Source organism: Dasypus novemcinctus, chromosome 15, assembly GCF_030445035.2.
Source record: "Dasypus novemcinctus isolate mDasNov1 chromosome 15, mDasNov1.1.hap2, whole genome shotgun sequence".
Taxonomy (NCBI): Eukaryota; Metazoa; Chordata; class Mammalia; order Cingulata; family Dasypodidae; genus Dasypus; species Dasypus novemcinctus.
Window position 1 is genome coordinate 106,767,350 of NC_080687.1, and position 72,089 is coordinate 106,839,438.

The following is a 72,089-nucleotide window of genomic DNA, read 5'->3' on the forward strand; positions in this document are numbered from 1 at the left end:
GAGCAAGGCTAGTGGTGAAGCAGAGGGGCAGGAAAGAGAGGTTACTTAGGAAAAAGTACATGGGGGTGTGGAGAGGAGGATCCATGTACCAGGTAATGATGATGATGAAGTTTCCCACAAGCATCAGGAGATAGAAGAAAAGGACAAATACAAAGAGCACAGACTCTAGGTGAGGGTGGTCTGAGAAACTGAGAACAATGAAACCCACCAGGGTACTGTCATTGGCCCTTCCCATATCTCTAGGGGGAACATCTGCTAAGAGAAAAATGAGAAGTTTAAAACAGTTTATCTGAGAATCAAAAAATGTAAGAACTGAAAGATCATGGGGATTTATTTGTCCACCCTACTCATTTTTGCCTTTAATGTGGGCCATATACCATCCAGTCTAATGCCTTTTCTAAGAAAATCATGAATAATTTCAATTTCAGGGTTTTCTGGGAACTCATTATTAAAGCCCAAGGTATTATTTCCAAATCAACAGAAGAGAATGTCATTTGGCTAACATTTATATAGGGGAGGGTGAAACAAATTTTGAATTGAAAGATTGGTAAGTCACACAAAAATGTTTCACAATGAGAAATGTATTCTGTCATGTTACATTTTCCTAGATTCTCATCTAGAAGAATGGAATCATATTTATCATATTCCCTTTTCCATATAAAAGTCATTATTCAATTATTATGCTATTTTAGTCATTATTAGTCTATCCACACTATACAACCCTAGTTTATAATGCATTCATTTCTGAGAAGAACTTTACAAATATCCAATATTTGAACTCTTGACATCAGGGTCATCCCCAACCCACTGTACATCACTGCCAGATCAATATTTCCAAAATAGAATTTGAAAATATCACTTTTTTTTTCTGCTTAAAAGCCTGTAGCTACATTTCAATACTTCCACTTCAAAGACAAATACTTTATTTCACTCAATTATCTCTAAAGTTTTGCTCCAAATCCCATTTTCTATGCTGACCTTTCTGGATCTTCTTATAAAGACAAGTAAGTCATCCACATAATCTATGCAATGGTCATTTCTCCTAATGACCAAATGACTTCAAATGTTCTTCACCTTTCTAAAAAGCATTTGTCATTGCAGCTTAGAATTTTTGTCATGTTGAACCTTAAGGAGTTTAAAAAGTTTTATCAATTATCTTTTTTTAATTATATATTTCTAAAGAGAATTTAACAAATCTGTAACTTTTTTATGTTGTGTATTCTGTTTAATGTATTTTTGTTTTATGATGAATATTAATGACTTGAAGCCAGTTGGTTTAAGTAATGATTCAAAATACACTTTGAAAATAATTTCATTTTTGACAATTCAATCATTGAGTGAACATGTATGCTCTATGTTGAATTTTATATTATATATGTTCCTTCCTCACACATGTTTCCTTTTCATCAGTATAATATGTCCCACAGGTAAAAATAGTCTTCTTCTATCCTATTGCATCCCAATATTATCCATTTTAAAAGGCTTTGTATTAGTTTCATCCAGAAAACCTTACACATTTTCCACATTTCAAAACAATTTTTTTCTCATCTGTTATGTTGCAAAACTGATTTGAAAATTACTTACTTGGTTCAAACTTAGAACATCATTTTTAACTTTTCTTTTTTAAAATTTAGATTATTCATTATGTACCTGTTAAATTTTGTTTTGTATCTCCAGATGGATTATTAGATCAATGACAATCTTATCCCTGTTGAAGCAGTGCACAAAAAGAGTATAAATGTGTGTGTGCAGTGGTGGCAAAATGAGGAGGATTTCTTATCTTCATCTGTGCCTAGGATGAAACCTGAATGTATTAGATTTTGTATGCAGATTTTGTTCACAGTAAAAACCATGAATATGGTGTTTTCTTTTTTATTTTAAAGGGCACTTATTTTTAGCACTAAATGATGGTGCATTTTTAGATATTCAAACAAATATCCACTTTAACAGGCTTTAATAATGAGTTCCCAGAAAACCCTGGAATTGAAATCATTCATGATTTTCTTAGAGGAAGCATTAGACTGGATGGTATACTGTGCTTATATATATTCCCTGCAGAGACAGATGAGGTGTAATTCTTCCAATGGAGGTTGCATGCATTGTTTATGCTCTCATCATGCTGGCCTCAAAAGATTTCCTCTTCCTTTCACACATTTGCAATGCCTGTTTGTTGAAAATAGGTGCACTAAACATGAATAACAAATGTAAAAATTATAGGTATTGATGTAAGTTCATAGAAGTGAGTGATCAAAACCACACTCATATAAGCAAACCCAAGCAACTTCAGCTCTCCAAAAAAGACCTAAATCAATAGCAGATGAGAAAGGAATTTTAAACAAAGGAAAATGACATGAGAAATACTAAAAAATTTGGATTCTCTTTATGTTTTCTTAGAATAACAGTTAATAAGTTTGTATGTTTGTGAAGGGAGAAGTAGTAAAGATGAAAAAGTCAAGAATTCTATGGTTTAGATAGTGAAGTACTTTGAAAATCAGCCTAAGATTCAAGAAATGGTTATGCCCATCAACAGATGAATGGATAAATAAAATGTGGTATATACATACAATGGAATACTACTCAGCTATAAGAAAGAATACACTACAAACACATGTGATAGCATGGATGAATCATGAGAACCTTATGTTGAATGAAGCAACCCAGGTATTGAAGGACAAATACTACATGACCTCAATGATATGAAATAAGTAAACCAAGCTATCTCAGAGAGCTAGAGACTGGATGATAAGCTTAAAGGAAGTTGGGGGGTAAAGGAAAGTTGCAAGCTGACACCAAAATGGGTGAAATCTATGATAAGCTGGAGGTAAGTATTTGTACAGGGAAGGGATAAAATGGGGGCATAGGGATACCTTTGGGTGGGGCTTTGTGGGCTTAATGGGGGCTAGGGAAGGGAGGATGGGTCATATGACCTAAGAAATTAGGGGGAGGGTGGGGGAACACTTGAACATAGGAGATTGTCAGGTATGTGGTTGAAATTATAATGTAGAGAAAACACTTTAGAAAATACAATAAGGACGGTTACCTGTTTTAGATGCTTAAAGAGGTCATGTGACACAGGGTAGGCTTCTAGGGAGTGTGTGAGTGCTCATTTGTCATAGTGGGTTATATCATTGGGTGGAGACCCATACAATGATAGTGAAGGTATACCCACATCCTGGGGAGGACCTATTTCTCAAACAGATGGAATTGTATCTCTCAAGAGAATTGGTGGCTCCAAATGGGTTAGGGCAGTCGAGTAGGTCAAGACCTCAACATTGCTGCAAGTATCTCTGAATATGGTCCTTCAAGTAATAAAGACTGATTGTCACAGTGGGCCCTGAGGGGAGGGGGAAAGAGGTGTTGAATAGATGGAATCAGTGTAACTGTGGGGCAATGGAAGTGTTCCACAAGATCATGCAATGATGGATATAGGACATGTCAAATTACACTAAAAGTGCATAAAAGTCTATAGGCTAAAATGAAAATCATAATGTAAAGCATAAGATAGCTAAAAATTTAGAAAATTGTATAGTCTGAAATATAAATCATAATGTAAACCCAAATGGAACTGTGTTTGAAAGCTGTTGTTTCAATATCTGTACATCAGCTGCAGGAAATATATTATCAACATATAAAAAAAACTGTTGTTTGGAGAGGGACAAAGGGTTTGATGTTGGATATGTGGGGATACTATATATTGTATATGTGAATTACTGTGATCTAAAACTCATGTGAATACAAATTAATAATTAGGGGGAAAAAAGAAAGAAAGGATGTAGACAGTAAGGAAGAAATGGAAGAAATTGCCTTGCCACTCTACATACAGGACAACACCTATAGCAGTGATGGAAGGCAAAATGTCAAAAATAAAGCTTTTCATTTTTTCATTTTTTGATACCAAATTTATTTTTCCTTTATTTAGTTTTTCTAAATTAGTATGTATTCTATATCTAACCTTCAAATCTATCATTATATTCCATTTTACTATTAATAGAACCTGGCACTATATTAGGCTTCCTTTTTAAAAAAAGCTTTGGACCACAGAGATGTTCAACTATGACAGAGGAGGAATACTGGTGTGGGGTGTTATTGATAGAGGGCACATGGTTGGGAGGGAGTTCTCCAATGTATGTATACAGTGTACATAAAAATGTTTGGATATTTTCATAGTGGTTTCAGTTAAAAATGACAACTGAGGGAGCACTGAGTTCCTAACCAGGGGAGCTCTATCACATTCTCCAATGAAACAGCAACAATTATCCAGCATAATGGCAAAGACCAATAAAGATGGATGGTCCAACAATGAGCCTTTGATACTGATGGTTATGATTATGAGCCTGTGTGCCTGAAATATGAACTAGGCCTAGAGCTGCAGGGTGCCTAGGTGATACCTCCAGGGAACCTCCATGTTGCTCAAATGTGGCCACTCTCTAAGCCAAATTCAGCATGTAAATGCATTACCTTCCCCCCAGCATGGGACATGACTCCTGGGGATGAGCCTCCCTGATGTCAAGGGATTACGACCAAGTACCAGCTGATGATATAACTAGAAAAAGACCTTGAATAAAAGGGTCAACTCAGACTGGCAAAGTATCTCAGCCTACATGTAATATCAGGTGTTAAAACTGCTTTTTGACTTTGGATAAAAGGGGAAAATGGAAAGGACATATGAATTTATATGGCTATGAGTCTCCAAAAAAGAGTTGGGAGGTCATCAGAGGGGTAAATGCTTATGCACGCCTCAGCAGGGTACCAGAGACAGCCAAATTAGATAGAAACCCAGGTGCTGTGCCTCCTATTGGCTACAGAGACCCACAGGTTCTATGGTCATGGCAAATGACTCTGGAGTTCAGTGCCATCTCAGTTGGCCCTACTTTGGAGTTTATGTTCCTGAGTGTGATGGAGTTGGACACAGATATGACCTTTCCACACATGACTCTTCTGTTACTTTTACCAGACCTGTAGTTGGCATTTGGGTTGGTGTATACTCAGGACACCTGAATTTCTGGTCTGTGCATGTGACAGCCAGGCCCTGAGCCTCAACAGACCTGCAATTCCTACCTTCTGGTTTATTCGACTTACCCTGGCTGGCTAACAGGGAGGTGAAAAAGGTCAACCACCACACCAGGGAGCCAAGAGTGCCTACAACTGCAAGCAGGAGAATTGCACCCATCATCCATGTGGAATCTAAGCTCCCTCTTGATGTAGAGGGGAACTGGACATAACCATCCCAGGGTCCATAGGATGGAGGAATAGAATATGGATTAGAATGGACTTATTGATGTTCTGCTGGGTAACTATTGTGATTAGTAATGGAAGAAATTGTAGTATTGATGTGGAAAAAGTGGCCATGGTAGCTGCTGATGTTAGGGAGAGGGAAGAAGAGATACAATGTGGGGGCATTTTCAGAATTTGGAGTTGTCCTGTGTGGTGCTGCAGGAACAGATGCTGGACATTTTGTGTCCTGCCATGGTCCACTGGGTGGACTGGGGGAGAGTATAGACTACAATGTAGATCACTGTCCATGTGGTGCAGCAGTGCTCCAAAATGTATTCACCAGGTCCAGTGAATGTGCCATGATGATGGAAGAGGTTATTGATGTGGGAGGAACTGGGTGAAGGTGTGGAGGGTATATGGGGTCCTCATATTTTTTGAATGTAATGTTTAAAGGAAAATAAGAAGAAATATATATATATAAATGAAAAGAAATGTTTATGATCTTTGATTATACATGGAACATATGCAACTCATGCTTCACAATATCTTATCTGACTAGAACAATCTGGGGAAAGATGGAAAGAAGAAAGAAAGGAAGGAAGAAAGGGAGGGAGGGAAGGAGGAAGAAAAGAGGTAGGGAGGAAGGGCAAAAAAGGCTAAAGTAAGGATCAAGGTTTGATGTTTTGAAGTCCATGCTCTTTGTCTCTAAAGCTCATTCTAATTAAGCCTCATACAGCAACCAGAGTTATCTTTGTCTCTCAAATATGACCTTTCCCTTTGAATGGTTCCTTGTGTTTACAAGAAAAACATGCACTATCCACAAGGTGTTCAACCCCTCCTTGGGCTGGTTTACGCCCTCCCTACATCCACTGCCATACCCCACACATCTATCTATCTTATCATGCTGCCATTTTGAGTCATTTGCACTCCCCCTACTTTCCTTTCATTCAGTCATATGTTTTCTTAGGCTTCTCCCTATGAAAGGATATTCTCCCACAGCTCCCATCACTGGAAAAGCATCTCCTCCCATTTCAAGGCTCCATGCTGGTCACTTGTGTACAAAGTCTTCCTTGACTCTGATCAGTGATGACAGCCCCCATGCCCCACCCAGGTAGATTTACCAATTCTTATCTAATAAAACCATCCTTCATCCTGAACCTATTTCTATCATAGAACCTATCAGATACCACTGATATAAATCTTTACATTTGTATGTTTCTAATAAACTGCAAGCTTCTTAAAGTGAAGGGTCATGTTTTACTGATTTTATTATGTGTAATTTGTATGGAGTCTGAAGCATAGTAAATGATAAATGTTTGTTGCATAAACTAATGCATTTCAGTTGCCCTATTTCCCAAAGACATACCTTCTCTTGGGTCTTTCTGTATAGAATATAGTCCACCTTTACTTTTGTGAAACTGAACCTTGCTCATTACTCAAGCCACCTCCTGTTTAAAGCCTTGAAACAGGCTGAAAACCCATAGCCATGTCTTATCCCAATTTGAAGAGATCCAATATAAGACAGATGTTCCTTCTGGTCTAGGCCATTTTACAGATGTTTTGTTCCTCTGTGTCTGTCCTGCCTTTAGGTGAAAATACAAGACTGATGGTATTAGAGTTCTCAGTAGCTGCTCATGTGTTTTAAAGTTACCCACCTGAGCAGACAAAGGCCTGATTTGATGTGTAAGCAACTGTCCTCTCCAGGGCACATTCTGATTTATGCTGTTTCATCCCTCAACTTGCTGACCCCTGTCAGCATCAATAAACACAATCACATCTCTCTGAGGAAACTGACAAATGAGACCACAGTGTTAATAAAGTCAATAATGAATGATGCTCTGGAAAATATTTTATTCTTTCTCAATAAAACCAAACCTAATCATTCATTTTATTTACAATATTCCTCCATTTGAGGTTGCAGAAAGTCCAGAGCTCAGAGGCTTACAATAACACACAGCTTGAGCTGTATAACTGTATAGTAATTCTCCTAAGTAATTTTTTTACAGAAGATTAATACCACATTGAATTAAGTGCTCTAGGATGTTGTTTGTATCTACCTATGTATCTCTTTATGTGAACATCTATGCAACTATTTATATATCTAAGCAGCTATTTATCTTCTGTCCTCTCTGTATCTAGGTTTCGATATCTATTTAGCTATATCTATCATCTATGTTTTTCCTGTAAGAGATGACTTAAATTGAAAATATCAGTTATACTAATAAGTTGCCAGGCACTACCTTGTACTTATGAATAGCAACAGAAATTTGCCACATTTCCATAACTGCAGAAAAAATAACTTGAAATTCAAAGAGTTTAACTTTCTCTCTCAACATTTCATGTTACATTAATGACAAACCATGTTCAGCAGAGATAGAAAACTACAAGACTGCTACGTGAATAACTTTCATAAATCCACTCAAAACATAAGTGCACGCAAGTAATGCTAAATTCAACTTAAGTCTTACTACCAAGACTCTGTAAATGTGTTGGTATTTTCCACTTCTTCAGAAAGCACATTATATAGCATTTTCTTAGCTTTGTGTTTCTGTGTCAAACCTGGTCCTGACCCACCAGGCAACTTAGCTTCAGAACACTATCTGTTGAAGACTGGTATTTCTCACAGGAACAAAGCCTGAGGAAACTGTTGCAGTCATAATGAAATTTGGGAGAGAGGGGGATCTGAAGTGGGCAGGATCCCTTTGTGGCAAGTTCTTATTTATTCACATCTACAAAATCCTCTGGGGTAACCTGTGTCCAGCAGGCAATTAGCAGAGGAAGTAACTAACTCCAGGGGATCAACCAAGGAAAATGGATATACATATTTCCCTAATGTGGAGTATTCTGTTTTTGATACAGTATCATTCTTCAACTTCCTACTTTGTAAAGGAAGTCATCAGACTTCCCAGCATAAAAAATAAACAAACTTGTCTGTGTTGCTTCTTTGCTCCTTCTCTTCAGTTGCAAGAAAGAACATCTCTGTCATCCACTTTAAAGTTAATCCTTCCCCCTGTAACTTGGATTATCTGCATCATATAACTCCCTATAACTACCAACATCTTTATTTATTAGTGCAAAGAAATTTCATAGTAAAATCATCTGGACGTAAATTTAGATTTACTGTCCTTTTGTAACCTTATTCTTCTCCCCCAAACCTTTAAATGTTGGATTACTCAAACATCAAGCCAGCATCCTCAACTCTTATCATGATTTAATCTTCCCTAAGTGAACACATCTGCTAATCACTACATTAATTATGAGTATGTTCCTCTAGTGAGGACCAGATCCTCATATTCAACTCTCAAATGAACAGCTCTCCTTGCACCCCAAATGATATTTGTTCAAATCTAAGCCCTTGCTTTCAATATTATGTTTCTTCTAAAAGTAAATGGCATCATCATCAGCCCAGTTCATGCAAGGTAGAAACTTGGGCCCATCATTGATGTGACCACCATTAAGTTTATCTTTTTTATCCTTCATATCAAGTCCCCAAAATTACAAATAACACCTAAATATTTCTCAAATATGCTCCTTATTAACTCTTCAGTCTCCAATGCTGGTTGCAAATTTTAAGCTGAACGAAGATATCTTATGTTCTAATACAGTTGCCTCATTAAATAAAGGTTAAAATGAGTTAAAAAATAAGTGTAGGGATTTGTGTTTGTTATAAGAAGTGTTAGGACTAAAACCAAAACATCTCTTCTCTGTCTGGTGTTCTTTCATTATATCAACATTAGTTGATTACATGTTGAAATAATGTAGTTTTTTTTAGTCTAAATTCTATACCTCTTTCAATATCCAGGTCCTTACATGACCCTATATTGGTTAAGACATTCTTGAACTTTCTCAACTCTAAAGACAGCGCCTGATTTTTATTTTGATGTTGCCTCATACAAGATACAACAGAATGGCATGTGGTACTATTGGTTGTGAATAGAAATAATCATAGAACATTTTTAAAAATTCCTTCAAAGAATTTGGTATTTGAAATTTTTAACAAACATGTATTATTATAATTCATGGACTATCCTCAAATTATTACCTCTGCTTTCTTCACAACATGCATCCAAGAGAAGTTGGGAAATCAGTTATCAGCAACTCTCACGGCAAATTAATCCTCAAAGTTTTGGCCTGACACCAAATGTGGGTAATCTGGTGATCCCAGGGAAGGGAAGTTACTCAGCTGCTGTCCCCTGCCCAGACAGTGACAGGAAGGGCAGTTTTGATAAATAAAAATATTAACCTAGGTCATACTTATACAATATAAATCTACTTAACTACAAGATTTTTGCTTCCTATTTTGTACTGTTCCAATTCCTTATCTGGCATACAGGACCCTTTATTCCTTGATCAATTCAGACATTTTTCTATCATCTCATCTCAACATAAATCTTTGCTCCAGCCATCTTATATTTTATTTTGTTTCTTTAATAGTTTCATAATTTTAAGTTTACTTCAGTTATAAAAACATGCTCATCTCTCTACATATATGACTCTTAAAAACTCTTCTTTAGTTGGCTTAAACTTGCACATCCTTCTGGTCTCTCTGGGACAATGCATTTCTCAGCTTCTTAGAAGTCATAAGGATTGGTCAGTCATTCCTTGACTTGCTTACTCTTTCAATGAAATAATTAACACACTTGAACTTACAAGACCTTCCCACTCTAGTGAGATGAGAATATTCTTTTTCACCTCACTAAAATGTTTCTTTATTTTGATGTATATTTGAACCCACCATTGTTGCCTACAATAGTCTATACAACTCAGTTATTGCCATCATGCAAGAAAGTAGAATGTAGACTCATATATTCACACAAAATTACCCAAAATCAATTTTCATTTTCAGAAAAGGAATGTACATAAAAAGAATTCTTAGAGTGAAGTCTGGAGAAATGACTATCAGTGTTTAATAGTAAATAGTGAAAGATCTTTGGTTCAGATTTTGTCCAGAAAATAAAATTCAAAATGAAGAAAAAAATGTTTTATATATATAATACAGGTTAAAATAACACTAATAACTGCTATTAATTATCTGTGTCTTCAAGACACAAAATATTCTAGAGCTGTGATTCATCTCAGGAAATAGAATTTATGGTTAGGCAGTTAGAAATGGTTTATGAATTCAATTATAAAATTAGAGAACTGGGCTCCCTCCAGGGGCTTTGTTGACCATTTTTAATGTATGGCTTTAGTTCTTATGGTGTTTTTGCCCCTCTACACATCTCTTCCAGGTTCCAATAAGGTGAAATAAAAAGAGTTTTGCTTTGTGACTGTTTGCTTAAGATTCAGACATCCAGCTCTGTTACTTTGGAAATAATTAAGCTACTTGCACTTCTATAGTTATGGGGAGTCTGCAAGACTGACAACTGTATTGTTACAAATGAATGATGGTGAGAACAAATAGCCTTATGAATGCCTTGAATGTTTGCATGTTCACTTTAATCTTGTAAAGAGTTTAGCACTTAAAAGGAATCTCACATTTGCTACTTAAATAATACATTTTGAAGAAAAGACACTGAAGCATAGATTGAGTAAATACTAAACTGTATGCTGAGTTGGGTCATAGTAAAGTCAGGATTAGGTGCATATATTCATAGTATTTTTGTATGTTAAAAATTGAATAAGCAACTAATTAAAAGAAAATGGAATAAAATGGCCAAAGTGTTGTCCTTCTGGAAGGTTTCTATCACAGTATCACTTTTAGGAATTCTTTGGGATTCATGTAAATGTTATACACAGAATATTCCCTAGAATTTTCTTAAGAGCCCTTTTAAACTCTTTGTTCCTCAGAGTATAGATAAGAGGGTTCAGCATAGGGGTCACCACAGTGTAGAAGAGGGAAACGAACTTTCCCTGATCTTTGTATTTACTCTTGGATGGCTGCAGATATATGAAGATGATGGTTCCATAGAAGATGATGACTACCAAAAGGTGGGAAGAGCAGGTACCAAAAGCTTTCTGTCTCCCACAGGCTGACTTGATCATCAAAATAGCCTGGACAATGTACCCATAAGAGACCAGGATGAATGAGACCGGCACTACAAGGAAGAGGACACTAGCCACAAAAAGCCCAACCTCATTGAAAGTGGTGTCCACGCAAGCCAACTTGATGAGCACAGGAACCTCACAGATGAAATGGTCCACTTGATGATGACCACAGAAGGGCAGGTGAAGAGTGAGACTAGACTGTACCAAGCTGGTGGCCATCCCACTGAGCCATGCCATAGAGGCCAGGATCATGCAGAGATGGGGATGCATAAGGACAGTGTAACGAAGGGGACGGCAGACAGCAACATAGCGATCGTAGGACATCACCGTGAGCAAAACACACTCTGTGGAACCCAGTGCAAGGGAAACATAGAGTTGAACAATACAGCCACCATAGGTAATCATTTTCATGGAATCCCTCAAGTTTACCAGGAGCTGGGGAATCACACTGCTGGTGAAGCATAAGTCCAGGAAGGATAGATGAGAAAGGAAGTAATACATTGGCATGTGAAGTTTGGGTTCCAGACGAGATATCAGTATGATGGTTGTATTACCCAAAATTGTTAGTAAATACAAGATCAAGATGATTATAAATAGAGCCTTCTGTAACTGAGGATAATCAGAAAACCCCAACAGGATGAAACCTGTCAGGCTGCTCTCATGGGTACTCCTCACCATCCCTATTTGCGAGGTAGTTTCCAGAATGCTGAGGCATAGCTGAAAAGATGGCATATTATACAAGGTCAAGTGAGTGACAAGGTTACCTCTCATAAAAGTGTCCTATGTTAAATTGGTATGAGTTTGTGTCCTTAGAGCTAGTAACGTCCATCGATCCATTTTTCCTAATGTGTTCATTCTACCCATTTGACTTCTTAGTGGTTTCCTAATTTTCTTCAAAATAGAGCGCAATGGGCATATTAATAGACAACATCATCTGCTATAGGAAACACTTTAGACCATTGTTTCTTTCCAATCCCACCAAATTTACCCTTCATATTTTGACATATCTTTCTAATTACAGGTAGGAGGAAATTCAGCTGATTCCAACTAAAATGAGAAAATTGAATTTTTAAGAAATTTTCTATTATGGAAAAATATCTCTCATCATGAAGAACTGTGGACATTTCTAAGGTTACATTGCTGAAATAAATTGGATGTGATTATCATTAACTAAAAAACAATGCCTGAATGCTTACATGACCTGCTCAAATGCATCTGTTTACCGAGAAATGTAAAGCTTGGATGCATTTCTTCTGAATGCATGTAAAATTGATTTTGATTCTACTCACTATCTATGTTTCTTATTCCTTCCACTGTTGCTTTTTATTTGTTTTTCTTGGTTTTTGCCTGTTTCTATTTTCAGGGACCAAGGATCCTTTTGATTTTTAGGAAATGAAATGGTATCTGTTAGTTATACATTTTTAAGTATTTAAATTTCTTTCCCTAGAATCATTTGCCTTCTAACCATCATTCAAAGTGTGAAGGCAAAATGTGCTTCCTGGAAAGGAAGCAAGCAAGTAAAAGGATCTTTACTTCCAAATGAAGAAACCATATCTGATTTATGAAATGACACTACTCAGTAAGCTCTTAGTTATGAAGGTACTATAGAGAGCAGGCCTTTCTTCCAATCCAGTGTTACTAAGGAGACTTCCCTCAATCCTGCAGAAAAAGAAAATAGCCCTTTAATATTATACACTCCCAAAACCTTTGTTTTTAAGTACTTGATTTGAGTAAGGTGTATGTCAGTTTCTTCACAATAGCTGGTGATTTCACAGCATCCATGTCCATGGTACTCTCTCAGCCTGCACAAATTAAATCCATCATTTTATACTCGTTTGATTTTCCCAGGAGAGTCTGAAACAGCTCAAGCCAACTAGTAGATAGTTGATATCATCATCAAATGAATGAATGAAGAGATGCCTTAAGATATGGTGCAAAAAGAAACCTTTCTAATTCTCCTGAATATAAATTCTGGTGATGATAATTAATATTTAACATTTCCCCAAAGCAATTCCAATTAATTCATGTTGGAATGAAATTTCAAAATATATTTTTTTTTAATTTCATCAGTATATCTTCAATTAAATTATTTTGAAAATAATATTTTAATTATTTTGAATAACATGGAATAAAAGTATCTATAATATTAGAGACCCTCTTTGTTTAAATAGATACTCTGTGATAACTTCAGCTCTGGATATGACATTTTCTTGATAAATCTTATTTTCTTCCCTCTGACCTTTGTAGATCCCCACAATATCTCCATTTTATTAACTAAATTCACTTAAGCAATATAGAAATGAAGAAAGGAGAGCCAGTTCTTTTCAATCCCAAGAGATATGATCAGATCTCCTAGTATCAAATGAAAGTTAACTTTGCTAACTTCTCACTAGAGTTATCCTATTATTTCTGGGTGAGCATGTTCTTATGAATATCTGAAATGATGCAAGGATAGTAATTGCACCTCATAGTTATTCATAGATTCATCAGGAAAAGACATACCACCATGTACTCTTCAAGGGCCCATTGTGATGTCTTAGGTAGAACTTAAGTAGAACTAGCAACACTGATAGAGAAATTCCTGTGATAGATCCATGGGACATAAAATGATTTGTTCAACCCTGTTAAATATTTAGTGAGATGACATAGTTAAATGTCCTGAATTTATAATCTGAATCCTATAATCCTTATCCATCTACCTGTGATCTCATCCCCACCTTCTGCATAAACCTCAAATTTATAACCCCTCATGAATTGTAATTGCAGTAAGCACATGTGGTTCTACCCTTATTAATAGTATTAATGTGGTTAAGGGACACTTATAAATGTGGCAACTTGCCATCAACTTCAACTCAATATTTTCATTCCAAAAACAAAAACATACTGCAATATCTTCATTATTACCTTGTTCATTTTCCACCATTGCCTTCAAGTAGGAAGCTTCACAGATTTTGTTTATATTCCAGAAATAAATATTTCCTTTAAAAATTGATTTCCTTCTGGTAAATTTTATGCAAAATTAACTATTACTAGTCCACCCTTTGTCATTGCAAGTCAGACCCTATCCAATGTCCTTTCCTGTTGATGAGCTCCCAAGTATCTGGCTTTATATTCCATGCACATATAATTCCATGATGAACATATTCCCATTCATTATGAATCATTAAAGTCTTCAAAGTAAACATTCATGAACAAACTCAGAACAATAGGATTATCCGGGCATTTTTCCATGGCAGAATACAAGGAAAGTAATTAAATCTGCACATACATACCATTTAATTTGAACTTGTTTAATTATAGGATTTTTCTTAATATATCATATATACTCATTACTCATTACAAATATCATGTGACTGATCATACAGAAGTTTGAAATTAATTCTAAAAAACACTGTGTTTTTAAAGAGTGATAGATATTGGCTGAGTGAAAACAATATTTACATAACTTCTTAATTTAAATCTATTAACTATAACAGAAGAAAATAAAATAAAAAAGAAATATCTTTCCAAACAGGAACAGTCCTAAAACTGTGAAACTCCCATAAGTCTAATTCACATGTTCCATACATCATGTACCTGGTACATTGAAATTTAATGAAAAACACTTGGATACAGAGAGCAAAACCCTCTATGCTAAGCACCATCCTATGCATCACTTACCCTGGAAAAATGAAATGTAGAATGTAGAAGGCCATGGGACATCAAATATCCTATTAGAGGAGTGTTTCCATATAGAAGATTTTTCCATTGCTGGGAAAATCTGCTCCGTTGATAAGTGGCATGGCTAGGAGCTAGGGGGAGCTAGATATAGTTCCAGAGAAAAGTTATTTATTTTGGGGAAAAGTGATTGGGAAAATTATGTCAGAATGAAACTTCCAGATATCCACTATACTTTCCCATCCAGTGACTGCAAGACATAAGATAAACTAAAAATCACCAACACTTATTCTCCAGCTCAAGTTTTTAAAATCCAGGTAAAATCACACCCAGAAAACCTTCGAAGAAAAAGCAAAACACACTCTCCCAATATATTTGGGGAAAGAGCAATCCTGGATTGCTGTCTTCTCCCAAAGATTAAGGATATGTAAAAAATATTTTAAAAAAACAATACCTCAGTTTCATACACTACAAAATCTAGTCTGTTAAAACAAGGTAAAACACACAAAAATAACAAAAGGTAAAAAGGCTCATAAGAGACAAAAGGTGGATGAAGAATGTGCATTTGAAGAATTGCTCCAAGAAGCAGTATAAATATTGAAAAGGTGAAATTTTCCTACAAACTCTGAAAAATACCAAAAATCCTGGATTTATTGAAATGAGATTTGAAACAAAAGCAGATTTAAAAGGCAAAATTGGCTGAGGTATTTAAATAAATTAAGGAACTAAAAATTGTTAGGGAGATGGAAACATTTTTGGAAAGGCAACAATAGAGATTAAATAAGGGTGAGCTTGAGTAACTTGCAGAGACTGCAGTAGAAAGAAAACATAAAAATATATTAAGAAGATGACATTAAAAAGTCAAGCAGCAAAATTACAAATATCCTAAATTTCACAGTTAGTAATTGTTCTTGACATCAGAGGGTCACTTTGCAATACCATGAAAGCTAATTTCAAAGCTAAAGCAGTAATTATTTTGGCTTTCATAATGGGAATTTATTAACTCAAATGCTTACAGTTGTGAGACTGAGAAAAATGTCCAAATGAAGTCATCATCAGGGGATGCTTTCTTCCTGAAAAATGGCTGCTGGGTGATCTTGGACTCCTCTGTCACATAGCAAGGCACATGGTGGCATCTTCTGGTAAAGCAGTAGTTTTTCAGTTAGTTTATAACCATTTATTACACAATTCACACTAAAGACACCACTGATAAGTTTTCATGCATACAATATAACAAATGATATAAAGCAAGAATGCCGATAATATGAAGTTTGTGTCATTGGCCAAGTTTTATTGAAAATATTGATTACATGTATAGTAGAATTTTTTATCTTTATATTTTCTAATTCATCACTGGTAACAATGAAATCAGTAACAAAAGTTTAGGTGCCAAAATTTCAATTAGAAAGTGTTAGAATATATCATACATAAGAAATTTGAATATCAAAACATAAGAATATTCTAAACTTCTCAGTAAACAATGTAAAGTAAGGAAATAAGTTGAAGAAGTTAGAAAAATACTACAAAATAAATCTTATGAGAAGCAAAATGATTAAAAATCAATTTTAATTTTAGTTAAAAATAAAAACAATTGCAAATATGATGAAAAATTCATGAATTAAAGATACACAACAAAATAAAGAATCCAAGATATTACCATATAAGACAAGAAATTAAAACATTATATTGTAATCAATTTTCATTTTTGGTAAAATGCTATGAAATATCTGTACCAAAACATCATCATTAAAACTTTAAATAACCCTAGAAGGTTTTTTGTAGATTGATTGATTTCCCTAATTATAAAAATGCATCTTAGAAAGAACTAGGTTGTCTAATTGAGACCCAGTGAATCACGTTAATAATTGCCTCTTCCACCAATAATAGTTAAGGAGCCGCTTCAAAGGGACAACATATCCTACCCACCCAGGTCTTCCCAAAGGCCTGGTATGTATTTCTCTTTCTTCTTTAAGTGCAGCTATCCTTTCCATGACTCCCAGGCAATTTAGGGCATGGGCCCTAAACCATGGTATAACACAAACTTTTGGACTAGGCAACAAAAAAGATTTCCTAAGGTGGACACTTTTTGGATCTTTTCCCCAAACCAATCCACAGGGAGCATCCCATGGAATGCAATACTGTTGTCTCCCGATAGTCACATATCTCTTTTTATGAACACTAATTCATTCCACACTCAGAGTGAGCTGCTCAGAATAAATTGAGCACTGCAGGTACTCTGTCCTCAAATGTCTGCCTCTAAGTATTTGCAAACTTCTAGCTCATTTCATGTCTAACAGTGTCCTGTCTGCGTGTATCATTAACACGGATAAAAGCTGCATCTTCCCTTGTGCTGGACCTCACCCCTAACTCCACATGCCCACCTGGTGCTCTTCTCTCTTGTGGAATTAGTCACTCTCTGCTAACTTGTGGAAGACTGTCTCTAGCCCCCCTTCCCCAGTTTATTTCTCTTGGTTGTCTCCATCAGAAATCTCACATGAATCAGCAAATTATGTAAACCCTGTATCGTGGCTTATCCTGTAGCATGCATTATTTTTCACTTTGAAAATAATATATCATTTTTTTCACCATGTGGTTGCAGCTCATGGGCTGCAAGTACTGCCATAGAGCTGAACACATAAGTTATTATTCTCCTTAAAATACTTTTTGAGTATACAAACATTGCTAAAAATCATTCATCCATCTAGTCTAGTTTGGAAATCTCTTTTTTACTTTCCAAAAAACCAAGAAAAGAACCTAAATTTAAAGGGTTTTTTTTGTTTGTTTGTTTTTTTTTTTAATCCAGGGATAACTCTAGGCCAGTAGCTCACACATCTTGTCACTTGTCATGGAATTGTTTTGCATGATATTGCAATGACAGATATAGGGCATTATAAATTTTGCCAACACCTATAAAATTTTGTGGTGCAAAGTATAAACCATAATGTGAACTATAGAGCATGGTTAGTAGCAATGTTTCAATATGCATTCATCAATTGTAACAAATATACCACACTAAAGAAAGAAGTTGCTAATGGGGAAAAATGTGGGAGGGGGAGGGATTGAGGAATATGGGAGTCCCCTATATTTTCAATATAACATTTTATGCAATCTAAAGCATCTTTAAAAATTAAAAATAAAAAGTTGCACTGAAAACAATTTTTAAAATTGGGCCCAAATATCTTCTCAATAGGACCAGGAGATTAGGTACTATAGCATGAGAACAAAACAGTATAATACTGTAGAAGAAACATGATAATCATTTAATTGTCTATAGCAGTGATTGTACCCCTGAGCTGCTCAGTATATGGAGGCTGCAATTACATATAAGGCAGAGGATATGGTAGGTTGAGATGTTTGTCATTTCTTAACCTCCTTTAGGAGCTCAATTCCTGGGAATTTTTATAGTCCATCGGTAAGATCTATTGATTGAGCAGATAATATATATCCTGGTTTTTCTCCTCTTTATATTAACAATACTGTCTTTAGATGTTGACAATGTCATTCATGAATGTATATTACATGAAGAAAGCTTAGGGTCAGAGGATTTTTTTCCTCCATGAACAATATAAAATCTCAGGTATGATCAATTTAAACTCTACTTTGATGATGTTTCACAGAGGTGATGTTGGACATAAAATGAAACAAAACAAACAAACAAACACTGAATTTCTATTTTATAAGAGAAACCATTCTGAAATACTCTGAAACAACATGAAAGGATAATTTGAAATCTACCATCTGGATTCTCTTTAGCAGCTTTAACTTCATAGTAATTTCATGTACAATAAAACATCCAACCTCACCATCATGGTTATGCCACTGATTGAACTTTTCTGTACACTTACTTCCATGCTGTAAAAAGCATCCGACCTCAGGAGTCACTTCTGTGTTCACGGTATGTCCAGCTGCCTGTGTTCTAAGAGGAAATAAATCAGCATTCCTAGGTCAGGGCCCCATTGTCTCAGGAATTATTGGAGAAGGGCCAAATTAGGCAACAAATATAAAATTCTGAGAAAGAGAAGCAGTCTGGTTGTTGCAGAGACCTGCTATTAATTTCCAGGACAATTTGAGTGTCAGTACATCTAGAAAGGTGACAGTTTATCTTTCTCACTTCTCTGGAAGAGTGTGAGAGTAGGTTAAAATCATCTTGTGTGAGGTTTGTGCACAGGTGAAGTTATGAGGATGAAGTATCATAACGTTCACACTTGGCTGGAAGCTCTCTCTCTGGAGACTGAATCTCTCTGCAACAGCTCCAGGAGATATTGCTCTTGGTATGTGCAGCCAAGGGTATAACACAGATATGCCTATTCCAAATAATGGAAAGAATCAAGTGACTTTCAAATTAGATGTTGGGGCTTGCTGGGAATGTGTTTGGAGATACTAAACCCAGTTTCTTCACTCGTAAGACAAAACTTGAAAGTGGAAAACCCCATGACTTACCTCCTGGATAGGCTTGGAGCTTATGCAGGGAAGAAAAGAATGAAAGAAAAAAGTGTTTGTTGGTGTGGCATCATCATTCCCCAGATGGGGAAATATGTAGCTCTATGGGAAATATGTAGCTCATTAAAATGTCCGTAATAGAGGATCCTGGGAAATGGTCATGGAAAAAAAAATAAGAGAAATTTGCTGTATTGTAATAAGATGTCAGCAACTTAACCTGGCAAGTTTGTAATCACTTGCAAGGAATGCCTGTGTGAGGCAGTAGAAAAAGAGTATGACTGAGTGGTCTATAGAGAAATAGCCTCATGCATAAATCCCTCAAGTAACTGGCCCAGAGTAGCAAGTTAGCTACTGACTGAATTTTAAGTGAACAGCAAATATCAGGCATTCTTGTACTGTGTGTTGTTCTCACTATTTTAAAATGTCCATTTTACATTTCTGAGCAGATTTTAAATGAGTAATTCTATTCCTGTTCCTCTTATATTAAAGCACCTCAATTGTAAAAATTGAGTTATTTGAAATAGGAGAATCTTCATTCTCATATGGTTCCCTAATTATCATTCATATGTAGAAACAATTTCCAAAATCTACATTGTAAGGGGAAAAAATCTTTTTTGCTTCTCCACTTCTCAGTTTCCTCAGAATTCTGAGACTTACTTCCTCAGTACAGAGGAGAACATTCCCTTTTGACCATGCCCTGCTTTATTGTGCAAATCTATCTGCTGACTCTTCTAGTAACTTTCAAGGAAATTTACTCTTGGCCTTAAAATGGATCATACCACCTGAAGATTATTTGGCTCCTATGCAAGCTGGTAACCTCTTTAAAACTCACCTGTATGTTTTTTACTTTCTTATGCATATATTAATATGTGTCATTAGCAAATAGTAACATAATTCTTTTCTCCTTCTTCAAGATGAGACTTCACTGTTTATATAGTGTTACTTTACAACAATATCAATTTGGTGCCAAAAATCCAAATAATTTTTTAAAATTTAACAGCCTTTTGTTAGACTGGGGAAGACGCCTAACAATTTGTTGAAAGAATTTTCCCTTACATTTGACCTGTAATTTTTTTTTCATAACAGATATAATAATATTGTGAAAATAGGAGCCGGGCGGGGAGTGGGGATCCAGCGGTGGGCTCCTGGTGCTGGCGACTATGCTTGCGAGCCTGTACGCCCGCGGTGAGCCGGCCTGGAGCGGCACTGTGCCTGGGGGTTTCCTCCTGCCCGCCTTCATGTTACTCGGGTGTGGCCATCTCAGGGCCGGGCGCGGCGTGTGGATGCGGTGCGTTCCCCCCAGCGTGGGACGTGGCACCCGGGGGTGGGCCTCCCTGGCGCGGAGGTACCACTGCCAGGTGCCGGCTGGGGATGCGACTGGAGAGTGACCTTGAATTGGGGGTCCAATGCGGATCAGCAGAATGTCCCTGTCTACATATAATAACATGACTTTGAGATGCTGTTTGGCCTGGTGTGGGGGGGAGATGGGAGGGAGAGATGAGTTTGTATGGCTACGAGTCTCTAGGGGAGAGTCTGGAGATTGTCAGGGGGATTGCCCTTATGCACAACTGAGCAGAGTCTAGGAGACGGATGGAGTGGATGCAACCCCAGGTATTGGTTCTTTTGAGGGATGGAGAAACCCATGGGTTCTGTGGTCATGGCGGATGGGGTTCACTGCCATGTCGGATGGCCCTTCTTTGGAGCTGGTGTTTGCGCAATGGAGCTGGACTCGGGTGGGATCTCTTTTCACAGGACTTTCATGCTACTTTGCTGGGGTTGTGGTTGGTGTTGGGGTTTGGGATGTATTTGGGGGATTTGAGTCTCTGGACTGACAGTGTGATGGCCAGGCCCTGGGCCTCGGCAGACTTCGGCTCCTGCACTCTGATTTGTTGGACTTGCCCCGTTCAGCTGACGTGGAGTTGAGGAGGGTCGACCACCGCGGCGCCGTGGAGCCTGGAGTGCCTGCGGCTGGGGGCGGGAGGATTGCATCCAGTGTCCATGTGGAGTCTGGGCCCCCACTTAACATGGATGTGCGGTGGACGCGGCCGGTCCAATGTCCACGGAGAAGGTGTGGCGTTGGTGTGGGAGGGGTGGCCGTGGTGGCTGCTGGGTGCAGGGGGGTGGGGGGGGGAGATGGGATGGGGAGGCGTTTTCGGGACTTGGAGTTGTCCTGGGTGGTGCTTCACGGACGGCTGCGGGACGTTGTGGATCCCCCCAGGGCCTACTGGATGGAGCGTGGGAGAGTGTGGGCTGTGATGTGGACCGTTGACTGTGGGGTGCAGCGATGCCCGGAGATGTGCTTGCCAGGTGCAGTGGATGTGTCGAGATGGCGGGAGAGGATGTTGCTGTGGGGGGAGTGGGGGGTGGGGGCGGTGGGGTTGAGTGGGACCTCATATTTTTTTAATTAATATTATTTTAAAAAATGAATTAAATAAAAAATAATAATAATAATGTGAAAATAACAATGAATGTAGCTGGAGCATTAGCAGTATTAGTCAATCAAAAAGTTGCTGATGCAAAATATCAGAAATCTGTTGGCTTTTATAAAAGGTGTTTATTTGGGGTAAAATCTTACAGTTACAAGGCCCTAAAGAGTCCTACTCAAGGTTACATCCTCACTAAATTCTGTTGCCAGATGTTCATGCAAGATGGTGGGTGACATCTATGAGTTCAGTCTTCCTTTTTCCTTGTAAGGCTCTGTTGCCCCAGCTTTTGATCTCAGCTGGAGGCTGAAGGACTCATCAGGGTTTGTTTCTTTATGGGCTTGGCTGCTCTGGTCTCTTCACAAGGTCAGCTGTTACCATCAGGCAAATGACTCATCTCTCTTTCCAGGGTTGCAGGATCTTCTTCTGTGTCTATGTAGTTCCTTTCCTCTTTTCTCACATATCTGCTTCAGTGTGTCTCCTTGATTGAATGTCTGTTTATTTTTTTTTTTTTTTTTTTTTTTTTTTTTTTACAAACAAAAACAACTTCAAGGTATTTAATAGCTGGTGTTTTATCCTTTCAATAAATTCTCATTTTTTTTTACCATTACTTTTCATAATTTTATATCATAAACAAAAATAAGATAGCCCCCCTCTAAATGCAGAGTATGGGGGGGGAGGGGGCAGGAACGAAACAGACACTTTTTCAAATGAAACATATTTACAAAAGAACAGAACTTAAGTCAAAATCATCCAATGAACACATAAACAAACAAAAACCCTCCACCCTATTAAACTTGGTATGCCCAAATCAGGATTTCTAAATGAAGCAGATCTTTCTGCTTTACTCAGCATATTAATATACTTCATTTTGCGGCTTTGTGCTTGGACCTTACTCCTAGCTATTGAAAAATGTCCCCTTTTCTCATAATTTTTCTAGTATTGTGTAAGGTTATATCTATTTTTTGAGATTGTGAAATATCTGCATTTAAATGCTTGGACAAAGCCATTTAAAAATTAATTACAAAAGCTGCCTCTATTTCGTATTTTGATAATAGGAGAAAAACATGCCAAAACCAAAACCAATCAACAAACAAAACCATACCACATACGGATAAGGACCCAGATGGAAAAAGTAATGTGCTGTAATATTGTTTTCACAACATCAAAAGCAGCAAAGATACTGAATATAATTTGCTTAAATCATAAATACCGAGGTTAAAATAGGTATGTATAAATCATATTTAGGCTCAGTGAACTGAAAGCTCTCTATAAATACATAGAAGTATGTACAAAGTGCAGAACAAGGGATGGCAGGCGTGAGGCCTGGGGCATTTCAGTACTCCCACTCGTCGGATTTCATGTCGAGATAGCTGAGAATGTTCTGGGCCAGCTTCACCGCCTGCTTCCTGGCAGCCTTGCACTTCTCCTCCCCCTGTGGGTCCACAGCGTCCAGGGCCAGCAGCTGTTTGGTGAGCAGCTCTTCCAGCCGGATGTAGTTCTTATCAGTCCGATTTCCCCCAAACGAGAGAACCTCCTCTTGGATCTCTGACAAGTTCCCGAGGACACTCCAGACTGCCTTATGGGACGGGTGCTCCTCGCAGACCAACGCCTGTCTCTTGCCCAGGGCTTCCTTCAGGTCGATGTAAGTTATGAGGGTCTGCACCTCAATCACTGCTCTTCTCCTGGCTTCCCGGATGCAGGGGTTCTTCTCGAGACTGACCTCATCCAACTGTCCAATCAGACCCTGCAGCTCTGTTTTGCAGCTCAGGTACAATTCAGAAGGATTCTGTGCCTGAAGAAGTTCATTTTTTATTTCTCTCATTCTCTTGAGGACCTTTTCAATTTTTAAAATGGAATGATTCTGTCCCAGGTCAAACGCATACGTAGTGTCTGCTTCCTCCTCTAAATCCAAATACTTCAATAATTTGTTGATATCTTCTACCACCTCCCTTCGATAATTCCTGATTTCTGTACGCCCGCACACATCTAAAGCATCGAGATCAGCCATCAGGCCTGAGAGTACACACGACAAGTGCCTGCAAGTCTCGTTGTCGTTGTTCACTCCCATGAGAAGTGCGATCAGAGTGCCTCTCGCCTTGTTCACGTCACACATCACAGAGTTAATTTTGGAGACTGAAGGGTGGGCATCTTCGGAAAGCGGCAGGGAAGGCTGCCTCTTCAGGCAGTCTTCAATGATCTCCTGCACCGCACAGATTTTGGTTAGAGTGTGATATCTCGCTTTCCGCAGGGAGACCTTGCCTCCGGTTTTCACATGTGTCAGCCTGAGAATGACATCCTGGATGCCTTCCTCGAATTCATCAGTCACAGAGTTGCCTCCGCTATAGAAAGGCACTATCTTCTCTTTCACGAGGGACTGGGCTTCCTTAAAAATGTTCTGTATTTCCACTCGTTGCGGGTGTTTTGCATTCTGCTCCAACTCTTTGAGAAGACCTTCCGTCTCCCGTGCAGCCCTCTTTCTGGCTTGCTGGATGTCTCCTTTCCCTTCAGTGTCTACAGAGTCTATTTCGAAAAGCTGTTTTGTTAGAATCCTCTCCAGTTTCTTGTAATTCTTGTCATCGGACACGCCACTGAAGCCAATTACTTGCTGTTCTATACTTTTTACTTCCTTTTGGATTTCCTGAAGCCTACTGATGGAAGGATGTTGGTTTCCCATATCCATATTTTTGTTGTGTTCACTTTCACAAGCACTGTCCAGCCCGCGCCATCCCTCCCTCGGCGCCGCCGCGGCGCCCGCCGCTTCCGCCCGCGCCCCGAATGTCTGTTTATATAGCCCACAAAGGGGACAAGGTCTCAAACTGAGTCACTCTAAAACATAGTCAAATCAAAGCCATAATCTTAACATAATTTAATCAAAGCTATCTCAGCTGAGTCCAATACAATCAAAGGATATCATGCCTAGAGGAACAGCCCAGTTTATAAACATAATCAAACATCATTTTTTTAAAATTCATAAATAATATCAAACTGCTGTACTCCACCTTCTGAATTCCAAAAAAGACATTACAATATTCAAAAAACCTTAAATCCTTTCAATTAGTAATGCTAAGTGCAAAGTCACATTGGGGAAGCAGATTTGGCTCAACAAATAGAGCACACGCCTACCACATGGGAGGTCCAGCGTTCCAACCCAGGGCCTCCTGACCTGTGTGGTGAGCTGGCCCATGCACAGTGCTGATGCACGCAAGGAGTGCCATGCTACACAGGGGTGTCCCCCACATAGGGGAACCCCACATGCAAGGAGTACATCCTGTAACAAGAACCACCCAGCATGAAAAAGTGCAGCCTGTCCAGAAGTGGCACTGCACACATGGAGAGCTGATGCAGCAAGATGACACAACAGAAAGAGACACAGATTCCTGGTGCCACTGACAAGAATACAAGTGGACATAAAGAACACACAGAGAATGGACACACAGAACAGACAACTGGGGGGGAGGGTACAGAAGGGGAGAGAAATTAAAAATAAATAAATAAATAGATAAATAAATAAATCTTTAAAAAAAAAACAACCAAAGTCACATTGCAGTTACAGATTAAAGAAATATAGTTTGTCTTGAGGAAAAGTCCCCTCTGACTGTAGATCTGTGAAACCAACAAAACCATTTATCTGCTTCCACTATACAAAGACACAGACAAAGAATAAACATTTGCATTACCATAAGGAGAATCTGGGAGGGACACATGAGTCACTGTTCCCCTACAGTTCCAATAACCTGAGGGGCACACTTCATTAGATTTCAAAGTCTGAGAGTCATTCTTAAAATGATTATTTTTTCTCCACCTTGGAGCCTCATGTGGGCCCAGTCTTTCCATAGGCTTGCCCAATGGGCATTTTCTTGGTTCCACCCTCATCAAGCATCTGCAAGATGACTGAGCTCCAGACCTCACCCTCCAAGAACATTGGGGTGATGGCCACCCTTTCCCCTACCTAGGGGAAAAGTCCACCCCTCTCAGAGCACTGTGGTGTTGACCTCACTTTCCCCAACCCTTGGGGAATGTGCTCTACCCTTTCTGTAGCCTGGTGTTGCAAAAATTACCCTGAGCAGTGGGCTGGAACATCCACCTTCTTCAAATGCTGTAATAAAGTCACCCTTTCTGTGCTCATGGGTGGGGTTCCTCTCTGGCCTCAAGGAGATGTCTTAATTCCAGACCTCAGCTTCCATGGATTTCCTCTTAAAGCTGTTTTCCCTTTCATCTCTCCCTCCATATCCCTTTTAGTTCAGGCTGACAGTGGTTTTGTTCATACAGCTCTCTCAAAATCTTGTTGTTTTAGCATTCAGGAAGCAGGGGTGAAAGCCATCAGAAAGTAAAACTTTCCACAAGTCTTTCCTGAATATCTGCATTTTCAAGCCTGACTTACAAGTTCCAAGTTTAATTCCTCAAGTGGGCCACTATCATCTTGGGGCTTGATTTCCAGAGTCTTGGAATTTCCAGAATCAGTTTCTGTTCAATTTGTGCCTAATAATTCAGTTATCAGCTTATCTCTCTCCTCTAACATTTTGCTAGAAGAAGCAAGGAGAAGCCAGGCTGCATTTTCCACATTTAGTTTGGAAATCTCCTTGGCTAAATTTCCATGTTAGTAATTTTCAAATTCTGCCTTCCATATAACATCAGGAGCAACCTTGTTAAGTTCTCTGCAACTTTAAAACACAGATCACCTTTCCTCCAGTTTCCAGTAATACTTTCATCATTTCCTTCTAAGGCCCATCAAAAGACTCTTTAGCATCCATGTTCCTACTAACAGTTGCTTCAAAGCAGTCTAGGCCTTTTCCATCAAGCATCTCATAATTCCTCCAAAAATACCCCTTATCCATTTATAAAACCAATCCAGCATTTTGGTAATTGCAAAAGCATGAACCCACTCTCCTGGTACCAAATTCTGTATTAGTCAGTGAAAGGGGTGCTGATACAAAGGACCAGAAATCTGTTGGCTTTGTAAATGCTATTTATTTGGGATATGAGCTTACAGTTCCGAGACCCTAAAGAATACAATTCAAGGTTACTTCCTCACCAAACTCTGTTGCCAAATGTTGAAGCAAGATAGTGGACCACCTCTGCAAGACTTCAGCCTTCCTCTTTCCTCTTAAGTCCTGTGGCCCCAGCTTCTCCCAATCTCAGCTGTAGGCTGAAGGGCTCTTCTCTCTTCCCAGGACTGATTTCTTTATGGGCTCAGCTACTCTGTTCTCTTTACAAGGTCAGCTATAAACTATCAGGCAAATGGCTCATCTCTTATCCTGGGGCTGCAGGATTCTCTTTTGTATCTATGGTGCTCCCTTCCTCTTTTCTCACATGTCTGCTTCAGTGTATCTTTTTGATTGAATGTCCATTTATATAGCCAACGAAGTGGGTGTGGATTCAAACTGAGTCACCTTTATGACATTGTCTAATCAAAGCCAAAATCTTAAAATAATTTTATCAAAGATCATCTCAGGTGAATCCAAAATAATCAAAAGGCATCATGCCCAGAGGAATAGACCAGTTTACAAACATAATCAAATATCTTTTTTTAAATTCATAAATAATATCAAACTGCTACAGCATGTACCTCTCTATTAAGGCATGGCTACCATTGTTCACATCAGTGGCTCTATAATAAATGAACCCATTTTTTAAAGAAGGAAATAATGCAAAGTCCCATGATGTATTAGAATTACATGCACCTGCTAATGTATGAAAGGCTAAAGGATATGCTTGATTAATTACTTAATTGATTATCCATGTCTAGTTTTCTACATGACAGGTGGTTGAAACAAACTGGAAAGAAGTGGATATGATAGCAACATAATTAAAAGGGAAAATCTACAATATTGTGGAAGATTACATATAACAAGTGAGAGAGAGGAAAAGGGTAAACATGCTGTCACAGGTGACAAAATGTGTTCCCTATTCTGATATCAGGAACAAGGAAGAGCAAATAGAAACTTAGAGAGCTTGTGATTTTAGTTTTGATGTGCTAATATTGAGAATGCTTAAAACACCCAGGTAAAGATGGAGGATTAAAGAGGGAGAGGGATGTCAGCCTACTCAATGGGAGAAAATATTTGGAAATCACACATCTGAAAAGATTCTAATATCCATTATATATAAAGAGATCCTATTACTCAACAATAAGAAAACAAAATGACCAGAGTAAAAATGGCCAGATTAAAAAATGAGAAAAAAACTTGAATAGACATTTTCTAAAACAGAAATAGAAATGGTGAAAAACACATGAAAAATGATTCAACATCATTGGCTATTATAGAAATGCAAATCGAAGCTACAATGAGATTTCATTTCACACCTACTAGAATGCCACTATTAACCAAGCAGAAAACTACAGGTGTTGGAGAGAATAGGAACGCTTATTCACTGTTGGTGGGAATGTAGGGATATAGTCTCTGTGAAAGTCTGTTTGGTGGTTCCTAAGGAAGTGAGATATAGATCTACCATGTCAGCCAGCAATACCACTACTTGGTAGATAATCCAGAAGAAATGAAAACAGTGACATGAACAGATATCTTCACACTGAAGTTCATAGTGACATTCATAAATGCCAGACAATGTAATCAAGCTAGGTATTCATCAAATCATGAATGGATAAATAATGTGTGGTATATATACATTATGGAATATTATTCAGCAGTAAGAAGTAATGAAGACATAAATCATACGACAACATGGATGAATTTATAGGACAGTATGTTGAGTGAAACAAGCCAGGCTCAAAAGGACAAATATTGTACAATTTCACTCCTATGAACTAAACATAATGAGCAAAATAATGGAGCTAATAGCTAGAATAGATCACCAGAAAATAAAACAAGGTTACAGAATGGAAGGCTGAAGTTTAATCTTTGCAGAATTGGTAAAAACTTGTTTGTAAATGTTTAGAAATGAATGAAAATGGTGAAAACACATCATAGGATTTATAATTAGTAGTGCTAGCATATGAATGTTATAATGGTTTGTTTCTTGTTTTCTTTTTTCCTTTTTTCTGAGTAATGAAAATGCTCTATTATTGATTGAAGTGATGAATGCACAACTCTGTGATTATAACAAATAATATTGATTGTACATTTCAGTAAATTGTATGGTTTATGAACAAAAAAATAATAATATGGTGGGTAGACAGAAAAATACACCAAATGTAAGAAATGTACCATAGCTAGTAGTAATACACTGATGATGCTCTTTCATAATTTGTTACAAATGTTTCACAACAATGTAAGGTATTGGTGGCAGGCTGATTTAGGGGAGCCCTGTATGATGTAATGCATGTTTGTTTATTTTACAATACACTTCTTGTTTATGTATGTTAATGTACAAATAATGTACTTCAATATATCTTTTAATGAAAAAAAAACACACCCAGAGAGAAATACATAATTTTACTTATTTCTTTTTAATGTTACATTAAAAAAATATGAAGTCCCCGTATAGCCCCCACCCCCCTCACCCCACTCCTCTCACATCAACAACCTCTTTCATCATTGTGGCACATTCATTGCATTTGGGGAATACATTTTGGAGTACTGCTGCACCACATGGACAGGGGTTTATATTATAGTTTATACTCTCCCCCAGTTCACACCGTGTGCCATGGGAGGACATACAATGTCCAGCAACTGTTCCAGCAGTACCACCCAGGAAAACTCCAAGTCATGAAAATGACCCCACATCATATCTCTTCTTACCTCTCCCTACCCTCAGCAGTTACCATGGCCACTTTCTCCACATTAATGCTACATTTTCTTACATACTGATCACAAACTATTGTGAATATCCATAAGTCCACTCTAATCCATACTCTATTCCTCCATCTTGAGGACCTTGGAATGGTTGTGTCCACTCCACCTCTATATTGAGATGGGGCTTAGATTCCATATGGATGCTGGATGCGATCCTTCTGCTTTCAGTTGTAGGCACTCTTGGCTCCCTGGTGTGATGGTTGACCTTCTAAACCTCCCTGTTAGCTGGCTGGAGTAAGTTCATTAAACCAGAAGGTAGGATTTGCAGGTGTGTTGAGGCTCAGGGCCTGGTTATCACATGGACACTCCAGAGATTCAGGTCCTCTGAGCATACACCATACCCCAGTACCAACCACAGGTCCAGTAAAAGTAACAGGAGAGGCTTGTGAACAAAGATCAAATCTGAGTTCAACTCCATCACATTCAGGAACACAAACTCCAAAGTAGGGCCAACTGACATGGCACTGAACTACATCTGCCATGACCATAGAAACTGCAGGTCTCTGTAGCCCTCAGAAGAACTAATACCTGGGCTTGTATCTACTTTGGCTGTCTCTGGGACCCTGCTGAGGTGTGCATAAGAGTGACCCCTCTGATGACCTCCCAACTCTTTTTTGGAGTATAGCCATATAAACTCATTTGTACTTTCCATTTCACCCTTTTCTTTAAGGTCAAATGCATTTTTGACACCTGATATTACATGTAGGCTGAGATCTTCTGCTGGTCTGAATTGACCCTTTTATTCAAGGTCATTTTCTAGTCACATCATCAGGTGGTACTTGGTAATAATCCCTCCACACCAGGGAGGTTCATCCCTAGAAGTCATTTCCCATGCTGGGGGGAATGTAATGCATTTACATGCTGAGTTTGGCTTTGAGACTGGGTACAACTGAACAACATGGAGGCTTTCAGGAGGTAATTCTTAGGCACTCTGCAGCTCTAGGCCTAGTTCTTACTTCAGGTGCACAGCCTCACAAGCATAGTCATTAGTATCAAGGGCTCATTGTTGGACCATCCTTTTTTTATTGATCTTATCCATTGCACTTGGTGGTTGTTGCTATTCCATTGGGGAATGTGATAGAACACCCCCTGGCTAGGAACTCAACACTTGCTCAGTTGTCATTTTTTACTGTAATCATTATGAAAATACCCAAATATTTTTATGTACCCTGTATACATGCCCTGGAGAACTCTATTCCAATCATGTACCCCCTATCAATAACATCCCACACCAGTGTTTCTCCCCTGCCATAGTTGCACCTCTCTGTGATCCAAAACTTCTTCAAAAATAAATCCTAATATATTGCCAAGTTCCATTAATAGTAAAATGCAATATCATAATGGGTTTAAAGGTTAGATATAGAATATATACTAATTTAGAAAAATTAAAGCAAAAATAAATTGGGGTTTCAAAAAATTTAAAAAATGAAAAAGCTTTGTTTTTGATGCTTTACCTTTTATCACTGCTGTAAATGTTACCCCATTTGTACAGTGGCAAGGCAATTTCTTCCACTTCTTCTTCAGTGTGTACATCCTTTTTCTTCTTTTTTTCTAATTAGTAAGTTTGTCTTCACAAAAGTTTTAGATCACAGTAATTCATATATACAATATATGGTACTCCCACATATCCAGCATCAAACACTTTGTCCCTTCCCCAGCTATGATATTTTTACATGTTCATATTATATTTGCTGCAACTGATGTACAGATATTGAGACAATAGCTTTCAAACATGATTACACTTGGATTTACATTATGGTTTACATTTTAGCCTATAGGCTTTTAAACATTTTTGGTGTACTTTAATGTGTCCTATATCCACCATTGCATAATCTTGTGGAACACTTCCATTGCCCCACAGTTACACTGATTCCATCTATTCAATACCTCTTTCCCCCTCCCCTCATGGCCCATAGTGAAAATCAATCTTCATTACTTGAAGGACCATATGCAGAGATACTTGCAACAATGTTTGGGGCTTGATACGCTCTACTGCCCTAACCCACTGGGAGCCACCAATTCTCTCGAGAAAGGTAATTCCCTCTACCTTCACTCTCACTGTATAGGTCTCTATCCAATGATGTAATCCACTATGACAAAATGAGCACTCACACATTCCTTAGAAGCCTGCCTTTGGTCAAATTCTCCCCTTTAAGTATCTTAAACAGGTAATATCCCTTATTATATTTTCAAAAAAGTTTTCTCAACATTATACTTTCAACCACATACTTGACAATCTCCTATGTTCAAATGTTCCCCCCACCCTCCCCCTGTTTCTTGAGCCATCTTACCCATCCTCCCATCCCTATGCCCCCTCAGGCCTGCAAAGGTATCCCTATGCTCCCATTTTATCCCTTCCCTGTACAAATACTTACCTTCAGCTTATCATAGATTTCACCCAGGTAAGTGTCAGCTTGCAATCTACCTCTACCCCCTAAATTCCTTTAAGCCTATCATCCTTTCTCTAGCTCTCTGAGACAGCTTGGTTTATTTATTTCATTTCAGTGAGGTCATATAGTATTTGTCCTTCAATACCTGGGTTGCTTCGCTCAACATAAGGTTCTCAAGATTTGTTCATGTTATTACATGTGTTTGTACTGTGTTCGTTCTTATGGCTGAGTAGTATTCCATTGTATGCATATACCACATTTTATTTACCCTTTCATCTGTTGTTGGGCATTTGGGTTGATTCCAACTTTTGGCAATAGTGAATAGTGCTGCTATGAACATTGGTGTGCATATATCAGTTTGTGCCCTTGTTTTCAGTTCTACTGAGTATATGCCCAGCACAGGAATTGCTGGATCATATGGCAAATCTATAGCTAGATTTCTGAGGAACTGCCAAACTCTCCTCCAGAATGGCTGTATCCTTCTGCATTCCCTCCAGCAATGGGTGAGTGTTCCCATTCCTCCACATCCTCTCCAGCACTTAAAGTCTGTTTTTTTCATAGCTGACAATCTTATGGGAGTAAGATGGTATCTCATTGTTGTTTTGATTTGCATTTCCCTAACAGCTAGTGATTTTGTTCATTTTTTCATGTGCTTTTTGGTCATTTGTATTTCTTCTTTAGAGAAGTTTTTTTGCAAATCTTTTTCCCATTTTTAAATGGGTTGTTTCTCTTTTTATTTTTGAGGTACAAGAGTTCTTTATATATGCATGATATAAGTCTCCTATCAGATATCTGGTTACCAAATATTTTCTCCCATTGGGTAGGTCTCTTTTCCCTTTTTTTTTTTACAAACTCCTTTGACGTGCAGTTGGCTTTAATTTTGAGGAAGTCCCATTTATCTATTTGTTCTTTTGCTGCTCATGCTTTGGGTGTGAAATTCATGAAGCCATTTCCTATTACAAGGTCCTGTAGATGGTTCCCTACATTTCTTTCCAAAGTCTCTATGGTCTTGGCTCTTATATTTAGGTCTTTGATCCATCTTGAGTTGATTTTTGTATAAAGTGTGAGTTGGTAATCCTCTTTCATTCTTTTACATACGAATATCCACCTCTCCAGACACCATTTGTTGAAGAGGTCATTCTCTCCCAGTTGAATGGGTTTGATGGCCTTGTCGAATATTATATGACTACATATATGAGGATCTATATCAGGACTCTCAATTTGGTTCAATTGGTCTGTGTGTCTATCTTTGTGCCAATATCATGCTGTTTTCACTTCTGTAGCTTTGTAGTATGTTTTGAAGTCAGGTAGTGTGATTCCTCCAGTTTCATTTCTGTTTTTCAATATGTCTTTGGCCATTTGGGGCCTCTTTCCTTTCCAAGTAAATTTCAATCCTAGTTTTTCTAATTCATTAAAGAATGGTGTGTTGATCTTTATTGGGACTGCATTAAATGTGTAGATCAGTTTTGGTAGGATAGACATCTTAATAATATTTAGTCTTCCTATCCATAAACAGGGAATATTCTTTCATTTATTTAATGTCTCTTTGATTTCCTTGAACAGGGTTGTGTAGTTTTCTGTGTATAAGTCTTTTACATCTTTAGTTAAATTTATTCCTAAGTATTTGTTTTCTTATTCACTATTGTAAATGGTATTTATTTCTTGATTTCCTCCTGAGATTGCTCATTATTGGTTTATTTGATTGCTCATTATTGCAGAAATGCTACTGATTTTTGCTCTCTGATATTATAACCTGCAACTTTACTGAACTCATTTATGAGTTCTAGAAGCTTTCTTGTAGACTTCTCTGGGTTTTCTATGTATAGGATCATGTCATCTGCAAATAATGAAATTTCGTCTTCTTCCTTTCCAATTTGGATGCCTTTTACATCTGGTACTTTCCTCAGTGCTTGAGCAAGTACTTCTATGACAATGTTAAATTAAAGGGTGATAGTGGACATTCTTGTCTTGTCCCTGATCTTACAGGGAAAGATTTTAGAATTTAACCATTGTAAATGATGTTAACTGTGGGTTTTTCATACATACCCTTTATCATGTTCAGAAAATTTCCTTCTATTCTGATCTTTTGCATTGTTTTTATTAAGAAAGAGTACTGCATTTTGTCAAATGCTTTTTCTGCATCTATAGACATGATCATGTGTTTTTTTCCTTCAATCTATTTATATGGTGTATTACATTAATTGATTTTCTTATGTTGAAACATCCTTGCATACCAGGAATGAATCCCACTTGGTCATAGTGGGATTTAATGTGTTGTTGAGTACGATTAGCAAGTATTTTGTTGAGGATTTTCACGTCTAGGTTCATAGAGTTTTGTCTGTAGTTTACATTTTTTGTGGTGTCTTTGTTTGGCTTTGTACTAGGATAATGTTGGCATCATAGAATGAGTTATGCAATGCTCCTTCTGCTTCAATTTTTCAGAAGAGTTTCAGCAAGATTGGTGTTCATTCTTTCTGGAATGTTTTGTAGAATTCACCTGTGAAGCCATCTGACCCAGGGCTCTTCTTAGTTGGAAGGTGTTTACTGACAGATTCTATCTCTTCACTTGTGATTGGTTTGTTGAGATCATCAATTTCTTCTTTCATCAATGCAGGCTGCTTATGCATTTCTAGGAATTTGTCCATTTCCTCTAAATTGTCCTTTTTGGAATATAGTTTTTCTTTTTTTTTTAAGATTTATTTTTTATTTATTTTTCTCCCCTTATCCCCTCCCCCGTTGTCTGTTCTCTGTGTCCATTCACTGCATGTTCTTCTGTGACCACTTTCTATCCTTATCAGCATTTCTTTTTATTGTGTCATCTTGTGTAAGCTCTCTGTGTGTGTAGCACCATTCTTGGGCAGACTTTACCCTCTTCTGTGCTTGGCAGCTCTCCTTATGGGGCATACTCCTTGCACATAGGGCTTCCCTATGTGGGGGACACTCCCGTAAGGCATGGCACTCCTTGTGCACATCAGCACTGTGCATGGGCTAGCTCCACATGGATCAAAGAGACCCAGGGTTTGAACCACAGACCTCCTGTGTGGTAGGCAGATGCCCTATCCATTGGCCCAAGTCCGCTTCCCTAGTTTTTCAAAGTATCTTTTTATGGCAGTCTTTATTTCTGTGTGGTCTGTGGTGATATCTCCTTTCTCATGTCTTATTTTGTGTATTTGCATCTTCTCTCTTTTTTTCTTTGTAAGTCTAGATAAGGGTTTGTCAATTTTATTGATCTTCTCAAAGAACCAGGTCTTGGTTTTGTTTATCTTTTCAAGTGCTTTCTTATTTTCTATTTTATTTAGTTCTGCTCTTATTTTGTTGTTTCTTTCTTTCTTCTTCCTTTGGGGATATTTTGTTGTTTTTTTACAAATTCCTCTAATTGTGCAGTTAGTTCTTCAATTTTAGCTCTTTCTTCTTTTTTGATGTATGAAGGTATGGCTATGAATTTCCTTGTCAGTACAGCTTTTGCTGCATCCCATAAGTTTTGATATGTTGTGTTATCATTTTCATTAGTTTCAAGGTGGTTATTGATTTTTTTAGATTTCCACCTTGACCCACTGTTTTTCTAAGAGTGTGTTGTTTAAATTCCATATCTTGGTGTGAAATCTGGGCCTCTAACCCTTGCAGATTTCCAGCTTCTCTCCACTGTGTCAGAGAAATTGTTTTGTATGATTTCAATCTTTCTGCATTCATTGAAACTTTCTTTGTGGCCTAGCATATGCTCTATCTTGGAGAGTGATCCATGTGCACTTGAGAAGAATGTATATCCTGCTGTATGTAGGTGTAATGTTCTGTATATATTTATTAGGTCCAGCTTCTCTAATGTACTGTTCAAAGGTTTTGTTTCTTTATTGATTCTCTTTTGAGATGTTCAGTCCAAAGTTTGTAGTGGTATATTAAAGTCCCCCACTATAATTGTAGAGGCATCTATTCTTTCACTTAGTTTTTCCAGTGTTTGCCTCATATATTTGGAGGTGCCCTTGTTAGGAGCATAAATGTTTATGATTGTTCGTTCTTCTTGAAAGATTATCCCTTTCTTTAATATGTAGTGTGCATCTTTTTCTTTCACAGTTGTTTTGCCTTTAAAGCCTATTTTGTCTGATATGAATATAGCTACTCCTGCCCTTTGTTGGTTATTGTTTGCTTGTAAGACTGTTTTCCAGCCATTCACTTTCAACCTTCTTGAATCCCTGGTGCTAAGATGTGTTTCTTGTAGACAGCATATAGATGGGTCATATTTCCTTATCCAATCTTCCAGTCTGAATCTTTTGACAGGTGAGTTTAATCCATTGACATTCAGTGTTATTACTTTCAAGGAATTATTTATATTATCCATAATTTCTTTGGATTTGTGTTAGTCATATTTTGTTTGATTTTTGTCTCTTTTTGTCTTTTAATTGCTCTTACCCTCTCCTCCAACTCTGCCTCTCCTGTTTTTTTTTTTTCTTCCCACAGAACTCAATTTAGTATTTCTTGAAAGGCAGGATTATTGTTGGTATACTCTCTTAGTTTCTGTTTATCTGTGGATATTTTGAACTATCCATCATTTTTTGAATGCTAGGTTAGCTGGATATAGTATTCTTGGTTGGAAATTTTTTTCTTTTAGTACCTTGACTATGTCATACCACTGCCTACTTGCCTCCATGGTTTCAGATGAGAAATCATCTCTTAATCTTATAGAGCCTCCTTTATATGTGATGGTTCTCTTTTCACTTGCTGCTTTTAGAATTTTCTCTTTGTCTTGATCATTGGATAATTTGAAAAGTACATGTTTTAGGGTAGGCCTGTTGGGATTTATGTTTAATGTGTGTTGTGCTTCCTGGACATGTACATCCATCTCCCTCAGTAGATTTGGGAAGTTTTCAGCCATTATTTCTTCTAACACCCCTTCTATTCCCTTTCCCTTCTCTTCTCCTTCTGGAAAGCCAAAATGTGTATGTTTGTGCATTTTGCATTGTCATTCAGGTCCCTAAGTCCTAACTGGAGTTTTTCTATCTTTTATTGATCAGTTCTACTATCTGTTTGATTTCAGGTGTACTGTCTTCCACATCACCAAATTTGTCCTCTGCCTCTTCAGATCTGCTGTTATTTGCTGAAAGTGTATTTTTGATTTCTTGAATTGTGCTGGTCTTCACCACCATATCTGTTATCTTTTTAATATGATGGCATTTCTTCTGTAGTCTCTCCAAGTGTTTTCTTCATATTCTTTTTAAAATTTTTTTATTTTTATTTTTTGTCTTTATTTTTTAATATTACATTAAAAAATATGAGGTCCCCATATATCCCCTCATCTCTCTCCTCCCCCCATAAAAATAATCTCACCCATCATCATGAGACATTCATTGCATTTGGTGAATACATCTCTGAACACTGCTGCACCTCATGGTCAATGGTCCACATCATAGTCCACACTCTCCCACATTCCACCTAGTGGGCCATGGGAGGACATACAATGTCTGGTAACTGTCCCTGCAGGACCACCCAGGACAACTCCAAGTCCTGAAAATGCCCCCACAGATCATCTCTTCCTCCCATTCCCCACACCCAGCAGCCACCATGGCTGCTTTCTCCACACCAATGCCACATTTTCTTTGATTACTAATCACAATAGTTCACGAATAGAATATCAGTAAGACCACTCTAATCCATACTCTATTCCTCCATCCTGTGTACCTTGGAATGGTCATGTCCACTCCACATCTATATCAAGAGGGGTCCTAGATTCCACATGGATGCTGGATGCAATTGTTCTGCTAAGTCCTAGTTGGATTTTTTCTATCTTTTTATCAATCAATTCTATTATCTGTTTGATTTCTGATGTACTGTCTTCCATGTCGTTAATGTGAGATGTGGGAGAATGGATATTAGACTCATGTAAGTTGTGTAGAGTTAGAGCAGTAAGTAGAGTACCTATAATGAGACAGTCAACTGAATATGGGGAGGAATACAGTATGAATTAAAAAGCCAGTGTTTTCATGAGAGAGGGAAAGAGAAAAGAAAGACAATAATATCAAGAGTGGATAAAAGACAGAAAACAGAACAAAGGCATTAGAAATTAAAAGTTAGACAACTTGGGGACCAAAGAAAGGGAGATGGAATGTAAGAAAGACAGTAGATGACGGAGGATAGCAAGATGTGGGGGAAAGGGGATAGTGTAGGTGGCCAAAATCAATTTACACAGACACGAGAAAATGGAGGATGAGGAAACAGCAAATGTGAGGCGCTCCCTGCAGCACCTATTGTATAAATAAAATAAAATAAAATAAGAAGAAAAAGAGAGAAAAGAAAAAAAAAGAAGAAAAAGGGGGGTGGGCAAAGAAAAGGGAGGGAAACAAGCAAGAAAAGGAAAAGAAGAAAGAAAAAAAAAACCCTAAATAAATGAAAAAGGACTTTAGGGGATACAATGGGAGAAAAGACCAGGAGATAATGCAATATTACCAACCAAGGCAATAAAAAAAAGAAAAAAGTAGAAAAAGAAAAAAACAAAAAACACCAAGGGCTAGGACAATCAAGGACCTCAGATAGACCTCAGGGTGTGGTGGATTCAGGGATGGAAATTCTGTGATATTACAGACTCAAGAGGTATGAGTCTCTGGCGTGTGGGCCACCAGGGTTTAGGGGACACAGACCTGGGAACCATGCATCCGGTTAACAGGGAGCCTGGGAGGACTGTGGCACAACACACTCTTCAGGGATCCCCACAGCTGGGTGCCAGCCCTAGGGGGAGGGGTCCCACCTGCAAACTCTGACATCGATGTCAGAAACCCAAAATTCCACCTCTCACAAGAGTCTCTTCTGTCACTGTCTCAACAAATTGACTTCAGGACACCTCCCACCCTGCAATCCCCTGAAACAGCTTGCTGGAGACACTGCTGTACTACAAACAATTCAGGGACCACTGCAGATGGGCCACCAGCCCTAGGGGGAGGGGCTCTAGCCAGAAGATCTGATCTCCATGTCAGAAACCCAAAATTCCACATCTCGCAAGAATCACCTCCGTCTCTGTCTCACCAAATCGACTTCCAGACACCTCCCACCCTGCAAGCCCCTGAATAGCCTGCTCAGGGCTTGGGAACTCCCCAGTGCAGCAAGCCTCCAGGAATCACCACCACTGGGCTGCCAGCCCCAGGGGGAAGTGTTCCACATGCAACCCCAATCTCCATAAAAGAGACCCAAAATTCTACCTTTTACAAGAATCTTCTCTGTCACCATCCCACTAAATCAATGTCCAGACACCTCCTGCCCTGCAAACACCCAAAACAGCCCTGTCCAGCAAAATTCCAACTCTACCCAGCCATTCACTTTCAACCTCCATGAACCCCTGGGTCTAAGATGTGTTTCTTGTAGACAGCAAACAGATGGGTCATATTTCCTTATCCAATCTTCCAGGCTGAATCTTTTGACAGGTGAGTGTAATCCATTGACATTCAGTGTTATTACTTTCAAGGAATTATTTATGTTAGCCATATTTTATTTGGACTTGTGTTTGTCATATTTTGTTTGTTTTTTTCATTTTCTTTTTGTCTTTTTTGTTGCTCTTACCCTCTCCTCCAACTCTGCCTCTCCTGTTTTTTTCTTTTTTCCTGTAGAACTCCCTTTAGTATTTCTTGAAGGGTAGGTTTCTTGTTGGCATACTCTTTTAATTTCTGTTTATCTGTGAATATTTTGAATTCTTCATCATTTTTGAATGCTAGTTTAGCTGGGTAGAGTATTCTTGGTTGGAAATTTTTTTCTTTTAGTACCTTGACAATATCATACCACTGCCTTCTTGCCTCCATGGTTTCAGATGAGAAATCAGCACTGAATCTTATGGAGCCTCCCTTGTATGTGATGGTTTTCTTTTCTCTTGCTGCTTTTAGAATTTTCTCTTTGTCTTGAGCATTGGATAATTTAACAAGAATATGTCTTGAGGTGGGCTTGTTGGGATTTATGATGTTTGGGGTGCGTTGTGCTTCCTGGACATGTACATTCATCTCTCTCAGTATATTTGGGAAGTTTTCAGCCTCTAACATCCCTTCTGCCCCTTTTCCTTCTCTTCTCCTTCTGGGATGCCTATAATACATATGTTTGTGCATATGCATTGTCATTCAGGTCCCTAAGTCCTAGCTGGATTTTTTCTATCTTTTTATCGATCAGTTTTACTATCTGTTTGATTTCAGATGTACTGTCTTCCACATCACTAATTCTCTCCTCTGCCTCTTCTAATCTGCTGCTATTTGCTGCTAATGTAATTTTGATTTCTTGAACTGTGGTGTTCATTCCCATAGTATCTGTTATCTTTTTGCATATGTCTGCAATTTCCTCTCCAAGTGTTTTCTTCATATTGTTAATCTCTTCCTTTACTTCATTAAGTTGGTCTCTAATATATGTTTTGAGATCTTTTATTACTTTTCCAATGTTCTGCTCCCCTTCCTGGTTTTTAGTTTGTTCACTGGATTCAGCCATGTTTTCCTGATTATTGGTTTGGTTTGTAGTTTTTTGTTGCTGTCTGGTCATCACTTTATCTTGACAGGTTTAATCAGTTCCTTAGCTTCTTTGTCTAGTCTTGGGGGTTAATTAGTTGTTGTTCATGCATAAGTGTTATGTCTTCTCTTTGTCACTTTGTTCTTCTTACTCTATTTTCTTGTTGCTGGCTAAGTTCACTTTGAAGGAAACTGTTAGGGCCAGGGAAAGCAAAATGAGTAAGAAAAGAAAATGTATAAAGTAGTATTGGTAATAAATGTTAACAGAGCAACAATGTGAGATCTGGGAGAATGGATATTAGATTCATGTAAGTTGTGTAGAGTTAGAGCAGTAAGTAGAGTACCTATAATGAGACAGTCAACTGAATATGGGGAGGAATATAGTATGAATTAAAAAGCCAGTGTTCTCATGAGAGAGGGAAAGAGAAAAGAAAGAAAATAATATCAAGAGTGGATAAAAGGCAGAAAACAGAACAAAGGTACTAGAAATAAAAAATCAGACAATTTGGGGGCCAAAGAAAGGGAGGTGGAATATAAGAGAAACAGTAGATGAGGGAGGATAGCAAGATTTGGGGGACAGGAGATAGTGTAGGTTTCCAAAATCAATACACACGGAAAAGAGGAAATGGAGGGTGAGGAAACACAACAAATGTGAAGTGCTCCCTATAGCACCTATTATATAAAGAAAATAAAATAAGAAGAAAAAGAGAGAAAAGAAAAAAAAGAGAAGAGAAAAAGTGGGTGGGCAAAGAAGGGGGGGCAAACAAGCAAGAAAGAGAAAAAAAAACTAAATAAATGAAAAAGGACCTGAGGGGATAAAATGGGAGAAAAGACCAGGAGACCATGCAATATTAGCACCCAAGAGAAAACAAAACAAAACAAAACCACAAAGGCCGAGGGCTAGGGCAATCAAGGACCTCAGATGGACCCCAGGGCATGGTGGATTCAGGGATGGGAAGTCTGCGACACTGCAGAGTCAAGGTTTGTGAGTCTCTGGAGTGTGGGCCACCAGGCTCTAGGGAACACAGACCTGGCCAACAGGGGGCCTGGGAGCACTGCAGCACAACACAGCCTTCAGGGATCCCCGCAGCTGGGCACCAGCCCTAAGGGGAGGGGTTCTGCCCACAACCTCTGACCTCTGTGTCAGAAACCGAAAGTTCCACCTCTTACAAGATTCTCCTCTGCCACTGTCTCACCAAATCAACATCCAGATACTTCCTGCCCTGCAAGCCCCCTGAAACAGCCTACTCAGGGTTTGGGAACACCCCACACAACAAAGTTCCCAGCAATTGCCACAGCCGGCCGCCAGCCCTAGGGGGAGGGGCTCCAGCCAGAACCTCCGACCTCCATGTCAGAAACCCAAAATTCACCTCTCTCAAGAATCTCCTCCGTTACTGTCCACCAAATCGACATCCAGCCACCTCCTGCCCTGCAAGCACCCAAAACAGCCTGGTCCAGCAGGACTCCAGCCCTACTCGCTGCTTCTTTGCAGGAGAGATTATGAGTCAGTCAACTGAATATGAGGGGGAGTATATATGAATTAAAGGCCAGTGTTTTCAGGAGAGGGGTAAAAAGAAAATAATACAAAGAGTGAATAAAAGACAGAAAACAGAACAAAGGTATTAGAAATAAAAAGTCAGAAAATTTGGGGGCCAAACAAAGAGAGGTGGAATGTAAGAGAAACAATAAATGATGGAGGATAGAAAGATGTAGAGAAAAGGGGATAGTGTTGGTGGCCAAAATCAATACACACAGAAAAGAGGAAATGGAGGATGAAGAAACACAGCAAATGTGAAGTGCCCCCTGCAGCACCTAATATAAGAAAAAAATAAAAAAGAAGAGAAAGAAAGAAAACGTTTTAAAAAAAGGGGGGGGAAGCAAGCAATAAAAAGAAAAGGAGAAGAAAAGAAAAGAAAAATAAAAATAAAAAAGGGGCGTTTGGGGGGTAAAGAGGAAGGAAAAGCCGGAAGACAAACCAATGACAATAACAAAAAAACCCAAAGTTTCAAACTAGGACTCGTCTTTGCAGTGAAATAAAATACTTAGGAATCTGAGGTTCCCTCTTTCTCCCTTCCTCACTTCCCTCTTTCCCAGGGCAGCAGGAAAGTTGCATGAGAGGCTCAGTAGGAGGTTCAAGGAGTAGGTCCTTGGTGAATCAACTCAACGCAGAAGACAATGACTCTTTATTTCCCATGAGAGGGCTCCTACACCTCACCAGGAACCCCAAATATGCTATTGGAAGGTTGGAAAGCACATCCTATGGTCCCTCTCCCTTAGGTGTGCTAGGGGAGGGCTAATTGATATATTTTTAAAAGATTTATTTATTTATTTATTTACTTATTTATTTATTTATTTATTTATTTATTTATTTTTCCCCTTCCCCTCCCCCAACCCCAGTTGTCTGTTCTCTGTGTCTATTTGCTGCATGTTCTTTGTCTGCTTCTGTTGTTGTCAGCAGCACGGGAATCTGTATTTCTTTTTGTGGCATCATCTTATTGTGTCAGCTCTCCATGTGTGTGGCACCATTCCTGGGCAGGCTGCACTTTCTTTCATGCTAGGCGGCTCTCCTTAGGGGGTGCAGTCCTTGCACGTGGGGCTCCCCTCTATGGGGGACACCCCTGCGTGGCAGGGCACTCCTAGCATGCATCAGTACTGCACATGGGCCAGCTCCACATGGGTCAAGGAGGACTGGGGTTTGAACCACAGATCTCCCATTTGGTAGACGGTCGTCCTAATCACTGGGCCAAATCTGCTGCCTGCTAATTGATATTCTGACTCCTCCTTCTCCCAGACCAAGTTTCCTATCCCAGAGCGTCTAGGTAAATTGGGCTTTTTCAGCAGATTCATCTCTCCTTTCTTCCCAGGCTCTCCCTAAGCTAGCTGGTATGCTCCTCCCAGCTCAAAAAAATAAAAGGGGGCGTGACCATAAAATTTAATCCACTCACCTATCCCCTCCATGTCTCCCCCTAAATCTCTTGCACTCACAGAGTCAGTCCAAAACCAGAGGGCTAGGGTAATCACGGACCTCAGGGAGCACTGGACTGGGGAATGGGAAGACCAGGGTGGGATATTGCAGACTCAAGGTATGTGGGTCTGTGGAGCATGAGCTGTGGGGGCTTAGGGGACATGGACCCCAGAACCACACATCCGGGAAACATGGGGCTTTGGAACACCACCACACAGCCAGCAGTTTTCAGGGACCACTGTGGCCACCAACCCTAGGGAGAAGGGTCCTGCCCACAACTTCTGACCTCCATGTCAGAAACCCAAAATTCTACCTCTAACAAGCACCACTCCTGTCACTGTCTCTCTAAATCAATGTCCAGACAGCTCTGGCCCTGCAAACCCCTGAAACAGCCTGCTCTGGGAGGACTCCAACCCCACCCAGACACTTCTTTTCAGGAGAGATTATGAGGTGCACTCCCTCAGATGCCATCTTGCTCTGCCCTAGAAATAAATAATTTAACATGAGATTTTGAAGAGAAAAGGCCTGGGCTTAAAGGGAAAGCTGAGAGTCACTGTAAAGTCATATGTAAAGGTTTTATTTTAGCCTGTGATTAAATCATAATGTACTTGCTGTTCTCAAAAACCTAGTGAGGGGAGAAATGTAAAAAATCAGAAAATTCTAATACAGGACTGGGGTGGGGTGCAGCATTAGAGGTGAACTCAGAGTGTAATAGGGCTTACATAGTGGACCTAAGGGGCTCAGGAATCCATAATTATAGTTGATAGGACAAGGTCACTGAAGTTTAGGGTTTGCTCTTTCTGTCCTGAGCAACTGGTCAGAACACATGATCTTTGCATAACAAAAATTTTAATACTTTTATAATAACTTATAGGCCATCTATTATATGGCTATGACTCTTAAGTAGAATAAACTTTTTAAAAACAAGCTTTAAAAATAGTAAATCCTTAGAACAGTGATCTCTTTTTATTGGTCTGTTCCATTTCAGATCATAGAATACAGCCCAGTTTAGAGATAATGTAATGGTTGTTAAGCAGACTGACCAAGTCCCATAGTTCTTATGTGGTAAAAATGGGCACTCAAACTCAGATTGCTCTGATTCTGAAACTCAAGCTCTAATTTAATCTCTTCTACTGAATCTCATTGATAGCATCATGAATACAGTCAAATTATTTATTGAGTCACCATTCATTAAATGATGCTCCCTTAGTAATTCTCTCCTAAATGTTTCTTGTTAATCATGTCCCACTCAATCATAGTTTCTCAAGAATTTTTTTCAGTGCTGCCTTTACTTCCTTGTTCCTTAGGGTATAGATGAGTGGGTTAAGCATGGGGGTCACCACGGTATAGAAGAGGGAAAAACACTTTCCCTGGTCCTTGGCTCTGTTCTTGGCTGGCTGCAGATACATGAAGGTGATGGTTCCATAGAAGATGATGACCACCATCAGGTGAGAAGAGCAGTCCCAAACACTTTATGTCTTCCAATGGCTGACTTGGTCTTCAAAATTGCTTGAGCCATGTATCCACATGAGGTTAGGATGGTGACAAAGGCACCACCAGGCATTATATGCTAACCACAAAGCACTCAGGCTTGTTGAGTGTGGTGTCCACACATGCCAATGTGATGAGCACAGGGACCTCACAGAAGAAATGATCCACCTGGCGATGACCACAAAAGGGAAGCTGAAGGGTGAGTGTAGACTGAATCAATGTGATGGCCACCCTACTAAGCCATTATAGAGGCCAAGACATGGCAGAGCTGATGATGAATGACAAAAGCATAATGTTGAGGACAGCAAACTGTAGCATAGCAATCATTGGACATCATAGTCAGGAGAATACACTCAGTGGAGCCCAGTGCAAGGGAGACATAGAGTTGAATCACACAGCCTCCAGATGTGATGGACTTACCTGAACCCCACAGGTTGCTAGAAGCAGGGGAATGATAACTGCTGATGAAGAAGAGGTCCAGAAGGGAGAGATGGGAGGTGAAAAAGTACTTACGAGTGTGGAGTTTAGAGTCCAAGATGGACACCAAGATGATAGTAGTGTTGCCTAGAAGGGCCATAAGGTAATGGAAAAAGATGTCTCCAAAGAGAACCAGCTCCAACTGAGGCTTGTCTGAAAAACCTATCAGAATGAATCCAAGGAGGGCAGTCTCATTGGTCCACTGCATTGCTCTCATTTTAAGTCCTGAAAGATCAAGTCATATAATGTATTAACCTCAGGAATTTTATGTCAAATCCATGACAGTTAAGACTTAGTGAGGGAAATCAAACTTTGGAAATAGGTGAAGAGAAAAGGCCAAAGTAGAGAACACCACTGTGTGATATCTTTGATTAATCCATGAGCACAATCTATTTGCCATAGGTTTTCCATCTACCTTGAGGACAAAACAAAAGGTCATAGTGATTATAAAGTTAGAATGTACAAAAGATTGAAGTTTTCCCCACATTTTCATGTGCATTAACTTTTTCAATGTAAAGGTAATGGCATTTTGTAGAAACTATGTGAACTATAAATACCAGAGAAATATAGTGCATTAGGAAAATCTGCCAAATGGATAGGTAGATTAGGTAGACACAATGATGAAATACATCAGAGAGTTCATGATCACGTTTATGCATGCAATGTATTATGAGAATGCAGAGGAGTTTGAGTAACCTATGGAATGATATATTTGAGATTAGTTCTAGGGTGACCTGACAACCTACTCTTACAGAGATGCAGAGTTAAAAATCCAGGCCTAAAGAATTGCAATAAGTCTAGAAATGGAGGTGACACTATAGGTTGGCATAGAAAGAGAAAAAAAAAAGTGAGTAGCTCACTAAGTTGAAGTAATTATAGTAAAAAAACTCTTAAAGTCAGAATCTAGAATATAGGTTACCAGGGGAGGAGGTGGGGATAGGAAATGGGAATTTAAAGCCTATAGGTACTGGGTTCCTATTTGAAATCATGGAAAGGTTTTGGGAATGGATGGTGTCGACGGTACTACAACATTGTGAGTGCAATTAACAACACTGAAATACATTACTGCATGTGATTAAAAGGGGAAATGTTAGATAGTATACATAGTAACAGAATAAATTTTTTAAAAATCCTTGGAACTACACTACACAGTGAATGCTATGTTACACAACGGACTCTAGTTAATAGAACAATTATAAAAATATGCTGTCATCAATTGTGACAAATGTGCCACATCAGTGCAAGGTGTTGGTAGTAGAGGGGTAATAGGAACCCTGTATTTTGTGAATGGTTGTTTTGTAAACTCACAACTTCTCTAATAAAGGAAAAAAATTAAAAAGCAAGTAACTAAATTTGGAAGGGATTATTGCCTATATGGACTAAATCAAATAACAGGATATGGTAATTAAAGATAAGTTTGAGTCAATTTTTCAAAGACCTTAAATGTCATTAAACCTTATTTGGATATAATTGGGTAGAGAAGTAAGGTCTTTGTAAGAGGGATGTGGTTTTGTTTGAATTTTCTTTTTAAAGATATGCATCTACACAGTGTAGTAAAATTTAAAACAGAAACCCCTCTAATCCAGAAACTCTGTTTAAAAAATAAGCGGATATTGTGTGCGCCCCAGTCGGCGAGCTGCAGGGCGGGGAAGGCTCCCCAGCGCGCCGCTCTTCCCCCACGCCCAGCGCGATCCCTGCGCACACACAGCCGCTGCCTCCCTGCCCCGCTGCCGGGCCTCGGGCTGCCAAGGCGGTGGGGACTCTTCCGCTGTGCTGCCCACTTCGGCTCCTTCCTCGCACTGGATTTCCTCTTTGATAACCCATCCTTCTTCTGTCTGGGCCATGGCAGCGAGCCCCGCGTGGGGAAGGGGTGAAGAGTGAGGAAGACTATGGTTCTTTGAAAAGGTGCCTTAGCTTTCTCCCTTTACCTCTCCTTCGAGCCTTCCTCCTAGAGACGGTGAACCAGAGTCAGGGCCGTACAGACAAGCAGGAGCCCCAGCCGGGGAGACCCTCCTCTGTGGAGGGGAGGGTTTTCCAGTGACAAATCATTAGCGAAGGGAATCGTCGCGGGGACAGGAGCCCGGCGGGAGCGGGAATCCCACAGCCTCTGTGGTGCCCGAGCCTGTGCCTCAGCTGAGCGGGTCTGTGGAGCTGCCTGCGTCTGTGGAGCTGCCCGTGTCTGTGGAGATGCCTGTCTCCAAGGGACAGTGCTTCAGTTGACTTTCCCGCAGCTTGTTCTACCAAAGACCCTAGTCCTGAGGTTTTGTCTAGTTCGAATTGGCAGAAAAGGCTCCCCCTGGGTAAACAGGAAGACTTCAAGGTTGACACTGTCTCTTCCACCAGAACCAGTGGGCTTTCTCAGGAGCAAAACGTGCTCTAGGAGAGTCAAAATCAAAGGAGGGGCCTCAACCGCCAAGTTCTGTGGAGAACGTTGACTGGCTACCGAGGACACTCTTGGGGAAGCTTCAAGAGTGCAACACCCTTGGGAGCCTCCTGGAGTGTGTGATGACTATAATTTGAACGAGAAGGCTCCATATCCAGGAGGCTTCACTTCCATTTTAAATTTCTACTGAACACGAAACTCCATGTGATGGAAGAAATGTGGGCTCTCTCTTTTGGCCAAGAGCTTGATTACTGGGGAATTGATGAGATTTATTTAGAGTCCTGCTGTCAAGCCAGATATCATCAAAAGAAAGAGCAAATGAATAAAGAACTGAGGCATGAGCCCGAGGCAACGAGAGAGCAAGAGGGAGAAGAGTTTGATTATATGTACTGCCCTGAGAAAGGAAGAAACTGGGACTTGCTGGAAAAACCAAACTGATTAGTAACTGCAAAGCCATGAAATATAAAATCATTTGCAGTGTGGTTCTGATTTTGGAGTCAAAGAAAACTGCGATCTACTGATTGTCCACCTTGGACTTTCCAGTTTGCTTTGTCTAAAAGTTTGGAAGATCTTAGCCATCATGTCTATCCTATTCATTTTACACTTCATCATTATTTTATCACTCAACACATTACAGGAGCTGCAGGAAACAGATGAATTCAGACAACCAAATGACAACCCCCAGTTAGCACATGTGGAAGCTGTGTGTATTGCTTGATTCATGGGAGTACATTTTATTTTTCCTATCCTCATGCAATAAATGGAAGTTCTTTAAAGGCCCACTAAACATCACTGATTTGCTGTCTATCTTACCTTACTATGTCACCCATTTTCCTGATGGAATCCAACAAAAGCAAGCTACAGTTCCAGAACATGAGGTGTGTTTCTCAGATCTTCTGATTCATGCATATCCTGAGAATCCTAAAACTCAAAAGACATCCAATAGGCATGCAGTATCTGGGTTTCACCCTCAGACAGAGTTACAAAGAATTGGACTCACTGATACTGTTTTTGGCAATGGGGATCATGATATTTTTCAGCCTGTCATCTTTTGCTGAGAAAGATGAAGATGCTACCAAATTCACCAGTATCCCCACATCATTTTGGTGGGCCACCATCACCATGACCATTATAGCCTATGGTAACATTTACCCTAAAACACTATGAGAAAGTCAGGGGTGGCCTCTGCTGTATTGCTGGGATCCTGGTTATTGCCTTCCCCATCCCAATCATTGTAAACAAATTTTCTGAGTTTTACAGGAGCAGAAATGCCAGGATAAAGCAATTAAAAGGAGAGAGGCTCTGAAGCAGGGGAAGGGAATGGAAACATCATTCTATGAACTTAAGGTATGACTTTGGTGGATGTATGGAGCTGAGAGATGTGGCTGTGGAGAAGGCAGGAGAGTTGGCCAATATGAAGGACACAGCCAATGATTATTAACTGTCTCCCAGCCTATAGAAGTGGGCTGGGAAGGCACTCTCCAAAACAAGTTCCTACAAGTCTTAGGAGAATAAGCACCAGAAAGTTAGCCAAAAAGAATCCCATGAGCAGCTGAACAACACTCCTTCCTTCAGCCACAGCACCTAAGTGACCAGAAACTGGAGATGCTATACAATGAAATCACCAAGGCATAGCCACCAAGGAACAGTATGAGACCATCTGCATTTGAGGAAGAGATTGAGGTGGAAGAGGTTGCCTGCTCCCAGAGCAGCTGGCCTTGGTGCACACCAAGATCATGATGGACATGAAAAGTATTGACAGCATTGACAGCTTTACCAGCTGCACCACTGAATTCACTGAGACAGAATTTTCCCCTGCCACTGCCCTCTGCTTCCCACTTGCAGGGGAAGTTCCTCACTGGCATTATGTGGACAGAAGAGCACCATAGAGCCTAGGCACCCTGTTTCTAACACTTAGACAGAGAGAAAGGGCTGGCTGTGTAGGATGCTGCCTTGGCACATCATCCAATTGACATAGCTGTGAACCTGAATGCCCATGGTTCCCAGGGTGGCCCACAGTCCTCCACAGTCTGGCATTGTCCCTGACAGCCCTAAGAGCATGCTGAAAGGCAACAACTCACTCAAGCCCAGATTTCTCAATGTGAACTCTCAGGAAAGTAGATGCAGTGCACCACAGACCACCCCAGCACAGCCAGGCCACTGCCAGTCATCACAGCTGACTCTGCTCACCACCTCATAGCACATCAGCACCACCCTCTTGGAAGAAAACTCTCCCCAGGGAGATACACCTTTAATGGGCAGGGGGGGTTCTGACAACCATCAGGGACCTTCAAAAGGCTTACCCCCTCAGTTTCCCAAGCAAAGACAGTTTCTTTTCTCTTCAAGGGAGAGGAGGCGCTTCATTGAAATAGAAACTGATGAAGACAATGACTCTTTTCTTTTTTCCACTCTAGTCCATATTTTATTCTTCCATCCTGAGGACCCTGAGATGGTGATATCCACTCCACCTCTAAATTGAGAGGGGCCTTAGATCTCACATGGCTCCTGCTTGCAGCTGTAGTCCCTCTGGGTTCCCTGGTGAGGTGGTTGACTATCATCACCTCCCTGCTAGCTGACCTGGGTCCTATGAACTGGAGAGTAGGTGTTGCAACACTGCTGAGGTTCAGGACCCAGCTAGCACATAGACAGTCCAGAGATTCAAGAATCCTGAGCATACACCAACCCCAGTGCCTACCACAGGTTCAGTAAAAGTGACAGAAGAGGCATGCATAGAGAGGTCATATCTGTGTCCAACTCCATCACACTCAGAAGCACAAATTCCAAAGTAGGGCCCACTGGCAAGCAACAAACTGCAGAGCCATCTGCCGTGACCATAGGGCTTGGTTGTGTCCATAGCCCTAAGGAGCACCACTACCTGGGATTGTATCTACTTTGGTTGTCTCTGAGATCCTGCTGAGATGTGCATAAGCACAAGCCCTCTGATGACCTCCCAACTCATTTTGAATACTCTTAGCCATATAAACTCATTTGTCTTTACCATTCCCCCTTTTTATTCAAGGTCTTTTTCTAGTTGCATCACCAGTTGGTGCTTAGCTGTAATCCCTCCACACCAGGAAGGCTCATCCCCAGGAATCATGTCCCTTGATGGGGGGAATGTAATGCTGAGTTTGGCTTAGAGAGTGGCCACATATGAGTAACATGGAGGCTCTCAGGAGGTAACTCTAAGGTAACCTGCAGCTCTAGGCCAAGTTGAAAATTCAAGCACACAGGCTTATAAACATAGTCATCAGTATCAAGAGCCCATCATTGGACCATCCTTCTTCTCTGTGCCCTTGCACTTGGAGGATTGTTGCTGCTCCACTGGAGAGTGTGACAAGGTTTTCCAGAATGGGAACTCAGCATTCCCTCAGTTGTCATGTGATACTCTACCCTCTATGTCAATACCCAACGGACATCTGAACAGATCTATGTAACCTATATGCATGCCCTGGAGAATTCCCTCCCACCTTAAGGGGAAGGGGAGAGAGGAGTAGAATAGTTGGAAGATGGGGATTACTGGGGTGGGCAATGGAAGTGTTCTGAATGATCCTGCAATGATTGATACTGGCCATTTAAAATATCACCCAAATTTATAAAGGTGTACAGTCTACAATATAAACCATAATGTAAATCATATTGTAACCAAAAATTTATGAAAGTGTACAGTCTAAAATGTAAATGATAATGTAAACTATAATGGAACCATGTTTGGTAGCTATGTTTAAATATCTGTACATCAGTTGCAGCAAATATAACATCCACATGTAAAAAGATCATTCTGAGGAAGGGGGAAAGGGGTTTGATGTTTGGTATATGAGAGTTCCCTATATTTTATATGTGACTTTACAGTGACCTAAAACTTTTTTGAAGATATAATTTTAAAAAGGAGTTTGTAGACACTCAGGAAGGAATGGAAGAGATTGCCTTGCCACTGTACACACAGGGTAATACCTATTAGAGTGATGAAAGGCAAAACATCAAAAAAAATTTATATTTTTCATTTTTTAATGCTCCAATTTATTTTTTACTTTATTTTAGTTTTTCTAAATTTTTACATATTCTATTTCTAATCTTTAAGACTATCATTAATATTTCATTTTCTGATTAATTGAACTTGGAAATATTTTAGACTTCATTTTTGAAGGAGTTTTGGATCACAGAGGGGTTCAGCTATGGCAGGGGAGGAGCACTGATGTGGGGTGTCATTGACAATGACTATTTAGACCTCCAAGGGATGAGGCAGGACCAGCAGGCAAACTCAGCCCAAATTGCTTTGCAATTTATCAGCCTAGTAATGGAAGAGACCCTTTAAGATAAGACGTTTCTGTTGGCTCTTCCTCCCGTGGACACAGATCACAACTGCAGGCAAGACAGTCACCATGCTGTGGGTGAGTAAAAAAGGACAATAGTCAAGAAGGGCACAAGATGGGAAACGGACTTTGGCCCAGTGGTTAGGGCATCCATCTACCACATGGGAGGTCCGCGGTTCAAGCCCCGGGCCTCCTTGACCCGTGTGGAGCTGGCCCATGCGCAGTGCTGATGCGCGCAAGGAGTGCCCTGCCACACAGGGGTGTCCCCGCGTAGGGGAGCCCCACGTGCAAGGAGTGCACCCATAAGGAGAGCTGCCCAGCGCGAAGGAGGGAGCAGCCTGCTGAGGAATGGCGCCGCCCACACTTCCCGTGCCGCTGACGACAACAGAAGCGGACAAAGAAACAAGACGCAGCAAAAAGACACAGAAAAAAAAAACAGACAATGGGGGAGGAGAGGGGAATTAAATAAATAAAAATAAATCTTTAAAAAAAAAAAAAAAAGAAAGGCACAAGATGGAAAACCAATTGTTTGCCCCAGAGACTCATTCCAACCCAGCAGAGAGAAATTATTTTCCTACATGTGAAACTAGCATTGACTAGTTATAAAAGCAATAAAATAGAAAAACAAAACAAAACTCTTGTTCCTTAAAAAACACAGTTAACCATGTCTGTGGACTAACCCACCCCACCTCGCCCCAAAAAAGTGCATAAAATGTTACTTTTGAGGGGTGCAGTGATGCTCAGAGATGTACTTACCAGGTGCAATGGATGTGTTACGATGATGGGAGAGAGTGTTGCTGTGGGGGGAGTGGGGGGTGGGGGCAGGGGGGTTGAATGGGACCTCATATTTTTTGAATATAATTTTTTAAAAATAAATAAATAATAAAAAATGTTACTTTTGAATGGCATGAACCATTTTCTTTAAGCACAGTTAAATAGTTAAGACTGCATTTTGTAACACACAAAAAATGACTGAAGAACAGTGAACAAATAGAGCTCTATTAAGACCCAGAAAAAAAAGGATATATATATATATATGAGTGAATATATGAAAAGTCTATTTTTTTTAGATTATATGTTCTACTTAATTTTCACATGCAGCTCTATTCATTTACAAACTTTTTTAGAGCACATTTTGAAGTACTGTATATCTCTTAGAGAAACAACATGACTTAATTATTTGTCTTTGGACATGAAACCAATTAATGTATCCACCCTTAATTATTGAATGGATATTATGTCCAAGGTCCTACACTACATATCAGGAATATAAAATTAAAATTACATTGTAAACAAGAATTCTGTTGGCTACTAGGAAGAAACAATCAAGCCCCAAAATAAGTAGAAGTTGTTATAGGTTCAACCACATATTCTCCCATCAAAACCTAATTACAGCAATGAGGACATACCTCCACAGGATTTCAAGTTGGAGGGTTGATGGATGTGAAATGATTGCAGGCCTTCTCTGTGAACCCTCTCTTCAGAGTAACCATGTGCAAGTAAGTATTAATATGTAGACATGTGAAGAAAAGGGAAGAAAGTGAGGAAAAAACAAAAAAGGCAAGGCAAGCAATAGAAATGTACCATGAATTTAATCATTATCATTAGATAGTGATGCAAGGAAGAGAGTCATGATGCATTTAGTAGAGACTTAAGGAGTAATTGACATGGGTTTTGAAAGTGGGCATAATGCTTTAATTTCAGAAAAAAAGAATCATAAAACCCATCAAGTTGTTTATGAATCAATATGAATAAAGTCGAGGTTGCCAGTTTCAACAGCTGTGATAACCAATGTTTCTTTGCACTCTTGATCTCAAGTAGCCTAGTACATGTTCCTCCTTGCAGGCAGCCAGTGAGAACCTACACACTAGACATCATCGAATATGCTTGGAAAAGCAGCCACTAAGCACTGAGTCACTTGAGGGTGAAGAGAATCCATAGTCTTATCTGCAGGGATGTGTTCACCAATGTAATTCTCTGAAAGAACCCTCAGATCAATGGGAAACTATACCAATTATACCAAATGCATAATGCATGCACTGTCTGATCTGGATGTTGAGCTCAGAAAGGTTCTGTCTCCTCTGACCTGTTTTGGAAAAGAGAAATGTGCCTTGTCTTTTTGTGCTGCATTTATCTTGACAGACTGCCAGGGTTCTGAGATCTGTTCTGAGATCTTGACCTTTAAGATACTATGCAGAGCAGTAACATGCCCAAGGAGACTTTAGGGGAGAGACAGAATTTGAGCACAGGAGCTCACCTCCCAAATTTCTTCTCTGCTTTTCCCTAAATTACATGTTTACTGAAGAATTATTATATTTTGATTTACTTGTGGGCTTCCCAAACTATGATAATCCCTTGGAAAATCCTCAGATAATTAGGAATTACACATTTGATCTTCCAATAAATTTAGGAGGCCTTAACACTACAAAACTGTAGATAGAAAAATAGTAAATAGCAATAAAAAATGCTATATTTAAAGGAGCACAAGCTTGGTAGTAGGTAAAGATGTTCTTTTCCCCTTATGTCTAGAGAAGAGACACATTTCATTATGAAGCTGTCAGTTTCCCTGAAGCATGGATGCTTGCACATTGTATAGAGAGCTCATGGGTTGTTCCCTTGAGATATCAGGCTCCACCAGGAAATTCTTATTTAATACAAGATGGCCAAAGAAGAGCATCCTAGGAGACTAATGTATTTTCCTCCTTAAAGTCATAAACTTCATCACCTGATACATTATTTTTTAGACTACAAAATTTCAATAGTGATTCTAAAAATGCTCTCAAGGTTTTATTGAGCACATGTGCACGGTCTTTTATGTATGCATGCATCCATCCATCCTTCCACCCATCTTACCTTTTATGATCTTCATTTAAATTATTGTAATGATTTCTCATTATTTTTAAACTAATTCCAAAAATTTTTATACACATTATAAGGCTCAGGTGTAATAATTTCCCCTTGCTTATATCCTCAGTTCCAGTTTCTCCAGTCTTGCTTAATGTTTTATTTATATTCCTTACACTTCAATTTCTTCCTTATAATGAGACATTTTAGCTTACTCTATTCACACTGGAATATTCTAACAGTGTGTCCTGTCTCTGTACTTCATTTCTAAGAAGCCTTGTCCAAACTGCCAGGTGGAAATAAATTCACCTTTAATCATGCTATTTTACCTCCTACCATGTAAAAACAATTGAAAAATCACATCAATTTTTAATGCCTGGCTTCCACTCTAGATTCTGAACTTTGTGATGGCAGGGAATGAGAATATTTGAATGATCTCATTTCTAGAATGGTGCTGAATGCCTGACATATAACAATTGCTCAATAAATATTGTTAAGTGAGAGAATTATTTGAACTCCTCCATCCATATCGCTATCATTTCAACTAAAATTTACTACACATTTGAATACTTTATTATGAACTTACATAAAACTTAATAATACGGTACAACTATTTGTGTAAATATTATATGCTTCCTTAGTAAGGTTCATAAATATGTGTCATGTCTTCTAATCATTTTATGCCTCAATACCAAAAAACACATACTGAATTAAATCAAATATTGAAGGCATAAAATGTATTCAGCCATTATCATACGAAACATTATTCTATAGTCATCTTTTGAGTGCTTATCTTCTTTAGTCGCTAAATGGAGAAGTGATGGTGAACTTGTCTTTAGGTAGATCACCCGCTAGCAAGAGAGAGAAAAACGTTTTTGTAACCAATACAGTGCTAAATATTACATTACCATGTAAGAAAAAAGAGCAGGCATATAATTGACACTTTGAAAGAGCAAATGAGCTATCTAAAAAAGAGAATGTGTTTTGAGAATTTTGAGAGAGATGTAAAAATTAGCCAGTAATACAAAAGATAGAAAAGAAATATTTCATGGAAAAAATTATAATGGAGAAAATATAAGAAAGAAAAAGCATATTATATGTCTTCAAGTAGTTTTGCAAGACTGGAGTTTAGAGGGGGGCATATGATAGTGTTCAGAAAGTCAGAAGTAGAGTTACAGTATGAGAGTCATACAATGTTATTTGAAATCATTCTGTATTAAATAAACTCATTAAAAATTTGGAGTAAAATAGTGTAGCTTTTGCTTGTTTTAATTGAAAATTTATATTTCACTTCTGAGAAAAGAAAACTGCTATTGCACATAGAAGGCTTCAAAACTATTGGTGATATGCTGTGTCTTAAGGTGGCTGGTAGTGACATGGATATTTAATAATCATTACCATCCATCTATATATGGCAAATATGAATAAATAAATTAGAACTGTAGATAAATAAGGCATATTGAGTATATGGAATTTTCTCATCCACCTCCTAATGTGATCATTATGGAATATTAAATTATTAACCAAAAATGATTAAGCAGATGGGAGAAGGATTTTTTGGAGATGAGACATAGATGCACTGTGATAACAAAATAAAAATGAAAGCAAGGCTCAATGAGTTTGACAACCTAGTTCTAAACTTTATATGGAAATTCAGTGGGATGGTAAAAGTCAAAACCCTTTTGAAAAAGAGGAAAACACCTGTTGTACCATAATATGGGTCATCCTATAATTACAACTCAAGGTGTGTGATAGGGGACAAATAGGAAAACAGGCCAATGGAAAGAAGAAAGAGTGCTGAAAAGGCAGAGCCATCCATGATAAATGACCAGATTGGTACTGCAGATCAGTGGAGGAAGGACAAATTTTTGAAATAATCCTGGAACAATTCGGTATGCATGTAAAAATAATTGCACATCTGTCTCAATATACACAATAAGATGTCAATTTTTTAAATACATGCAAAAAGTTGAGGGAAAGAATATAAAGATACTATAAAGCAATATTTGTATTTATCATCATTTGTTTTTTCTTTAAGAACAATACACAGAAGTTAATAGCAACCATGAATAAGATTTAAAGAAATATATGACAGAAAAATTAAGAAGATTTGGTTAATGAAAGATAACATAAAAATTGTTAAAGAGACAATAACTGGTTAGAGAAGACTTTAACAACATATAAAAATGATAAAGGATATGTGTCCAGCATATATTAACACCTTCCAGAACCAGTACAAACATACAATCCTATAGGAAAATTGAGCAAGATAATTGAACAAGTACTTCATGAAAGAATTCAGTAAAAGAAAGGTGCTCAGAGGGAAATCAAAATTCAAACTAAAAGGTGATACAATTACATACCTACATACAAGATTTACCAAGTTTTTAAAAATTTACAACATGATGTGAAAAAATGATGTGAAACAATACATAGTATCATACACTGACATTGGCACACATAATGGTGCAACTGTTTAGGAATCATTTTGGCATTTTGTAACACAGTTGAATATCTGCATACAATATGGTGCAATGAGTATGCCAACAGCTTCCCAAGAGAAACCTGGGCATGTGTACACAATGATATGTAAAAATGCATGCATACAGGGGAACTGTGGGAAGATGATGGAGTAGAAAACTCCAGGAATCAGTCCCTTCTCCAGAACAACTAACTATTAAACAGTGAGGAACTGTCTGAATCAACTATTTCAAAAATCCAGTCAGTGAACACTATGTAGCAACAAGGGTAGAAATGGAGGAAGATGCATCTGCATATCTCCCTTCTCCTTCAAGTAACTTTGTTTCCAGCTTATTGTTTCCATCACTTTCTTTCTGTCTGAATTCATTCTCTTCTAAAGGACTCCAGTAAGAGGATTAGGATCCACTCTGAATGAGGTGAGTCATATTTTAAGATCCTCCTCACATACATCCTGCTTACAATGGGTTCACACCCACATGGATGAATTAACATACAGAATGTACTTTTCTGGGCTACATAAACTTTAAAGCCATTAGGCTCCTTAATTGGAAGAGTTTGAACAGGATTGGTCTTACATTTCTTTGAATGTTTGGTAAAGTTCCCCTGTGATGTAATATGGTCCTGGGCTTTTCTTTGTTCCAAAGTTTTTGATGACTAGTTATCTTCTACATCTTCTTTCATCAACATAGGTATTTTGGGTGTTGCTAGGAATTTGTCCATTTCATCTAGTTTATCTAATTTGTTAGTACACAGTTTTTCATAGTATCCTCTTATTATTTGAGTGGGGTAATAAAAAGAAACAGAAATAATGCCCTTCTTTTCATTTCTAATTTTAGTTAACTCTGTCCTATCTCATATTTGTTTTTCAGCCTATCTAAAAGTTTGTCAAATGTACTGATTTTTTGGTTGATGATATATATTGTTTTTTGATTCTTCATTTCATTGATTTCTATTCCAAATTTAGTTTATTTCCTTCCTTGTGCTCCTTTTGGGTTTAGTTTGATATTATTTTATTGTACTAACAATTTTAAGGATAGCTCTCTGTTTTGATTTTTTTCTTATCTTTTTAACTTTTTTTATTAGAGCAGTTGTGAGCTTACAAAACAACCATGTATACTGTGCAGAATTCCAATACATCACCCATCCACCAACAACTTACATTGTTGTGGAACATTTGTTACAGATTTTGAAAGAACGTAATCAGGCTATTGCCATTAGCTATGGTCCATAGTGCACCTTTAGTATATTTTTTTCCCTATATCCACTATTATTAATACTATGTATTAGGATTTCACATTTGTTATAGTTCACAAGAGAACACACTCATATTGTACTGTTTACTGCAATCCATCTTCCAGCACGTAATTCATTGTGTTATACAGTCCCATGCTATCCTTCTATCCAAAGTCTACACTCATTGGCTACCACATTCATCACAGGGTTGTGTTATAATTGCCCCAGTTACCCATATTGTTAGTTTTATCTAATGACTTTATTCTTTATGTCACATTGAACTACTGTCTAGTTTCCTTTCCTTTCAGTCTGTGTAACTCCCTTTAGCATTGCTTGTAGGGTAGTTCTAGTGGTGATAAACTTCCTTAGCTTTTGTTTATCTGAGAATGTCATAATCTTTCCCTCATTTTTGAAAGAAAGTCTTTCCAGATATAACATTCTTTGTTGGTAGTTACTTTCTGTTATCACTTTAATTCCATGGCTCCCCAAAACTGTACTTCCTAGACTTGGCACCTTTCTAGCAAATGCATTCCAACTGTCTTCTGCAGTTCTGAGGATGTAATCTTTCTTTAAGTCTCTTCTTCTGCCACTTTTGTTGGGGAAAGAGAGGCACTGGAATAATAATTGCCCTCAGGGCCATGCCCACAGTGATCCAAAGTAGCTAATCAAAAGCAGTGGGAAGCTTTGAGCCTTACCATACCTCCTTCAATTTTGGGGAACCAGGTTTCTACATCTCTCTCACTGGTACCAGCAAGATATGTCAAGGGCTGGATCCCCACTGCTGCCTATGGTGAGAGTAACCAGTAAGCAGAGAGAGCAATTTACTGTATTTACAAGGGTTAAGTTTAAGAACATGTTTTCCTGGGGAATATATAACTTCAAACCACCACACCCTTTAAAAAATGGGTAAAAGGCTTGAATAGACATTTCTACAAAGATTATATACAAATGACCAAAAAGCCCATGAAAAGATGCTCAATATCATTAGCCACTAGGGAAATGCAAATAAAAAACACAATGAGATACCATTTCACACCCACTAGAATGGCTACTATTTCAAAAACTGAAAATTACAAGTGTTGAAGAGGATGTTGAGAAATAGGAACACTCATTCACTGTTATTGGGAATGTAAAATGGTTCCACTGTGGAAGACATTTGGCAATTCATCAGACATTTAAGTATAGAATTACCATTTGGCCTGGCAATCACACTCATAGATAATTAACCCAAACAATTGGAAATAGGTACTCAGATATTTTCTCACCCATGTTCTTAGTGGCATTATTTACAATTGACAAATGATGCAAGGACCCCAAGTGTGCATTAAATGATGAAAGATAAACAATATGTGGTATATACACAAAATGGAATATTATTCAGCCATAAGTGGGAATAAACTTCTCATACATGAAACAACATGGATGGACCCTGAAGACATCATATTGAGTAAAATAAACCAGACACAAAAGGACAAATATTGTATGATCTCTTTGATATGAAATTAGGAAAATAAGAAAACTCATAGAATCAGAATTTAGAATGTAGATTACCATGGTGGAAGTAGGGAGTAGGGAGTCAATGATTAAAATGTACAGAGTTTCTATTTAGGATGGTTGGTAAGTTTTGGTAATGAATGATGATAATTTTTAGCACAACACTGTGAACATAATTAACATCACTGAATTATATATTTGAATGTGATTAAAAGCGGAAATGTTAGGCTGTATAATGGTAATAGAATAAAAGAGCAAAAATTGAAAACACAAATACATATATAAGACTTTTTTTAATAAAAACTGGAAAAAATATGCAATATTGTTCTGGTATATTAAAAGGTGGTTAAATTTTTTAAAAAATGCAATTCCTACAGTGCCAGTTGTGTGGTAATTTCTGAGCAAAGTAAAGTATTGTCCATTGGGATGGATTTGAGATATTGGCAATATTTTCAATTATATGTGAGTTTGCTTAGTTATTAGTGTTTAAATTGACAATTTTTGTTCTATGCACTTTTCTGTATGCTTATTATGTTTACAAAAGAAAAAATGGTTAAAAATAATGTGACTGGAAGGGTAAAATTGTGCAACCTCTGTGGAAAACAATTTGGTAATTTCTTAAAAGTTTAAATATAGAATTACCATATGACCAGGAACCATACTTCTAGATATATAGTCAGAGGAAATGAAAACAGCTACCCTAACAGATTCTTATACATAATATTCATATCAGCATTATATAAAATAACCCAAAGATAGAAACAACTCAAGTGTACATCAAAGGTTGAAAAGATAAATAAAACATGCAATGGAATAATATTCAGTCAAAAAAAGAAATGAAGGAAAACGGACTTTGGCCCAGTTGTTAGGGCATCCGTCTACCACATGGGAGGTCCGCGGTTCAAGCCCCGGGCCTCCTTGACCCGTGTGGAGCTGGCCCATGCGCAGTGCTGATGCGCGCAAGGAGTGCCATGCTACACAGGGGTGTCCCCCGCATAGGGGAGCCCCACACGCAAGGAGTGCACCCATAAGGAGAGCCACCCAGCGCGAAGGAGGGAGCAGCCTGTCGAGGAATGGTGCTCCCCAAACTTCCTGTGCTGCTGACGACAACAGAAGCGGACAAAGAAACAAGACGCAGCAAAAAGACACAGAAAACAGACAACTGGGGGAGGGGAGGGGAATTAAATAAATTAAAAAAAAAAAAAAGAAATGAAACTTTGTACATGCCACAACATGGATAAATGAAACTATTATGGTAAATGAAATAACCAGAAACAAAGGACAAATATTCTTTTTTTTCTCTCTTTTTTTTATTGACTTTGTAATAATATTACATTAAAAAAATATATATGAGGTCCCATTCAACCCCCCCCACCCCACCTCTCCCCCCCCAGCAACACTCGTTCCCATCATCATGACACATCCATTGCGTTTGGTAAGTACATCTCTGGGCACCTCTGCACCTCATGGTCAATGGTCCACATCATGGCCCACACTCTCCTCCATTCCATCCAGTGGGCCCTGTGAGGATTTACAATGTCCAGTGATTGCCCCTGAAGCACCATCCAGGGCATCTCCATGTCCCAAAGACGTCCCCACCTCTCATCTCTTCCTGCCTATATTCTGATTCCACTTACATGAATGAATAAACTAATACATGCAGGCAGAAAGTTGATTAGAGGTTATCAGGAACTGTGGGGGTAGAGGGAATGGAGAGGTATTGCTTAATGGGTATGGAGTTTGTATTTGATGTGATGAAAAATTATGATAATTGTTGGTAGTGATGGTAGCATAACATTATGAATTTAATTAATACTTCTGAATTGTACATTTACAGTTTTTATTGCATTTATTCTTTTTTTTTTCCTTTTTTGCTCTATTACTTCACCAAGTTTTCAAACTCCTTGGGTTTTCAAGAGAACTCTTCAAAATGTGGAGAAATATCTCAGGAGCACCACAAACTAAAGAGTCATATAGAGGCTGCCTTATCCTCTCACTTGTGCATAAAATATTTTGGTTCATTCAAACACAGAGAGTAATTTCTATGTGTTTTATATCATATATCATATTTTCTGAGAAGAAGCTATTATGCCATGCAAATAATGAACACATCTTTACCTAAAACTCTTTTGTCAAATTTTATTATAGATATTTAACATGTTTCAGAGGAAAAAAAGTCATATCAAAAAGGACTTGTTTGAAAAGTGATAGAAATTTTCAAGAGATATTGTGGTATTATATGAAGCAAGTCTAAGTCTTTTAAAATCTCCATGGTACCATACTTTTCCTGACCGTCATCTCTACTGGATTCTTGCATGAGATTCATAGTCTTTCCCCTGCTTCCAACATCAGTCCATATATTCTATTCACAACACAGCAACCAAACACATATTTTTAAAAGAAGGCATACAATAACTTCAAAACACTCAATTGGCTTTCCATCTCATTTCCATTTCATTCAGAATAAAATCCAAAATCCAGCCAGTAGGTATTTTAGGGACATTAAAGTCTTAAATGGGAAGTTAAGACTTAAAATGTATAGAATTAACATTTGGAACAATGGAAATGTTTTGGTAATGGATGGTGGTGATGGTGGTACAACACTATGAATGTAATTAATAGCTGTTAAATATATATCAGAATACAGGAAATGGCTCTCTAGCCTCAACTCCTCCACCTCCATCCAATCCTGCCCAGCCTCCAGACCCTGCTTAGAGATCATGGCCACCACAGTGATCCCTCCCCAGCACCAGCGGTGCCCTTCTCAGCACCCACCCTCCTGAGCACTCACACCTCCATGGCCCCCGTCTGGCAATAGTGGATGTTTGTGACCGTGGGCTGTAGAAGCAGGTAAGGCTTGGCCTATCACATCCTGCCCCTTACAAGGCACGCAACTGGGGCAAGTTGCCTGGAACCCCAGTTCTTTTGGTCCAGTGAGGACCAAAAGGAAAGCAGGACAACACCTACCATAGGTGGTTATTTCAAGGACAAAGGGACCTAGGGGACAAGGACACTGGCCCTGGGGCAGGTCACAGCCAGACAGCCAGACTTGATGCCAGATGTGTGCTGCCTCTGCTGAAGGGGGCCTGCCCCCTATACACTTTGGCAAATGCTGAGGGCCCACAAGACAGCTCAACCCACCATTGCCCCAGAGGTCTCCACCCCAGAGCAGCTGGGCACTGGACTCTGGAGCCCACAGAAGTTCAGCTGTGTTCCTAGGTCACCAGGAATTTGAGCCCTTTCCTGTGGGCAAGACACCCAAATCCCACCCAGAGTGCCACAGTCCCAGCAGCACCCAGCCAGAGTTTTGACCAGGCTAATGGTCAGCTGTGTGCCTGAATTCTCTCCCAGGCTTGACTGTGCCCACCCCCCCAGCCCCTAACAAGGCAGGTGACAAGCCCACACCTGGCACAGAGCAAGCACTCAGAAAAGGCTTCCACTGCAGAGGCTGCAGCAGACATGTGACTCAGAGGACCTGCGAGGCCCTTCCATCCTTCATCCTGAGAGCCCAGCATCTGCCCCATCTCACAGAGAGATGCTGCGACTCAAAGGTGACAAGAGCCTGCCCAAAGCCAAGCTCCTCTACCAGCAGCTCCCTCTGCACCCCCAGTATGACCTGCAAGGAGAGGATATGGTTCTGAAACACCTAAGCTTAATTACATGGCACAGACAATGATCTGAGAGTTAAATTACTTCATACACCCACAGGGGCTTAAGCCTCAGGGGTCACAGCTGCTGCAACACTCCTGGAGGTACAAGTGTCCGGGGCTGGTGGCTTGTCCTGGGTGCTTGGCCACACTTCCAGTTCTCATCTACTCTGGCTCTAAGGGCTCTAAGCTGGGCCCTCTCTGAACATCACATTTTGAGTCCTTCTGAGAATTCAGGATTCCAATATCCTTGGCCTCCAAGACCTTTCATAGCCATAAGTTCATTTTTTTATCCAGTGTTGACTGGGTACCTGCTGTGTAGCTTCCCCAGGTAAGACAGTGAGAGGACTCAGTTTGGACAGTACCTTAAAGGGAAATGGAGACAGCCTTACTGAAGTGATGATGCCACAAATGCCATAAGGAGCAGAGAGAGCACAAGGGGAGCAGGGAGCACAGGCTGTGGAGTAGGGAAGTCTGCTTGGAGGAGTCAAAGGAAGGTTGCCCAGGGAGGCAGCAGTTGAACTGGGACCTGAAGGAAGACTTGTGGGTGCTTGCAGAGCAGGCGAGTAGGGGGTAGCTTTCCAGGTACAGGTGGGGTGGGGGTCTTGTTTGTGAGGGGAGAACTAGAGATCAGGTGAGGAGACAACAAGGAAAAGTGTGGCAGTTGGGTTCTGATTTGGCCTCCTATGGGTGGCTCTCCTCCCTGGAAGCAGCCAGGCCTTGCCAGGACATTCAGGGGCAAGCTCTGGGGTCAGAGCAAACTGAGGTCAGAGCATAGAAGGAGGGACAAGGGAGCAAGGATTAAGCTGAAGCAGAACACTAAGGCACCTGGCACATAGTAAATGCTCAGTAAACACCTATGGCATTAGCATTGTTCTACTGGGATGATATACAGGCCCTTGCGGGCAGGGTCTGTCAGGCGACAGGAGGAGGGACAGGAAAGAGGGAGTGGCTGCCTGGGAGATGCTGAGCAATAGGTGAGGGTCCTGGAGCAGATGGCCCTTCAAACCCCTCCCATTCCAGACATTCAGAGCCAGGTTCCAGGTGGGGCTGCTGGACTGGCATGCTCCATGAACATGTGCTGAATGAATTACTCAGGGGCCTCCAATTTCTGCTCAAAGGTGTCCTGACACTGAGCTGCCTCGTGCCCAGTCCCGCTGTCACAGCTTGAGCAGCAGCCTCAGTGTCACCGCCACCAGAGCCGGTCACTTCCTGGGTCGGTCCCTCTGGCACACGGGCTCCCACCGTGCCATAGCCACCCTCCGTGCACTTCAGGCCACCCTGGTCTCCTCGTGCAGCCCAACCAGCCTGTGAAGATGGTGGACCACGAGCAGCTGGTGCAGGAAGCCTGGCTGGCTGAGCAGGCGGAGCGCTATGACCACACGGCCGTGGCCGTGAAGAACGTGACAGAGCTGAATGAGCCCCTGTCCATTGAAGAAAGAAACCTTCTCTCTGTGGCTTGCAGGAATGTTGTCAGGGCACACCATTCTTCCTGGAGGGTCATCAGTAGCAGTGAGCAGAAGACCTCTGCAGATGGTAATGAGAAGATAGAGATGGTTCGTGCTTACCGTGAGAAAATAGAGAAGGCATTGGAAGCAGTATGTCAGGACGTGCTGAGCCTGCTGGATAACTACCCGATCAAGAATTGCAGCGAGACCCAGTATGAGAGTAAAGTGTGTTACCTGAAGATGAAAGGGGGCTATTACCGCTACCTGGCAAAGTAGCCACAGGAGAGAAAAGGGTGACGGTTGTGGAGTCCCCCGAGAAGTCCTATAGCAAGGCCCATGAGATCAGCAAGGAGCACATGCAGCCTACTCACCCGTTAGATTAGGCCTTGCTCTCAATTATTCCATTTTCTACTATGAGATCCAGAATGCCCCAGAGCAAGCCTGCCACTTGGCCAAGACTGCTTTTGATGATGCCATTGCCGAGCTCGACACTCTCAATGAGGACTACACTACAAGGACTTCACTCTCATCATGCAGCTTCTCCGTGACAACCTCACGCTCTGGACAAGCACTCAGCAAGACGACAATGGTGAAGAAGGCAACAACTAAGGCCCCCAGGTGGACTGGCTGCACATGCTGATGGGGGTCAGGTGGGGGAGGGAAAAGGAGGGGTGACCTTCCTAGGGAGAAACCCATGACCTGTCCTGTCTTTGATTGCCTCTTTGACATTTTTGCCAAAATACCACTAGTGGAAAGTCAGGCTAGCTATGCTGGTATTGGAATAGCAGCCTCACACTGGCATATGGACTGTTCTGTAGATGAATGCACATGGAACTGTCTTTAACTTAAATGGAATGGCCCTCATTCAGTAAGTTCTGTGGTTCCAGTAAGGATTTTTTGTACATATGCTCTTAAGTTTTGGGTACTTTCTATCTCATCTGTTTTAGCTGTGCCTTTTTTTCAGGGTGTACTCTACCAGACATGGAATAGTTTAGATCCCAAACTGACAGACTTAGAACATAAGTTATATTTATCCTATGGTTTGGGCCTTGCCGCTTTCCTGAAGTCTCTGATTAGTTTACAGTATTAACGCTAAATTGCAGTTTAAAGTATATCTACATTGCAGCCATATGTAACATCAAACCGTTGACTGTATATTTTTCTTTGCTAGTGTTTTTTGGCTTTACACTCTTACTCAGCTTTATCTAGGTTGGTTTTGGTGTTATCTGTCCCCTGGGCCAAAAAGCTTGCCTGAGGAGAATCAAAGCTACTTTATGTTTTAGTTAACAGGTGCTTGGCAGGCTGGCTGTGGGATTTTTGTCCTTTTTTTCTCTTATCTTAAATCCACCTCAAAAATTTTAACCACTTTAATAGAAATGTTAAACACCACAAAAACAGAAAATTCAAGTCTGTATGTCATTTACTGTGTTGGTATTTTCAAAGAACATTCTGATTTTTTAAAATGCCACAGCTTCTTCCTCAGGGATTATACTGCCACTTCACTTTTTCACTTGATTTTTCCCACTGTACCTGATGCTGATGGCAGCCAGTTGGGTTGTAGGTGCTGTTGGGTTGTAGAAGTTGTGTGGTCATTTTGAGAGTTTGTGGTGCAGTGTGAAAATTCAGGTGCTAGAAGATTTACTGGTAGGAAAATCCAAAAGGAAGAGCTGTATTCATAAACATTGCCAAATTTAGGGATCCTTGTGTGTCAGTCTTTCTTCCTGGGAAAACACTCCTTCCCCAAGTAATTGTGTAGGAAGATAAACTAAAATCATTATCAGGTAATAAATACTCCTGTTTGACCATAACTTTTTCTATGTATTTTTTTTTCTTTTAGTGAAAGCATAGATGTTGGAGAGTCACTTCTCTTGTGCAATCAGCGCACAATTTGGAATTGAAGGAAACTACATTGCTATTTCCACAAATTTGTTTTCAGTTAGCCCTAAGTCCCTCATTCTCCGTTTTGAATCAATCTTTGTGTAAACGTGACTTGTACATGTGCTGAGATATATAAAAAATCAGTAACAGTGTGAACTCTCAAGAATTAAGTAATGACATTGGACTTGTTTTATTTGTTTTACATAGGCAAGGGGAGGTGTGAGTAGTAATTGAGGAAAAACTTGACCCATGTTTTTCCTAATACCAAATTTGAGCATGTACTTAGGAGATGGATATGCCTAACAGGATCCAGATACAGTGAAGGTAGAAGAATGCAATGACATGGGATCAGTGTACTCTCTGGCATTGCAGTTTACCCAGCATGACTTTCCTTAGAAGGCCCCTCCATGTGCTAGAGCAGGAGTCCCAATTAACTCCACCCGAAGAATCAACAGGAGAAAGCTTTGCAGCTTTTGTGCCCTTGCAGGAGTCTAGAGTAAATGCTGTAGATGGGGAAAGATTGGGGGGTGGGGCAGGGCTTTTTTTCCTTTATCTTCATGTCAAATGAGCAGTGTTGTGTCTTTCCTTGTAGCATTTGGAAATGATTTACTGGAATTACAAAACCTATTTTTCTTTTAAATTTCAGCTTTGGCTCTGGCTGCTTTTTAGAATAATGCAAAATAAAATACTTGAAGGCTAAAAATGAAGAGGGGAAAGGGAGACTTGATATTTAAGCAGCTTGAATGACTTTCTTTACTTTTAAAGAAATACACTTGCCTATCATACTATCTCTCCAGTGAAATGATTACCCCTCCATTACTCTATTGATACAATATTGTGCATGCTAGTGTAGTACTTCTATACAGTAATTTGAAATTTATTAATTTATACTGTAGGTGTTTTAGGTACTACTATGACAAAAATTTAAGTCCTCAAATTATTTAAAGTTTTTCTTTTTCTTTTTAATTTAATTTTTCCTTTTGGGGGTAAAGTTTGCTCTACCAATAGTGATCGTAACAAATTGATCTGTTTTGGATGTTGCTATAGTGACATGCAGTTATATATTTTGTTTTTAAAGGGGGGGGGAGTAAAAGAAACACCAGTGTTAGCTTAATCTTAATGTCTGGTGTTTGTCATGGTGAAATTATAACCATTACGGTGTAGGAGAACAATGACTATGTTCTCTGAATGAGCCTTTGTGCTTTTTGTCATGTTATGCAGTGAACTATTTTTAAGGTCTAATCAGTGATTACTTTTCCAACTCCATATTTCTCTAAGGAATTATTTCACACACGGACCATTCTTAGCAGTTTTCTTAGCATTCTTAGCATTCTTAGCATGATGGGATATCATGAATGTGAGTCATTATGTAGCTATCGTACATTGAGCAAATAAACTTACAGATCTGATGTCAAAAAAAGAAGTGTCCTGACATCTTAAGAAACCAAAGAGAGGAGGCAGGGCAAGATCGCATCTGAGTGAGTGCACTCCATAATCCCTCCCGCAAAGGACCAGCTCAGTAGGGTTGGAATCTTGCTGGAGGGGCCTGTCTTGGTGGCTTGCAAGGCAGGAGGTGTTTGGACATGGATATGGAGAGACTGCAACAGAAGTAGTGCTTGCTAAAGGTAGAATTGTGGGTTCTAGCACTGAGGTCAGAAGTTGTGGGGAGGTGGGACCCTTCCCCCTAGGGCTGGCAGTCAGTGTTCCCTGAACCATCAGTAGTGCAGCAGTGTTTCCAAGACCTGTGTTTCCCAGAAGTGTGGTCCCCAGGTCCACGACCCCTAAGCCCCCATAGCCCATGTTCCAGACCCACATACCCTGAGTCCACAATATCCCGGACTTCCCTCTCCTGAGTCCATCAGGATTATCCTAACCCTCTGGTTTTGGACTGACTCCCTGATTCTGAGGGTTATGGTGGGAGGTGCAGAGGGGCTGAACAAAAGTGTGGGTTCAATTTCCTGGGCCCCCTCCCCCCCACCACCCCCCTTTTTTTTTTGAGCTTCGGGGAGCATACCAGCAGGCTTGGGGAGAGCCTGGGAAGAAAGGAGAAGTAAATCTACTGAGAAAGCCCAATTTACCTAAATGCCCTGGGATACGAAATTTGGTCTGGGAGAAGCAGGAGTCAAAAAATCAACTAGCCCTCTGTAGTAAACCTAAGGAAGAGGGACTATAGGATGTGTTTTCAAAGCTTCCAATAGCATATTTGGGGGCTCTGGTGAGGTGTGGGTGCTCTGTCTTTGGAAATTAGGAATCATTGTGTTTTCTGGTGATTTGGTTCACCAAGGACCCACTTGTATTTCCTGCTGGAACCCTCACACAGCTTTCCTGCTGCCATGGGAGGAGGGAATTGAGAAAGGGAGAAAGGGGGAAGGTCAGACTCCTAAGCATTTTATTTAACTGCAAAGAGAATTCCTTGCTTGAAACTTTGTCTGGTCTTTTGTGTTTGTTTGTTTTCTTGTTTTTCCTTCCTTTTTATCCCCCAAGGGCCCTTTCTTTTTCTTCTTTCCTTTTACTTGCTTGCTTTCCACCACCCCCCTTTTTTCCCTTTTATTCTCTGCTTTTTTATATTTTTTATATTAGGTGCTGCAGGGAGTGATTCACATTTGCTGTGTTTCCTCATCCTAGATATCCTCTTTTCTGTGTGTACTGATTTTGGCTAATAATGCTATCCACTTTCCTCTACATCTTTCTATCCTCCATCATTTATTGTGTCTCTTATTTTCTACCTCTCTTTTTTTTAGCCCCCAATTTTTCTGTCTTTTTATGTCTAATACCTTTGTACTGTTTTCTGTCTTATTCATTCTCTATATTATTGTCCTTTCTTTTCTCTTTCTCTCTATCCTGACCACACTGGTCTTTTAATTCATTCTATATTCCTCCCCATATTCAGTTTACTGTCTCATTATAGGTACTCCACTTTTCTTACTGTTATAACTCTACACAGCTTACATGAGTCTAATATCCATTCTCCTAGATCTCACATGGTTCTTCTGTTAACATTTACTATCAATACTACTATTATCCTTTTTCTTTTCTTACTCCTTTTGCTTTCTCTTGCCCTAATATTTTCCTTCAAGTGAACTTAGCAAAAACAAGGCAATGGAATAAGAAGAACAAAGTGACAGAAGAGTTAACATTCACACAAAAACAACTAATTAAACCACAAGACCAGACAAAGAAGCTAATCAACTGAATAAACCTACCAAGATAAAATGATGACCAGACAGCAACAAAAAACTACAAAACAAACCAATAATCAGGAAAACATGGCCCAGTCCAGTGAACAAACTAAAAACAAGGAAGAAGACCAGAACATCAAACAAGAAATTAAAGCTCTCAAATCATATATTAGGGACCAATTTAATGAAGTGAAGGAAGAGATTAAGAATATGAAGAAAACACTTGGAGAGAATACAGAAGAAATTGCAATCATACATAAAAATATAATGGATATGATGGGGATGAATAGCACAATCTAAGAAATCAAATATACACTCTAAGCAAATAACAGCAGATTTGAAGAGGCAGAGGAAAGAATTGGTGATGTGGAAGACAGTACATCTGAAATCAAACATATAGTAGAATTGATCGATAAAAAGACAGCAAAAATCCAGCAGGGACTTAGGAACCTGAATGACAATGCAAAACATACAAACATATGCATTATAGGCATCCCAGAAGAAGAGAAAGGAAAGGGAATAGAAGGGGTTTTGGAGGAAATAATGGCTGAAAACTTCCCAAACCTATTGAGGGAGATGGATGTCCATGTCCAGGAAGCACAATGCACCCCAAATAGCAGAAATCCCAATAAGCCTACCCAAAGACATGCATTCAAGGAGTGCGTGCCACATAGGGGTATCCCCTGCATAGGGGAGCCCCACATGCAAGGAGTGTACCCCCTAAGAAGAGCTGCCCAGTGTGAAAGAAAGTGCAGCCTGCCCAAGAATGGCACCACACACACAGAGAGCTGATGCAGCAAGATGATGCAACAAAAAGAAACACAGATTCCTGTGCCACTGACAACAACAGAAGTGGACAAAAAGAAGAACATGCAGCAAAATGGACACAGAGAACAGACAACTGGGGTGGGGGGGAAGGGGAGAGAAATAAATAAAAAATAAATCTTTGAAAAAAAAGAATTTGCAACCAAGAATATTCAGTGAAAATAGCATTCAAAATTGATGGAGAGCTCAAAATATAAACAGATAAACAGACACTAAGAGAGTATGCCAACAAGAATCCCGTCCTTCAAGAAATACTGAAGGGAGTTCTGCAGGAAGAAAGAAAAAACAGGAGAAACAGTGTTGGAGGAGAGTGTAAGAGCAAATAAAAAGACCAAAAAAATCTAACAAAATATGACAAACACAAATTCAAAGAAAATATGACTAATATAAGTAATTCCTTTAAAGTAATAACACTGAATGTCAGTGGATTACACTCACCTGTCAAAAGACTCAGGCTGGAAGACTGGATAAGGAAATATGACCCATTCATATGCTGTCTACAACAAACACATCTTAGACCCAGGGATTCAAGGAGGTTGAAAGTGAATGGCTGAAAAACAATCTTACAAGCACACAATCACCAAAAAAGGGCTGGAGTAGATATATTAACATAAGACAAAGTAGTTTTAAAATGTAAAACAATTGTGAGAGACAAAGATGGGCACTGCATTTTAGTGAAAGGGATAATTCTTCAAGAAGAAAGGATAATCATAAACATGTATGTTCTTAACAAGGGCACCTCCAAATACATGAGGCAAACACTGGAAAAACTAAGTGATGGAATAGATGCCTCTACAATTACAGTGCAGAACTTTAATATATCACTATGACCTTTGGACAGAACATCTCAAAAGAGAATCAATAAAGAACTAAAGACTTTGAACAATGTATTAGAGGAAACAGACCTAATAGACATATACAGAACATTATACCCCAAAACAGCAGGATATACATTCTTCTCAAGTGCACATGGATCATTCTTCAATATAAACCACATACTAGGACACAGAGAAATAAATTCAGAAAAATTGAAATCATACAAACTATTTTCTCTGACCAGAGTGGAATGAAGCTGGAAGTCTGCAAGGACCAGAGACCCAGATTTGGCA

At 39.4% G+C, this 72,089-nt stretch overlaps 2 protein-coding genes and 2 pseudogenes across 2 annotated transcripts; 2 read left to right on the forward strand and 2 right to left on the reverse strand.

Annotated features, from left to right (window-relative positions):
* Positions 1–10,932: 10,932 nt before the first annotated feature.
* On the reverse strand, positions 10,933–11,934 carry LOC101411587 (olfactory receptor 2G2-like). Its single transcript, XM_004474828.3, has one exon. It carries the CDS (start codon positions 11,932–11,934, stop codon positions 10,933–10,935), a length of 1,002 nt encoding a protein of 333 aa, XP_004474885.3.
* Positions 11,935–22,851: 10,917 nt separating this feature from the next.
* Positions 22,852–24,483, reverse strand: LOC131273488 (BAG family molecular chaperone regulator 5). Its single transcript, XM_058276813.2, has one exon. It carries the CDS (start codon positions 24,403–24,405, stop codon positions 23,059–23,061), a length of 1,347 nt encoding a protein of 448 aa, XP_058132796.1. The 5' UTR covers positions 24,406–24,483; the 3' UTR covers positions 22,852–23,058.
* A 20,472-nt stretch (positions 24,484–44,955) lies between these two features.
* On the forward strand, positions 44,956–49,530 carry LOC105744807 (potassium voltage-gated channel subfamily B member 2-like; annotated as a pseudogene).
* A 15,436-nt stretch (positions 49,531–64,966) lies between these two features.
* LOC101416507 (14-3-3 protein gamma-like) lies at positions 64,967–65,707 on the forward strand (annotated as a pseudogene).
* Positions 65,708–72,089: the final 6,382 nt, after the last annotated feature.

Bases quoted from the DNA above. Each gene is read 5' to 3' on its own strand.
- LOC101411587 (XM_004474828.3), bottom strand. From the start codon at position 11,934: ATGCCATCTTTTCAGCTATGCCTCAGCATTCTGGAAACTACCTCGCAA.
- LOC131273488 (XM_058276813.2), bottom strand. From the start codon at position 24,405: ATGGATATGGGAAACCAACATCCTTCCATCAGTAGGCTTCAGGAAATC.